At 44.5% G+C, this 72,089-nt stretch overlaps 1 protein-coding gene and 1 pseudogene across 1 annotated transcript; both read right to left on the bottom strand.

Annotated features, from left to right (window-relative positions):
• Nucleotides 1-33,666: 33,666 nt before the first annotated feature.
• PRDM13 (PR/SET domain 13) lies at nt 33,667-42,856 on the bottom strand. The gene is made up of 4 exons (XM_037893485.2): nt 42,716-42,856; nt 40,450-40,581; nt 40,215-40,335; nt 33,667-35,975 (listed from the first exon to the last, which is right to left on the bottom strand). Exons 1-4 carry the CDS (start codon nt 42,854-42,856, stop codon nt 34,468-34,470), a joined length of 1,902 nt encoding a protein of 633 aa, XP_037749413.1. The 3' UTR covers nt 33,667-34,467.
• Nucleotides 42,857-60,243: 17,387 nt separating this feature from the next.
• Nucleotides 60,244-65,928, bottom strand: LOC102937524 (annotated as a pseudogene).
• Nucleotides 65,929-72,089: the final 6,161 nt, after the last annotated feature.

Here is a 72,089-nt window from a genome sequence, read left to right as displayed (position 1 = left end):
ACAGATGGTGAAATTAAGTAGTGCTGACTATTGATATTATCCTTGCTGCTAAAGGGGATGAATTACTTAAACATTTGTGATCTTTATAACTTTCAGGGTGAAGATGTACTTAAGGGCAAACAGTCAGACTCAGGGATTTTTAAATATGTAATCATGGTATGGGGTACCGTCATAAATCAATAAATATACACCGTTTTTTTTCTCGGACTGCACAGACAGACAATCTCTCTGATAGATTCACATTTTTTTCCAAAAAAAGAAGGGCACCCCCAAGCCACAAAATATTGTTACTCCTTTTGGCCTGTGTGGCTAGACAAAATTCAGGGTCTAACAGTTTGTTCCAGTTGGGAGTAGAAATTGGTGATAATCAGGTATTTCTTTGATGCAGTTTTGTTTATTTACAAAGAACATACAAGCTCTTGTCTCTGAATGCAGAAGGAACCACAAACAAAAGGAGAAATTTCTTAGTTTACAGCCCAAGCCTCTTTAGCCAACACACCCAAAAGCTCTCCCTCTCTCTAGCTTTTTCCAGGGGCACATTGTGTTCACAGGCTATTGCTAGACTTTGCTGTCTTTTGCCTCTGCCACTCCCTCTGTTCTTGTCTGTCTTCAGTTTCTGTGTGTTCTCTCACACGCAGGCACAGACACTTGATCAAAATACCCAGTTGAACCCTCGGCCCGCCAGGTGCTAGTTTCTGGGCACACTCTTGTTTTATGTGTGATCCTTTAAGTGTTTCTTACTAAATGGGGGACTTGTTCACATATCAGTTTGAACTAGGTTTTAACTCCACCCATAGCAAGGTTTCATCCAGCTCATAACAATACTAAGAGGAAGAACGTCCCAGGAAAGCATATCTTCTTTAATTCTAACCACAGTTAGAGAACAGTTTATTGGTCCACTGTCTTTCCAAGTGCATGCTTGTTGTCAATGGCAATACTCCAAACTCAGAATTGCAGGTCCCCCTGCAGATCTTTTCTCTTCAACATTTAACTGTAGAGAGTAACACAGTACCTTTTATTCTCCAGTCTTCTTCAGGGGCAGCAAGTTGTATGGGCCTGTGGTGCCTGTGCTCCAGCAAATTCAGGGCCTCAGCGGCCCGGCTCCATGGATGTTCGGGGCCGGGTCTCTCCCCTGGCCCTGCCTGCTGCCACCTCTGCGTGCCTCCCCCGGAGCATCCCCCATCCCCACCTGCTGCCCCTGCACACCTCCCCTGAGTGTCCCTGCCTCATCTGTGCCCTGAGCAGCGGGCGACTGCCCCCTGCAGCTGCGTGCTGCACTCCCTCATCCGCCGCTGCTGGCTAAGGGAGGGGCGCTGGCAGCAGGCTGACTGCTGCGCCTGCAGAGGGAGGAGGCGCAGCGGCATTGAACCCCCCCAACCCTGGCAGGCGACTCCCAGGAGGCTTATCCTGTCTGGATCTCCTGAGCCGCAGCCTGGGGCTTGGGTGAGTGTCGTGCTGGGGGCGGGGGAGGGAAAGGAGAGGAGGCTTCTCCCCCATAGCTCTCTGCTGCCGGCGGGGAGAGCGCTAGGGAGAGTCTTCCTCTCTGGCCCCAGCCCCAGGGCAGCCTGCCTGCTGCACCCCGAAGTTTGAACTCCTCAGCCAGACTCCTCACCCCCCTGACCCCAACCCTCTGCCCTAGCTCTGAGCCCCTCCCACACCCCAAACCCCTCATCCCCAGCCCCACTCCAGAGCCCACACCCCCAGCCAGAGCCTTCACCCCTGCCCTGCACCCCAACCCTCTGCCCCAGCCCTGAGCCCCCTCCTGCACCATGAAGCCATCATCCCAGGCCCCATTCTTTGCTTAGGAGTTGGCGTTTCTTTCCTTTGTTCTTTATAAGTGGTTCTTCGGGGCGCATTGCTGTGAGTGCTAGACTGTCTGACTTGTAGGCCTTGTCTGCACTGGGTTATTTTACACCAACATAGCTGCATTTGTGCAAGCCTCTAGTGTAGACAATCCATGCCCAGTTAACCATGACTTGTGCTGGTACAGTTTATCTCAGTGTGAAATCCCAGTGTGGATAAGCCATTAGTAAGGTGACAACTCCACTTTATCTAAAAAATTAGTTTTATAAAAACAAACCCTTAAGACCCTCTGAAAAATGTTCCCCATGTTATTCTTTTAAATTCCGTTGAAAACACTGGTTTTTACAGCAAGGACAAATTTCCATGAAGTGTTTGCTACCCAAATGTTACAGCACTGAGAACTTGGAAGCACCTTAATTAATTTTCATTGTCCAAGATAAGTGAAGCACAGACTGTGAGAGAGTCATAAATAGGTAAAGAAATACTTGTTTACAATATATGGCTTTCAGGCTGGCCATGTGCCCGATAATAGAGTTTTGCATTTACCTCTCTGTGCACATTAATGAAGATTTACCCTTTTAGATTCCTTTCATCTTGGTTACTAGGCTGAAATATTTGTATAATAGTTAAAACAACAAATCCAGTTAAATCAGTGTACATCCCCAGTCGTAATGCTCTGCACAGCCATGTCAATAATCCAGTTCTGCCTGCTCTCCAGCCTGGGAGAGGAAAGGAATGTCTTACCCCTAATTCCCTGCCCCACCCAGAGCCCACACCCCCAGCCAGAGCCCTCACCCCCCTGCACCCCAACTCTCTGCCCCAGTCCTGAGCCCCCTCCTACACCATGAACCCCTCATCCCCACACCCCAACCCTCTGCCTCAGCCCCTCCCACACCTCAAACCCCTCATCCCCAGCCCCACTCCAGAGCCCTCACCCCCAGCCAGAGCCCTCATCCCCTCACACCCTGATCCTCTGCCCCAGCCCTGAGCCCCCTCCTGTACCGTGAACCACCCCACAGCCCTCACCCCACACTGCAAACCTCTGCCCTACCCTGAGCCTCCTCCCACACTCCAAACCCCTCGGCCCCACCCCATTAATTTTGTATAATAATAATCAGCAATGGATAAATTTTTAATAAAGTTACCCAGAGAAAAAGAACAAAAGGGTAATTCATCAAGTGACAGCCTGAGTTCGACACCCAGCTTTCAAACTGAAGTTATACAAAAGAAAGATGCGGCAAATCTAAAAGATAAGAAAAGGAGTTTTCATCCATCTTGGCTATCAAGATTTACATGGTTGGAGTACAATAATGAATTAGACAGATCTTTTTGCTTTTGTGTGTTATTGATCCAAGAGTGCTTGGTTGTTTCCATATTCAAAAGAATATTAATAAAGTCAATATTCCTAGTTAAATAATTTTTTCTTACGATAGCGATATTCTGCAGTATAGGGAAACTGTTAAATGCTTACTGTTTCCAGTCCATTTTTACCTTATTTTAAAAAATATATATCAGTTTACAAGGTGGGGGGGTAGGACTTGGACCCATTCTGGGCACCACCAAAAATTATACAAACCTGCCGTCACTGGTCTTCTTAGCGTATGTGCAACGAGCCTCAGGTGGCCCATGACCAGGATTCATCACTGAATTTGGTCTGCTGGTTGGATCATTAGCTTCCCCAGCCTGGATATTGATGGGGAGTGCGACATGAATGCTAATCTATGTATGCTAAACCCTATAATCCAGTATTCTGTGACATCTGTAACAAATCCATAGCCACTATCCACTTGTGATTTCACGGTGACAGAATTCAGATGCTCCTGCGCCACAAACCCAAACCCCTAGCAGTTGAGCTGAAAGAATATCTCTTACATATTAGCAACATGGAGCATACTCTACAATATATGCTTGAGCTTGCTCTACAGTTGAGTATTTCTGATTCTACCCAGTGAAGGACAATTTTACCCATATTAGCTAGTTCATTACAATATCAACACTTACGTAGTTCAATACAACTTCATGCCCAGCACATGAAACATGCACATATTACTGGCCTGCTACTCCTCTCACATCTGGTTTTACAGTAGAATAATTCCATTGACTTCAAAGGTAGAACTCCTCAGCGCAAGAGGAGAATCAGGCCCCATAAGCCCTTTTAATCAATGATTTGCATCCCACAAAATAAAAAGGATCCACACGGCAGAAAAACCCTACCAAAATAAAACACGCCACTGAAGGTGTTTCTGCCCCTGTGGAGAAGATGTGAGAATAAACAACACATAATAGATATTAGTCCCATTGCTTATTGCACTGTTGGCAGGCACTCAGATACTATGGTGATAAATGCAGTATAAGAACCTGAATAGAACGAATAGAAGTTGGAGTAGGAAAAGGGGGATAGTGAGCAGGGCAGCTTGGCCAGAGCAAAGTGGGCAAGGAATGGAGTAGAAGATGTGAAGAGAGATGGGACAATTTGTCCCCGGCCTTGAAAGAGAAAACAAGGAACTTGAATTTTATGTGGAAGGCTAAAATAGCACAAGTTTCTCTGTAACCTTTGGTTTTGATGCAATAATATGTAATAGCCTGAATATAAAGTGAATGTGGGTGACATTTTCATTGTCTTGTTGAGAGGATGATTCAGGTGGTCTAAACCTCAGGAATATTTTCATATTGTTTTCTAATATACGAAGCCATTGAACAGTTATGTAATTACTGTGACTGAGGCCTCACTTCTGAGCAATTCAATCAAGAAACACCTGGAAAGACTGATATTGACTGTGCGTTAGTGATTAAATACTCTTCAGCTGCTTTAGAAAATGGTCCTCTTTTAAGACATTTGCTTTACAACTGGAAAAATATATCCCAGTCTCCCTACAGTAGAACCTCGCTAATTTTGACTATACTAAGCCACAAACACAATACTTTTCTCTCACACAGACACAAAAATCATACTAACCAGTTGCCTTGATCAACCCTCTCCCCAGAAAATGCCTGCGGGGTTGAAAACTCTGAGGATACCCTGAGTGAATTTCCTAGACCTTTTCCCCTGTGGAATTTCTAGCCAGCAGCTGGTCCTGGAACCATTAAGAAATGTTTCCTTAGTACAGAGGAAGCCATGGAAAAGACTGTATTAACAGTGCTACTTTTTCCATGGGAATTGGGCAGGGAGGATGAATTGCATCCCTTCAGACCTTTTCCTGATCCACACCCTCTCAACACCACAGAGCTCTCTCTACAGAATCCAAGTTGGTTGATCCTAATGAAGAATCAGAATCAAGACCAGAAATCAAGCAGCAAACGAGCCTATTTTGCAAACCACTGCAGCTGGGATTTTCAAAGAAGCCCAAGGGAATTTCATAGTTTCATTGAGTTTAAGGCCAGAAGGGACCATTAGATCACTAGTCTGACCCAGGGCCAGCCCACAACATTTTGGCACCTGAGGCTGGGAGCTCAAATGACGCCCCCCATGTCCCCTCGCTTGGGCCAAAACTTTGAAACTCTGGGTCCTACTGGCGCCCCCCAGTCTGGCACCTGAGGTGGCCGCCTCAGTTCGCCTCATGGTAAGGCCAGCCCTGGTCTGACCCGTTGCATAATACAGGCAATCAGACTTCACTCAAATACCCCATCACTGAGCCAATAATTTCAGTTAAATCAAAGGATGTTAGTCCTCAGGAAACTAAACTATTGTATACCACAGGCAAGGTGAGAGTTAGGCACCCAGCTCCCATTGCATATCAATAGGTGTTGGGCACCTGACTCCTTTGGACATTAGAGCCTACGACTCTAATAGTGTCAGTGCACAAATGCATGCAATAACTAGAGATGTCTATAGCCTAACTTTTTTTATTCTAGTGTGAAAGTGATAGGACAATGATAGGACCATGTTAGGGAACCAGGTGTGACAATTTGGGGAATCTGTCTGTACAAATTATAAAATCTGGTTGATGTTGTGAAGTTGTTCTTATGAAAATTACTATATCATGGAAAGCCTCTCTTTCTTTATATATCCACCATTGCTGACAAGCTTGTAAGCATATGTGATAGAGTGTCCACCCCACACAGGGCAGAACTGGTTAAATTAGGCTAATTAGCCTAGTAGGCGGCAACTGGGAGGAGATTTAGGCTTGAGTGACAAGCACTGATTGATGATGAAACCCAGCTGGGCAGGGGCAAGCTGAGCTTGTATAAAGCCAACAAGCTGAGGACAGAAGGGGGCTGCAGAGGAAGTAGTCAGCAGTCACTCCCTAGGAGAAGGGATGTATGTTTGGGACTAGAGTCTGGCAAGAAGTCAAAGAGGGAAGTAGGAAGGAGTCTAGGGAAATAGCGACAGAGTCTGGGAAGAAATAGGCAAGAGTTACTAGACATAAGGTCCCTGGACTGGAACCCAGAGTAGTGGGTGGGCCTAGGTTCTCCTACCAGCCACTGGGAATGTGGCATAGGACCTGGCCTCAGAGCAGAAGACCATCTTGAATGGCATGTAGACAACGAATCCAGCAAGAGTTTCATACCCTGGAAAGGGAAAACTACATTGACTTGGCTGGAGGGCCAAGCCACAAAGATGGAGCACCCTGAGTCATGAAGAAGGAGCTCTGCAAGTCCTGGAGAGCAAGGAAGGACACAGTGTTAGCAACCATCCGAATGGGGGCATCTGACCTGAAAAGAGCTAATCCCCAGATGTGGCCACAAGGAGACAGCCAATAATGTGCAAACCCCATAACAACTAGTTTGAGAATGTGGGCGTGATGGTTACCTTGATATAAGGGGAGGATGAGTCTTTCCAGTAGAAAAAGCAAAGGGAAAGCAACAACAGAACTACAGTGTGTGAAGGCCTTTTTTGCTGAAGGCATGTATACTTTCTCGAGTTGGACCCCACAGTTGCCGCTTTCATCAGAGGGGGCCAATAAACAACAAAAAGGGATGCAAGCACTATTTATGCAGATCCTAGAGAACCAACAGAGACAATGAGAAACACAGTTATTTCTACAGAGTTATTTGGTAAAGTTGGCCGAACTGCAACAATGTTTCCTTAAGATTCTCCAGGAGGAAATTAGCCATTAGGAATGGAAAAGAGGTTCTGTGGCTAAGAAGCCAGAGGTCCTGCCAAGCAAGTGTCACGCCTGTGGGAGGAGGGGACACCTGAAAAAGGAATGCCCCTCCTTACGTTGTAATAAAAAGGTTTGTCTGGAAGGGAGGAAAGCAGAACAGCCAAGAAGAGTCCCACCTGTCGCGAGAGCAGGAAAGGGGGATACCTGTTTTTCCTGTGGGGAATTAGGGCATGTAATGAGGGGCTATCCTAACAAGAAGGGTAAAAATACCCAGGAAAAGAGCAAGTTTGAGGGAGAGGAACAGAAGGGTGTGCCAATGGCCCACTACTTGGGCACAAAAGCTAGCAGAGAAGGCCAAAGGGGCTATAATGATGGAAGGTAGAGAGGAGTTGGAAGGAAGAAACACTCCCACAAAGATAAAGCTGAAGGATACTGGGATAAATATGGAGACTAGCTGGAATATGGTGAGAGCTCAGACCCAGAAGGACAGGGTTCTTGGGTAGCCTGTGAAGCAACGGCAGAGGCTATCTGAGGAGTTGATAGCTGAGGAGCAGGCCCTAGAGTTCCAATGGGAGAAGTACTGTGGCACTATGGAGGAACAGGGCACACTGCTTCTCTTCATGCGGGACCTGGGGCAGGCAAAGCGATAACCTGTGGGTCCAGTTATGAAAAATGCAAGGTAGGCAGCACCTGTACCTCCATGGAATAGTCTTAAGAGGGAGGGTATGTGATGGGGTGTCCACCCGACACAAGGCAGAATAGGTTAAATTAAGTCAATAAACCTGGTCGGCTGCACCTGGGAGAAGACTTAGGTTTGAAGATGATGACGCCCAACTGGGCAGAGGCAGGCTGAGCTTTTATAAAGCCAGCAAGCTGAGGACAGAATGGGGCTGGCTGGCTGGGCTGCACTGGCAGTGGTGGTTGCTGACCAGGCTGTGAACTGGTTGTGTAGGCTGGGAGAGGCTGAGAGCTGGGACTTGTAACTCAAGAGCGGCTTGGTCTGGTGGTTGGCTGGCTGAACAGAGCTGCAAATACAGGTTGAGAGGGACAGGCTGGAAGTGATTTTGAAAAAAGAGGGAGAAGAGGCAAGGGATGAGGAATGGCTGCGGATTAGGAAGAAGAAAAACAGAATAGAAATACCTGTATCTGAAGAAGAGGGAGCAAACATGGATGGAAAAAAGAGAAGGAAAAGGATCGACATCTTCTAATTATTAAATCACTAGCCAAAGAGGTAAAGACAGGAGATGTTAATCCCTTTAAAACCATGGAATAGATTAGGTGAAATATCAGTGATATATTAAGAGCTAAAAGGCTGCAGGGTGGAGATTTATTAGTAGAATGTACCCATAAGGCAGAAAAACTTCTTAAAACTACAGTTTTAGGGAAAATAAAAGTAATTTGCAAGCTACCTAAACATATAACAGAAGCAAGAGGAATAATGTATGGGGTTCCACTTGGCATGACAGAGGATGAAATGAAAAGGGGTATAAGTGAGGACCAAGTGCTGTTTGTTAAATGACTGATTAGCAGGAGAGAGGGAGAACACAAACCATCCACAGCCATCTGAGTAACATTTAAAGGTGCAATGCTACCTAATAGGGTTAATATGGCTTAACCCAGAAGAGATGATATCCCATATCTCCCAGCCCCTTTGAGATGTTCTAAATGTCAAAGTTTTGGGCATGTGGCAGCTGTCTGTAAGGGGAAAACAAGGCGTCCCAAATGTGAAGGAGAACACTCGTATGAGAACTGTCCGTGAAGAAGAGAACTAAAATGCAGCAATTGTGAGGATAAGCACAGGGCAGCATACAAAGGATGTGTGGCAGAGGAATGAGCGAGAGGGAGATACAGAAAATTAAAATTATCCATACAATATCCTATGTAGAAGCCACCAAAATATATTCACAGCACAATATACAGAAGGAGGAAAATGCTGTTGAGGGAAAAGAGCTACCAGTACAACTACATGCCGTTCAAGGCAGGAAAGATAATATAAGGGGAATAAATGAAGATGTACTGCTTGTAGGCAAAGAGAAATTTATAGCTTTTCTGACAGAAGTTATTAAGTGCACTTTACAGACAGGGAAGAAGACTGAAAGAATAAAAATTATAACAAGTGGCAGAAAAGTATTTCCATATAGGCCCTCTCTCTTTAGACTGCATTCATATAATTTTAAAAATGAAAATAACAGTGCAGTTTAAACAACACAGGTCTAATGTTTTGGGTTTGGGTTTGGTTTTGTTTTTTTTGCTGGAATGCATATAGTTTAATAACACATGGTCAGGAATTAAAAGAAAACTGTTTTTGAAATAGAGAAAGCAAACCTGGAGTGATATGCGTACGAGAAACAAGGTCAGTGAGGAAACTTATGGTTAGACTTTCAGGATACAATGTAGTCAGATGTGACAAAGAAATAACAAGAGGAGGAGGGGCTTATGTATTTATAAAGAAAGGTCTTAGTTATGTTGACTTAACTGTACAGAACTTAAGTTTTGAGTACAATATTGTTGAGATTCCTCTGCAGAACAATAGCAGCTTTATATGAATCTATAATGTTTACAACCCCTTTTAAAAACAAGACAATCTAGACTTGGAAGAGTAAATTCAGGGTGTCAAAGGCCAATATATTATTTGTGGAGACCTTAATAGCCATAATGAATTATGGGGAAGCATGAAAACTGATTATAATGACAAATGCCTGGGACAGTTCATTGACATGCACAATATGGTATTGCTCAGTACTGGAGCACCTACTATGGTTAATCTGGTGGATAGAACCTTTTCAGGTTTAGAGCTAGGAATTGCAACAAGCAAAACAGCAAGCAAATGCTGCTGGTAAACCTATAAAAGAGATGGAATGGGAAGTGATTACTTTCCTGTGTAAATTACATATCAAGACCAAGGTAATGTTAAAAACAATGAAGGAATTCCTACCTGGAGCCTTAGAAAAGCAAACTGAGGACTCTTTAAGAGTACATGTGCTGATATCTAAGTACCAAATTGTAGTGATAATCTAGCGGAATTTCATGATAATATAATAACAGGAGTTGTAACAGCAGTTAACCTAGCGATACATAAAACATTGAATTGCCACAAACTCAGAAATCTTCAGAATGAAGATTGTAAAGCAACAACTAGAGCGAGAGAGAGAGAGAGAGAGAAGGCATACAAATAAGCAAAAACTACAACGAATAACAAGGACTTAATGAACTATAAAATATGTAAAGCAGTGGCACAAAGAACTATTAAAAAGGCAGAGAAAGAGAGTTGGAGACAGTATTGTGGGAAAATGAACAAAGATTCCAAGGTTACACAGAGCTATATAAACAAGTTAAAAGAATGAATGGGATACGAAGTAAAAACAAATTTATACCTGGTCTTATAGTAAATGATAAAGTTGAAAATTCTAACTTAGGAAAAGTGGACACTTTAGCAAAGGAGTTCCAAAAAGTTAGCAGTGATATAAGAGGAAACACTACAAGGACACTCTTAAAGTATATCTTAAGAAGGGAGGCATTGACCCCATGAACTAGGAAGAGCTGGCTGGCAATAGACTGCAATGGCATTGCATTATATCTCAAGCCTCAGCCCATTTTGAAGAGAATTGCCTTGCTCAAGAGGCTGCAAAATGGCAGAGGAGGAAGGAAAGGGTACAGCATCGCGGCCAGCAGTTGTGCTCTCTCCAAGCAACCACCTGTCATATATGAGGAAAAACCTGCAGAGCACGGATTGCACTCCTCAGCCATCTTAAGTCTCATCAATGACTTTTTTCCCCCTTTTATCCTCGTATTGAGGGATAGTTGATGACAACAAGTGATTTCAATCACAGGAAAGAGCTCTGTGTTCCATGGTGGAGGAGTGCTGGGCAGAGACGGGCTCCATCTTATGAAGAGAGGGAAGAGCATCTTTGCGAGCAGGCTGGCTAACCTAGTGAGGAGGGCTTTAAACTAGGTTCACCGGGGGAAGGAGACCAAAGCCCTGAGGTAAGTGGGAAAGGGGGATACCAGGAGGAAACACAGGCAGGAATGTCTGTGAGGGGAGGGCTCCTGCCTCATACTGAGAATGAGGGGCGATCAGCAGGTTATCTCAAGTGCTTATATACGAATGCACAAAGCCTTGGAAACAAGCAGGGAGAACTGGAGGTCCTGGTGATGTCAAGGAATTATGACGTGATTGGAATAACACAGACTTGGTGGGATAACTCACATGACTGGAGTACTGTCATGGATGTTTATAAACTGTTCAGGAAGGACAGGCAGGGCAGAAAAGGTGGGGGAGTAGCACTGTATGTAAGGGAGCAGTATGAATGCTCAGAGCTCCGGTACGAAACTGCAGAAAAACCTGAGTGTCTATGGATTAAGTTTAGAAGTGTGAGCAACAAGAGTGATGTAGTGGTGGGAGTCTGCTATAGACCACCGGACCAGGGGGATGAGGTGGATGAGGCTTTCTTCCGGCAACTCACAGAAGCTACTAGATCGCACGCCCTGGTTCTCATGGGTGACTTTAATTTTCCTGATATCTGCTGGGAGAGCAATACAGCGGTGCATAGACAATCCAGGAAGTTTTTGGAAAGCGTAGGGGACAATTTCCTGGTGCAAGTGCTAGATGAGCCAACTGGGGGGGAGCTTTTCTTGACCTGCTGCTCACAAACAGGGAAGAATTAGTGGGGGAAGCAAAAGTGGAAGGGAATCTGGGAGGCAGTGACCATGAGTTGGTTGAGTTCAGGATCCTGACACAGGGAAGAAAGGTAAGCAGCAGGATACAGACCCTGGACTTCAGGAAAGCAGACTTCAACTCCCTCAGGGAGCGGATGGGTAGGATCCCCTGGGGGACTAACATGAAGGGGAAAGGAGTCCAGGAGAGCTGGCTGTATTTCAAGGAATCCCTGTTGAGGTTACAGGGACAAACCATACCGATGAGTCGAAAGAATAGTAAATATGGCAGGCGACCAGCTTGGCTTAACGGTGAAATCCTAGCGGATCTTAAACATAAAAAAGAAGCTTACAAGAAGTGGAAGGTTGGACATATGACCAGGGAAGAGTATAAAAATATTGCTCGGGCATGTAGGAATGAAATCAGGAGGGCCAAATCGCACCTGGAGCTGCAGCTAGCAAGAGATGTCAAGAGTAACAAGAAGGGTTTCTTCAGGTATATTGGCAACAAGAAGAAAGCCAAGGAAAGTGTGGGCCCCTTACTGAATGAGGGAGGCAACCTAGTGACAGAGGATGTGGAAAAAGCTAATGTACTCAATGCTTTTTTTGCCTCTGTCTTCACTAACAAGGACAGCTCCCAGACTGCTGCGCTGGGCATCACAACATGGGGAGTAGATGGCCAGCCCTCTGTGGAGAAAGAGGTGGTTAGGGACTATTTAGAAAAGCTGGACGTGCACAAGTCCAAGGGGCCGGACGAGTTGCATCCGAGAGTGCTAGAGGAATTGGCGAATGTGATTGCAGAGCCATTGGCCATTATCTTTGAAAACTCGTGGCGAACGGGGGAAGTCCCAGATGACTGGAAAAAGGCTAATGTAGTGCCAATCTTTAAAAAAGGGAAGGAGGAGGATCCTGGGAACTACAGGCCAGTCAGCCTCACCTCAGTCCCCAGAAAAATCATGGAGCAGGTCCTCAAGGAATCAATCCTGAAGCACTTAGAGGAGAGGAAAGTGATCAGGAACAGTCAGCATGGATTCACCAAGGGTAGGTCATGCCTGACTAATCTAATCGTCTTCTATGATGAGATTACTGATTCTGTGGATGAAGGGAAAGCAGTGGATGTATTGTTTCTTGACTTTAGCAAAGCTTTTGACACGGTCTCCCACAGTATTCTTGTCAGCAAGTTAAAGAAGTATGGGCTGGATGAATGCACTATAAGGTGGGTAGAAAGTTGGCTAGATTGTCGGGCTCAACAGATAGTGATCAATGGCTCCATGTCTAGTTGGCAGCCGGTGTCAAGTGGAGTGCCCCAGGGGTCGGTCCTGGGGCCGGTTTTGTTCAATATCTTCATAAATGATCTGGAGGAAGGTGTGGATTGCACTCTCAGCAAATTTGCAGATGATACTAAACTGGGAGGAGCGGTAGATACACTGGAGGGCAGGGATAGGATACAGAGGGACCTAGACAAATTGGAGGATTGGGACAAAAGAAACCTGATGAGGTTCAATAAGGATAAGTGCAGGGTCCTGCACTTAGGACGGAAGAACCCAATGCACAGCTACAGACTAGGGACCGAATGGCTAGGCAGCAGTTCTGCGGAAAAGGACCTAGGGGTTACAGTGGACGAGAAGCTGGATATGAGTCAGCAGTGTGCCCTTGTTGCCAAGAAGGCCAATGGCATTTTGGGATGTATAAGTAGGGGCACAGCGAGCAGATCGAGGGACGTGATCATTCCCCTCTATTCGACCTTGGTGAGGCCTCATCTGGAGTACTGTGTCCAGTTTTGGGCCCCACACTACAAGAAGGACGTGGATAAATTGGAGAGAGTCCAGCGAAGGGCAACAAAAATGATTAGGGGTCTGGAACACATGACCTATGAGGAGAGGCTGAGGGAACTGGGATTGTTTAGTCTGCAGAAGAGAAGAATGAGGGGGGATTTGATAGCTGTTTTCAACTACCTGAGAGGTGGTTCCAGAGAGGATGGTTCTAGACTATTCTCAGTGGTAGAAGAGGACAGGACAAGGAGTAATGGTCTCAAGTTGCAGTGGGGGAGGTTTAGGTTGGATATTAGAAAAAACTTTTTCACTAGGAGGGTGGTGAAACACTGGAATGCGTTACCTAGGGAGGTGGTAGAATCTCCTTCCTTGGAAGTTTTTAAGGTCAGGCTTGACAAAGCCCTGGCTGGGATGATTTGATTGGGGATTGGTCCTGCTTTGAGCAGGGGGTTGGACTAGATGACCTCCTGAGGTCCCTTCCAACCCTGATATTCTATGATTCTATTCTATGATTCTATGTCAACAAAAAAGAATTTTTGATGAAGAAAATTGTGAGGCCCTGCCTGGCTCAGTAGAATGTAAAGATGACATACTGAATGACAATTTCAACATACAGGAACGCAAAAAAGCTATAAACAAAAGCAAAAAATACAGCTCCGGTAAAGATAGCATATGTAATGCAATGTTTAAGCACCTACCGGAAGGGAGTTTAAGACTCTTATTGAAATAATATAATATATAGGGAAAAGAGATTCTACTGGCAGAATGGAAGGAAGCAGTCATTATACCAATAGGAAAATACAAGACCTGATGCATATAGACCTACTGTCCTCACATGTGGGCAAAATTGTGGAATGCATGCTAAATGAGAAATTATAATTTCTTTTTTTCCAAGTATGCTACTCAACTGTGTACAAAGGAAAGGAAGCTGCACAGTTGATCATATAATAAGATTAGACACAGAAATACAAAAAACTTATGAGGAACCAAGTTTGCTAGCTTTCTTATTGGACATTGCAAAAGCATATGATGTGCTATGGAGGGAAGGCTTGCTGTAGAAACTAGCCACAACTGGAATAAGAGGAAGAATGTTCTGGTGGATAGGAGAATTCTCAAGTGATAGAACCATACAAGTCAGGGTGGGGGTGCTTTGTTGAATATTTATAAACTTACTAGTGGCACTCCACAGGGATGTGTTATCAGCCCAACCCTGTTTAGCATTATAATGAATGACCTTGTGGAGAGTATATGGGCAGGAATAGGTATTACAATATTTATGGATGACAGTGCTATATGGGCCAAACACAGAAGACTTAAGATAGCTGTGGAGAGAACCAATGAGGCACTCTGGAGGATTTCAGAATGGGGAGATACTTGGGGATTTAAGTTCTCACTTGCTAAAACAAAGGGAATGATATACATAAAAAGGAAGACTGGGGAAGAATGGAACCAATATCTCTATACAGAAAAAATACAGGTAGTTCATAATTTTACATTCTTATGAGTTATATTTGATAATCAACTAACTTGGAAAGGTCATATAGATAATATCAAGACTAAATGTAAAGATAGGCTGCATCAACTTAAAAGTATTACTGGGAACTATTGGGCTGCAGATAAGAACACATTGATGCTGTATATGGCATTAATAAGATGAGTTATAGATTATAGATGCCAAGCCTTTAACTCAGCTTCTAAATCACCCCTAAATAAATTAGAGCTGATCCAAGCCCAAGCTCTGTGAATCACATGTGATACGAGTGTTACAACTCTGTTGTCTGTGCAGCAGGTAGTAACCGGAGAAATGCCTATAAATTTAAGCCTAGGCGTAAGTCCACCGCTATATGGGGGGGGGGCAGCAAAGCAGGGGCATACCCATGCACGTGCACGCTGAAGCCAGTTCCCTTGGCTCACGGGCTCTCTCCGCCCACTTGGAGAGGAACCTGGGCTGCTGGTGCCGGGGGGGACAGGCTGGCTTAAGAGGGGAACCCTGGTTCTGCTAGTGGCCACTCTGGCAACAGCTGTGGCAGTGACGTGGCTGCTCTGGTGCCGCTGCAGCCACCTCCCTGCTAGGGCTGCTGTTGCTGCCAAGTGGATGCCACATGCCTGGCTGCTGCCTCCCCCCACCCATTCCCATGTCCCCTTCTCTTCCCCCCACCCATTCCCAGGTCCCCTTCTCTTCCCCATCCCCTCCCGCTTCCTCTCTCCACTGTCCCCTGCCCCGTCCCCTTCTCTTCCCCCACCCATCCAACCCATCCCTTGCCCTGCCCCCCTGCTGGCACTCACCATTGTAGAGGAAACAGGCAGGCACTAGAACCCAGGAGGCAGCCTCCAGCTGCCGAGGCTGCGGCCTGAAGCACAGGATTACAGCTGCTCCATCTCACCCCTTCCCCATGAGCCAAAACATGCCGGGGGGAGATGCAGCGTGGGAAGGACAGAGCACCCCTACTCTCCCCCCGCAGGTTGAGCAGAGCAAGCCCTGCAGGGCAGCTCAGCGCTCACAGAAATCGGGGGAGGGGAGAAAGTGGCACGTGACCCCATGTAACACCCACACACACACACACCCCTCGCCTCTGTTTCGGGGGGTAAACTACACCCCCTGCGTCCTCTCAAACTACACCCATGAATTTAATAATGACATTGTTAGATTTAACCTTCTGGGCTAAGTGTAATGGAAATAGGGAAAACAAGAGTACCAGAGCAATGGATGAGGATTGCTGGGAATTAGGTAGCTAAGAAGTAACTGGGGTGCCACAAATTCCCACATGCTAACAGGGTGAAAAGTGAGTAAAACCCTTGGGTAAAAAGGAAGATCGAGAAGAAGTTAAAATCTTTAGTCATGGGAAATCAAGCAATATCCAGTTGTATGTCCAGTTGTGAATTTAGAATTCAACAATAAAACAAAGTGAAGAGCAAGATCATCAAATATGATGACTAAAACTTATGAGTTATACATGGCAAATGGTATCTGCATAGCCAGATCTATATCAATGACTCTAGAGATGACAATAGAGATAGTATCCCTTTTGTATCCCTGAATTTTGAATTAAGAGCTCTATGAAAGCCAAGGGTATGTCAACACTACGAAATTAGGTCGATTTTATAGAAGTTGATTTCTAGAAATCAATTTTATACAGTTGATTGCGTATGTCCACACTAAGTGCATTAAGTCGGCGGAGTGCATCCTCACTACTGTGGCTAGCATCGACTTATGGAGCAGTGCACTGTGGGTAGCTACCCCACAGTTCCCGCAGTCTCTGTCACCCACTGGAATTTTGGGTTAAGCTCCCAATGCCTGATGGGGCAAAAACATTGTCACGGGTGGCTTTGGGTACGTGTCGTCAGTCACCCCTCCCTCCGTGAAAGCAATGGCAGACAATCGTTTCGCACCTTTTTTCCGTGCAGACGCCATACCACGGCAAGCATGGAGCCTGCTCAGCTCAGCTCACCGTCACCGCTGCTGTTGTGTCCTGGATGCTGCTCATAGACTCATAGACATTAAGGTCAGAAGGGACCATTATGATCATCTAGTCTGACCTCCTGCACAATGCAGGCCACCGAATCTCACCCACCCACTCCTGCAATAAACCTCTCACCTATGTCTGAGTTATTGAAGTCCTCAAATCATGGTTTAAAGACTTCAAGGTGCAGAGAATCCTCCAGGAGACTGCTAACTGTCATCATCCACCGCTTCTGCTGCAACTCTGCTCTCCTGCTCTCCTGGTGCCATGAATCCACCTCGCAGGTCCTCTCGTCGTTCTGTATAAATATCTAGTCTCGTGGCATCCGTCGTCATCCACCACTTCTGCTGCAACTCTGCTCTCCTGCAGACGCCATACCACGGCAAGCATGGAGCCCGCTCAGCTCACCGCTGCTGTTGTGAGCATGTAAACACCTCGCGCATTATCCTGGAGTATATGAAGAACCAGGCTAAGAGACGCCAGCACGAGGACGATTTTGATGAGGACATGGACACAGACATTCCTGAAAGCATGGGCTGTGGCAATTGGGACATCATGGTGGCAGTGGGGCTGGTTGATACAGTGGAACGCCGATTCTGGGCCCGGCAAACAAGCAGACTGCTGGGACTGCATAGTGTTGCAGGTATGGGATGATTCATGGTGGCTGCGAAACTTTCGCATGCGTAAGGCCACTTTCCTGGAACTCTGTGAGTTGCTTTCCCCAACCCTGAAGCGCAGGGATACCAAGATGAGAGCTGCCCTGACAGTTGAGAAGTGAGTGGCGATAGCCCTGTGGGAACTTGGTACACCTGACTGCTACCAGTCAGTCGGGAATCAATTTGTAATGGGCAAATCTACTATGGGGGCTGCTGTGATCCAAGTAGCCAATGCAATCATTGACATTCTGTTATCAAGAGTAGTGACTCTGGGAAATGTGCAGGTCATAGCGGATGGCTTTGCCTCAATGGGGTTCCCTAACTGTGGTGGGGCAATAGACAGAACGCATATCCCTATCTTGGCACCGGACCACCTTGCCAACCAGTATATAAACCGCAAGGGGTACTTCTCAATGGTGCTGCAAGCACTGATGGATCAAAAGGAACATTTCACTGACATCAACGTTGGATGGACAGGAAAGGTACATGACGCTCGCATCTTTAGGAACTCGGGGCTGTTCGAACAGCTGCAAGAAGGGACTTACTTCCCAGACCAGAAAATTACCACTGGGGATGTTGAAATGCCAATAGTTATCCTTGGGAACCCAGCCTACCCCTTGCTCTCATGAAGCCGTACACAGACAGCCTGGACAGTAGTAAGGAGCAGTTCAACTATAGGCTGAGCAAGTGCAGAATGGTGGTAGAATGTGCATTTGGACGTTTACAAGCTTGCTGGTGCTGTTTGCTGACTAGGTCAGACCCCAGCGCAACCAACATTCCCATTGTTATTGCTGCTTGCTGTGTGCTCCATAATATCTGTGAGAGTAAGGGGGAGATGTTTATGGCAGGGTGGGAGGTTGAGGCAAATCACCTGGCATCCTATTTTGAGCAGCCAGACACCAGGGAGATTAGAAGAGCACAGCAAGGTGCACTGCGCATCAGAGAAGCTTTGAAAAACCAGTTTCATGACTGGCCAGGCTTCGGTGTGACAGCTGTGTATTTTTCCTTGATGCAAACCCGCCCCCTTTGTTGATTTTAATTCCCTGTAGCCCAACCACACTCCCCCCTTCGAAATAAAGTAACTATAGTTTTGAAACCATGCATTCTTTCTTTATTAATTAAAAAATAAAGGGAGATAACTGACAAGGTAGCCCGGGTGGGGTGGGGTGCGGGAGGAGGGAAGGACAAGGCCACATTGCTTATTGTAGCCACACTACAAATCAAAATATTTGAATGACAGCCTTCTGTTCCTTGGGCCATCCTGTGGAGTGGAGTGGCTGGATGCCCGGAGCCTCCCCTCCTCACCCCACCCCCACGTTCTTGGGCATCTGAGTGAGGAGGATATGGAACTTGGGAAGGAGGGCAGGCGGTTGTACAATGGATGCAGCGGAAGTCTGTGCTTTTGTTGGCTTTCCTGCAGCTGCACCAGAGAGCACATGTGCTTTAGGTACAAGGTCGCATTTTGCCTTTTATAATGAGCGCCTGCAGGTATGGTGACACATCACACACGGCTGGGCAACAGAATTCGGTTTTCATGCAGCCATGGTAAGGCAAAGGGTACGTGGGGTTGGCTTCTTACGTATAACATGTGGGAATGGTTTCAAACTGCAGCACCATCCTTTCCCATAGCAAGCAATGGGTTCGGTTTCACATTTAAAAGGAGGGGTTGCGGTTTTCAGGTGGATGTGCAGCACACACCTCCCTCCCAACCTCACTGTGTGGCTATTCTCCGGGATGATCCCTTTTAGCCAAGCGCAAACAGCCCAACATGAAGGGGGTCCTTTTACTGTTCCCTTACAAAAATTCCTCTATTTCAACCAGGTGACCATGAATGATATCACTTTTCTGAGGATAACACAGAACAATATAGACCGAACGTTGCTTGAATACGACCAAAACCGAGGACCATTCACTGCCATGCTTTGTGCTGCAATGATTCCAGAATACTTTCAGAGTACCTCCAGGAGAGCTTCATGGAGATGTCCCTGGAGGATTCCCACTCCATCCCCAGACATGTGAACTGACTTTTCCAGTAGCTGTACTGCCGCGAATGCATCCCAATTCTTCAGGGCAAATCAAAGAGTAAACACGATTGCTGTTAAACCCTGTACTGTAGTTACAAATGTGCATTCACCAGAGCTGCCTTCACCAACTTCCCCAGGTAAAACCAACACTCCTAAAATTCCAAATGCCAGATCTCCTTCTAGTGTAAAGTTTTACTGGAAGATCATCCCCAAAAAAATGAGAAATAAGTTTTAAAACTAATAAAGGCTTGGACTTGCAAAGGGGCCTAAGGGAGTTAGATACCCAATTTTCATTGAAATTAGTGGGAATCGGGCAACTAACTCCCCTCCCCTAAGATTTTCCTAGCAGAGTAGCTGGGGACAGAAGGGGTGAGGCCTAGGTTGCAATAGAGATTGTTCCAGATGCATCTCCTGAACACAGCAAAGATATTACCAGCAGGCGAGTGAGTTTGTGGGCCCGGGGGGGGGGGGGGGGGGGGGGGGTAGGGCGGAGGGTGAGAAAACCTGGATTTATGCTGGAAATGGCCCAACTTGATGATCACTTTAGATAAGCTATTACCAGCAGGAGAGTGGGGTGGGAGGAGGTATTGTTTCATGGTCTCTGTATATATAATGTCTTCTGCAGTTTCCACAGTATGCATCCGATGAAGTGAGCTGTAGCTCACGAAAGCTCATGCTCAAATAAATTGGTTAGTCTCTAAGGTGCCACAAGTACTCCTTTTCTTTTTGCGAATACAGACTAACACGGCTGTTACTCTGAAACAGCAAAGATATTTGCTCATAACCAGGCTTCTGGAAATATAAAGTCATGCCTATGTGTTCAAATAACATTGTGTCCATTAACAAATTGCTCAGTTCCTTTTTGGCATTTAAAGAAGCTTTCTGAATAAAAATGAGAGCACCATCCTTTACAGAGGAATTTCAGGCAGTGCCTAAAATATCAGTAAAGTCACATGGTGTGTCAAAAAGTATTTGGTACCCTTTTATTTTGGGCTGAAATAAAAAGAATGTTAGCAAACCAACACACCAATAATGTATCTAGCAAAACAGATAGTGGTCAAAAAGATACTTAAATATTTGGTGGTCTTTTATTCAATACTAAGAGTATATCCACCTGCAATAAACCAGTCCCTCAGTCCAACTTTTTTTTTTAATATTAGCATTTGATAGACAGGCATAGTCTGTTAAATATGTAATCAGAGATTTCACTCAATTTAACCAAATCACTAGAAATGAGATGTTATAGGTATTGTACTCTCAATATGGTAACACCCTATTAAATAGAGAGACTTGATGGCTATTAAAAAAAAAAAAAAGAGGAAGAAGAATTTTAGGAACTGTTCTTTTTTCATAAGAACTAGTCTGACTGTGAAATGGAGCTAAAAGCCCTGAAGGGCCTCATACTCACAATTAACCAGTGGATACAAATATCAATACTGGCAAACTTTGCAATCCATATTCTACAGTCTGGGAATGCTTATTAGAAAAATAAGCAAGAAACATTTTTTAAAGGCAAACTGCAACCATATTGTTCAGCTAGGCAGTTTAAGAGATCACAAAGTAGAAAGCAGTTGTCATAATAAATAAACCGAGAAATGTCATTTTTTTTAAAATGTAATTACAATTGGCATTTTGGGGCCTGCTACTGGAAGTGTCCATCTTGCTGAAAAGTTGTTGTTTTTTAACTCTAACATTATGCGAGGCCTAAGGGAAAAACTGTGATCCAAACCAGACTCTAAGCAGGTTCAGACCTGCTTTAGTAATTGTGACACTGGCAAACCAGGTGCCAGATCTTGCCAAAGCTTCCACCTAGAATCCTTCTTTTTGTAATGTTGGTAGGCAGGCCTCTGTGGATCATTATGTTGTTCAGAGGTATTTTGGAAATATTCCTTGAGTCGGAGACGTCGAAAATAGGATTCTAGGTCACCACAGAACTGTATCATGTTCGAGGGGGTGGAGGGGCAGAAGGAGAGACCCCGAGATAGGACAGCTGCTTCTGCTGGGCTGAGAGTATAGTTGGATAGGTTAACAATATTGCTGGGTGGGTTGAGGGAACCATTGCTGTGGCCCCTTGTAGCCTGTAGTAGTTTAGAAAGTTTAGTGTCCTTTTTCTTTTGTAGAGAAGTAAAGTGTGCGTTGTAAATGGCTTGTCTAGTTTTAGTAAAATCCAGCCACGAGGAAGTTTGTGTGGAAGGTTGGTTTTTTATGAGAGTATCCATTTTTGAGAGCTCATTCTTAATCTTTCCCTGTTTGCTGTAGAGGATGTTGATCAGGTGATTCCGCAGTTTCTTTGAGAGCGTGTGGCACAAGCTGTCAGCATAGTCTGTGTGGTATGTAGATTGTAATGGATTTTTTACCTTCAGTCCTTTTGGTATGATGTCCACCTATTTTCGACGTCTCCGACTCAAGGAATATTTCCAAAATACCTCTGAACAACATAATGATCCACAGAGGCCTGCCTACCAACATTACAAAAAGAAGGATTCTAGGTGGACTCCTCCTGAAGGTCGAAACAGCAGACTGGACTTCTACATAGAGTGCTTCCGCCGACGTGCACGGGCTGAAATTGTGGAAAAGCAGCATCACTTGCCCCATAACCTCAGCCGTGCAGAACACAATGCCATCCACAGCCTCAGAAACAACTCTGACATCATAATCAAAAAGGCTGACAAAGGAGGTGCTGTTGTCATCATGAATAGGTCGGAATATGAACAAGAGGCTGCTCGGCAGCTCTCCAACACCACTTTCTACAAGCCATTACCCTCTGATCCCACTGAGAGTTACCAAAAGCATCTACAGCATTTGCTCAAGAAACTTCCTGAAAAAGCACAAGATCAAATCCGCACAGACACACCCCTGGAACCCCGACCTGGGATATTCTATCTACTACCCAAGATCCATAAACCTGGAAATCCTGGGCGCCCCATCATCTCAGGCATTGGCACCCTGACAGCAGGATTGTCCGGCTATGTAGACTCACTCCTCAGGCCCTACGCTACCAGCACTCCCAGCTACCTTCGAGACACCACTGACTTCCTGAGGAAACTACAATCCATTGGTGATCTTCCTGATAACACCATCCTGGCCACTATGGATGTAGAAGCCCTCTACACCAACATTCCACACAAAGATGGACTACAAGCCGTCAAGAACACTATCCCCGATAATGTCACGGCTAACCTGGTGGCTGAACTTTGTGACTTTGTCCTTACCCATAACTATTTTACATTTGGGGACAATGTATACCTTCAGATCAGCGGCACTGCTATGGGTACCCGCATGGCCCCACAGTATGCCAACATTTTTATGGCTGATTTAGAACGCTTCCTCAGCTCTCGTCCCCTAACGCCCCTACTTTACTTGCGCTATATTGATGACATCTTCATCATCTGGAGCCATGGAAAAGAAGCCCTTGAGGAATTCCACCATGATTTCAACAGTTTCCATCCCACCGTCAACCTCAGCCTGGTCCAGTCCACACAAGAGATCCACTTCCTGGACACTACAGTGCTAATAAACGATGGTCACATCAACACCACCCTATACCGGAAACCTACTGACCGCTATTCCTACCTACATGCCTCCAGCTTTCACCCTGACCACACCACACGATCCATCGTCTACAGCCAAGCTCTGCGATACAACCGCATTTGCTCCAACCCCTCAGACAGAGACAAACACCTACAAGATCTCTATCAAGCATTCTTACAACTACAATACCCACCTGCGGAAGTGAAGAAACAGATTGATAGAGCCAGAAGAGTTCCCAGAAGTCACCTACTACAGGACAGGCCTAACAAAGAAAATAACAGAACGCCACTAGCCGTCATCTTCAGCCCCCAACTAAAACCCCTCCAACGCATTATTAAGGATCTACAACCTATCCTGAAGGATGACCCAACACTCTCACAAATCTTGGGAGAAAGGCCAGTCCTTGCCTACAGACAGCCCCCCAACCTGAAGCGAATACTCACCAACAACCACATACCACACAACAGAACCACTAACCCAGGAACCTATCCTTGCAACAAAGCCCGTTGCCAACTGTGCCCACATATCTATTCAGGGGACACCATCACAGGGCCTAACAACATCAGCCACACTATCAGAGGCTCGTTCACCTGCACATCCACCAATGTGATATATGCCATCATGTGCCAGCAATGCCCCTCTGCCATGTACATTGGTCAAACTGGACAGTCTCTACGTAAAAGAATAAATGGACACAAATCAGATGTTAAGAATTATAACATTCATAAACCAGTCGGAGAACACTTCAATCTCTCTGGTCACGCAATCACAGACATGAGGGTCGCTATCTTAAAGCAAAAAAACTTCAAATCCAGACTCCAGCGAGAAACTGCTGAATTGGAATTCATTTGCAAATTGGATACTATTAATTTGGGCTTGAATAGAGACTGGGAGTGGCTAAGTCATTATGCAAGGTAGCCTATCTCCCCTTGTTTTTTTCCTACAAACCCCCCCCAAGACGTTCTGGTTAAACTTGGATTATTGCTGTGCACATTGTAAGATGAGCTATTGCCAGCAGGAGAGTGAGTTTGTGTGTGTGGTTTTTGGAGGGGGGTGTGTGGTGGGGGGGGGTGAGAAAACCTGGATTAGTGCTGGAAATGACCCACCTTGATTATCATGCGCATTATAAAGAGAGGTTTCAAAGAGGGATGGGCTATTACCAGCAGGAGAGTGAGTTTGTATGTGTGGGGGGGGGGGGGGGGGGGGAAGGGTGAGAAAACCTGGATTTGTGCTGGAAATGGCCCTACTTGATGATCACTTTAGATAAGCTGTTACCAGCAGGAGAGTGGGGTGGGAGGAAGTTTTGTTTCATGGTCTCTGTGTGTATATAATGTCTTCTGCAGTTTCCACGATATGCTATGCATCCGATGAAGTGAGCTGTAGCTCACGAAAGCTCATGCTCAAATAAACTGGTTAGTCTCTAAGGTGCCACAAGTACTCCTTTTCTTTTTTCTTTTTACTCAGAACTGACAGATTACTACAATTAGGTCAATTTTTAAAACCACGGACTGTAACTCATTTGTGTATATGCTTGCCTGCTTTAACCTTGTAATAACTCCCTTATTTCTTTTATTAGTTAATAAATCCTTAGATGGTTTACTATGGGATTGGCTACATGCATTGTCTTTTATATGAGATCCAAGGTACAAGCTGACCTGGGGAAAGTGACTGGTCCCTTGGGACTGGGAGCCACCTGAATATTTTGTGATCTTTGATGTATAGCAACCAATTATCACTAAATCCAGCTTGCCTGGTGCCAAGATCTGGAATGCTCAAGGGGCCTATCCGTGACTCCATGGTAAGACTGTTATAGTGCATCAGGAGTTCACATTTGTTACTGGGTTGGTGAAATCTAATTATAGAATATACAACCAGTTTGGGGTCTCTGCCCTGCTTCTTGACAGTCTGCCCTGAGGTTGGCACTCATGGTCATGAGCCACTCCAGACAGTGTGACAGTAATGACTGAACAGCTATGAAAAAGTATTTAATACATTTAACTTTGTCATTGTTTCTTCTGACAGTCAGACCAGTGTTAAAACAAGCTGGAAATTAGTTACGGTTGGATTCCTACCCTCCCTATGTCCAACAGGCTTTAATTCCCAGCAAGATGGCTGCCCCCAGCACTACGCTAAGAAATGCCAATTTCAATTGTATATTTTATTTTATTTAAATGTATTCACCTTGTGATTTCTGGGCTGAGCAAGGCTGATACAGTTTTACTTAAGAGCTCTGGGATGGAAGGAAGTTATCATTATGGGCCATATGCTACCGTCAGTCCAGAACCCAACTCCAGCTGATGCCACATCAAAGACTGCATACGGCCCTAAGAGTCCTCTGGTTAAATCAACGTTGCCTGTTCTTTCTAAGTATGCTCCGTTTTGTCCGTAGTTATACATTGATGGAGCCGCTCAACAGAGAGTGAGAGGCTGAAAGAGGCATAATTTCCAATTGTGAGCTAAGCGCCAAAGGTGGCAGTTGGTCAAGGTTTTACATGGGGCTCTATAATTCTCTCTAGCTGCTTATAAGCTTCATGTGTTCTCATTAAGGACATTTCTGAAAGTGCTCTTTAGCCCTTTGCTGTGGCTACCGGGATGCACAGTGATGTGCAACTACTGAACACCTGCTCTTTACTTTTTCCTTCAAGCCTTTTACTGGAATGCTACTGAGTTTGCAGCACTGGAAAGCAGTAAGGTGGAAGCTCTATGCAGGTAAATGACATACAGAACTAAGATAAAAGATTTGTTTTGAATCTACTATATTTTTTGTGGGGGGCATTGCCCCAAGTGTCCTAAAGGCAAAGCTATGTTGCCAATTCTCTGATCCAGAGTTGTGTATTGTGAGGAGACCATCTGAATCACAAGCAGTTTTCACAATCTGCAGAAATGTATTAAAAGTGTAAAATATAAACCTTTTTCAGAATAGCCCCCCTAAATTTTATATTTTTCTAAGATACTTGTTTAGTCATTTGCACTAGGATGACAGCAGTGCCATTACCTAAAAGATTATTAATTACTTGTTAACACACTCCAAGCCACTCAAGGTCATCGGCTTTGCTTTTTTACAAATCACTACTACTTTATTTCCATAGAACTAAGTGGGCTTCAAATTAATCAGTATCACATGACACTACCCAGAGGCAACTAGTCTAAAGTAACACACAAGAATAAATACAAGCCTTTCTAGTAACCTTTTAGGGGGAAGTAACTTTGGATCAGGATAATATGTTCCAAAACTTACCAATGAAATGTTACAATAAATCAAAACTGGCTTAAAGATTGTTCAAAATATTCCATTAAGTCCTACATATTTCAAAATGCTAGCTTTAAACATAGCAAAATATATACCTCCTAAACCTACTAATGTATTTCCTTTGCTATGTCTTTCGATTGCTAAGGGTTTTCTTTCTCCTGTTTCTTGTACAACACAAGTTTATAAAACTCGACATGCTATTGGGAACCATTTCTTATTGGATTGACTTAGAACATACCTGAAAGCGTCTTGTTGCTCCTAGATTTTATCTGATATGGTCCAGTGAACTCAAGCAAGCCTGAACCTGACCTTGACATGTTCCTGTTTACCTTAAGGTGATAATTCAGGAAGCAACTGCTCATCGTCAAGTTTAAAATAATTCTTTCTGCCGGTTTTAAGGGAAAAAACAAAAAGATCAAAAAGAATCCTTGACCTTCACCATTTCCTGACCTAAAGCTAACTGCTGTTGGATTCTTTCTTGTCCATATCTTCTGTCACATAAGAAGTTTCAACCCGAGGCTTTCTGCCCAATTCATCAGATTTTTATTTTTTTATGTTTTGCTTAAAATAAAGCTTGCCAATAAAGTGACTTTATTTTAAATCATCCTTACAAGTAAACTGACTTCTACTGAGAGTATATCAACATTCAAATATTTTCAGTATAATGTTTTCACATCAATGTAGAGACCTTTGTGAATCTAGAATGCAAATTGTGTTACTTCACCACAGTTCTATAGTCTTACAAATAGATGTTTAAAGATACCCACACATTTTCATTCTTGTAACAGTTTTCAAGACTCTACTGAGCATTTTACTAATAATCTCTGTGCTATTTTTGCACAAGGAAGGGATTTTAAAATACAAATTTAGACCAACAAGGCCTTCAGTCTTTAACACAAATATATGTCTCTATATCGTTTACATAGGTCAGTGGAGCCAAATCCCTGTCCCAAAGATGATCAAACTTTGCCTAGCTGAGCACTGTAGTAGCAGCTAGCCCCAAAGCCACACATTAATAGCAGTAGCTAGAAAAAAATTGCTCTTATCCAATAATAATCTTACCGTTTCATCTGCAGATTTCAACATGCTTGTTGGATAAGCATCATTGGCATCAATAGCTTGTGTTCAGCAGCTTTGAAAATCAGATGTTTAAAGTTAGGAACCTAAGTAACTTGCTCAACATCATGCAGCAAGTCTATAGCAGAGCTGGAAATAGGCCCATGCTCCCTGAGGCCTGGTCCTGTAACCTAGCCATTGGACCTTGCTGCTTCTTCATATGTAAGTGTAGCATATAGACACTATAGGACAACCTGCATCATTTCATAATGGGATCTGGAGAGCATAGCTCCATACTAAAGATAAGAGTGGCCATAGATCTCATGACAGAATTGTTTGGAACTGCATCTGATCCACGGGACATATTTTTCCAGCCCTGACTAATCTTCTCCTACAATGTACCAAATAGTACACACAGACTTTTGGAGCTGTTTCTGAAACAAGGTCAATATTAGAGCTGGTCAAAAAAATCCATCAGAACGGTTGTTCGATGGAAAATGGGGTTTTTGATTAAACAAAATTTTTCATGGAAAGTGTTTGAGGCTGAAAATCCAATGATTTCAACAAAAAACTCAAAAATTTCTGGGGGAAAGAGTTTCAGACCACTTCAAATCACTATCCAAGAGCCCTCCCAATACATAAAACAAATAGCTTCTGCCACTGATTTCTAATAAGCTAGTAAGTAGGGGACACTTTGATTATAAGCCAATAAGGCTAAACTCATTTCACTCTTCACTATTCTCTGTTCATTCCCCCTGCCCTTTCCCCCCCCAAAAAAAACATATTTAGTCCTCTCCATAGATAAAGAAATGTGAAAACTTGGTCATCTATACAATCCTAGTCCATGAGCAGACAAACCTCCCACTAAACCACACTTAGAAGGAATAATTCTGCTCTCAGTCATGCTGCAGGTCTTAATGCCTCTATTGTCCCTATGTACAAGGAAAACAACAGTACTTACCATTTATACAGTGCCTTTCATCCAAAGATCTCAAAGCTCTTTGTAAGTGTGATTAAATATTATTTTCACCACATTATAGATGGAGAAACTTTGCCAATTATTTACTGTAAACCAAAGGAAATAAATGGCAAATCTGGAAATAGAACACAGCTCTCCTGATTTCTAGTCACCCACTGTAACCACTAGCCCATTCTTCTGCTTTTCCACTGCATGAATGGAAGCTGTACAAACATAGGGAAAGATTTTAAAGGGACAGTTTTGTGTCTGGGCCACTAGCAACTGCTCACGCAGTATATCATCAGTCTGAACTGAGTCTATCTCATTTGCAGCCCAGATTTGCTCCCAGTGAAATCAGTAAGAGATCTGGAAGAGGCTTCAGTTGGAGCAGGGACAGGTACCAATGACGCCTAACAAATAACATAAGAGTTGAAATCCACCATGCATAACCACTCAGAGGACAGGGGGCCCCAGACCCCAAGTTCTTCATGTCCATGTTAGTGTAGCTACAGGCTTTGAGCATTTCAAATCTAGGTCACTGATACTTTGTTTCCTAAAGTGCTTGCACCTCTGTGCCATGGCTATGAGGACTGGTCGACACTTCAGACTTAGGTCGATATAAGGCAGCTTACTTCGACCTCACTCTGTAAGCATCTACACTACAACGTTGCTCCCACCAATGTAAGTTGCCCTCTACACCGATCGAATAACTCCACCTCCATGAGAGGCATAGCGCTTAGGTTGATGTAGTTAGGGTGAGGCAGTGGCCATGTAGACACTGTGTTATTTACATTGCTCACAGGGCTCACAGCTGGAGCCATGCCCGCACCCCGAGCTGTCAGCCCCACGGTTGAAAGGCTTCAGCTGTGAGCCATGCATGGGGCTAACAACTCAAGCTGTCAGCCCTCTACACTGCCCCACTTCAGGTAGTGTAAGCATTCCTGGTGAGGACGCACACCACCAGCAGAAGGAGGGTAGTGTGGACATGAAAAACCGCAGTACTTACACTACTTAAATTGACTTAATTGTGTAGTGTAGACAAGGCCTGAGTGAAGATCTTTGCCCTTCCCAGACCTTAAGGCCCCAGCTGGACTGTTGCCTGACTCAGGATTGCAGCTTCTTCAAAGTGGGGAGGGACAGAGTGCCAGTGCTTGCATGCCCCTTCCCTGCCACCTCCCCAGCAGGGGTTTGATGACCACCCAATGGCAACCTCAGCTGCAAGAACTCAACTAATAGAATTTTAGACCCTACAACTTGTCACACCCAGGGCTCCAATTATGGGAGAGGGCTTACTTCTCATGGTACCTTCCTGCTTAGCTGCACCGAGTGCTCAGCCTGCACCAGGTCCTGGAGATGCATAGCACTGAAGATGCTCCGCTGCCCAGGTATATGCTGCTGTGCCAGTCCCAGCCACCCCGCAGGGTACACTAGCCGACTCAGGTCCCAGAAGGTGCTGCTGGGGCTCTTAAAGGGGCCGTGCTTCTTCTGGACTGGTACACTCTGGGGGCGGACTCCTGGGTGTGCTCACAGTAAAGGGACGACCCTGCACTGCGACAAGGAGTACTGGAGCGGGGTCCTCTGTGTTGCAGGACCCAGCTCCTGTATAGAGCCCATGGGGGGCTCACTCCCTCATCCTGCCTGGGTCCAGCCTCAGGGGAAGTCAGCCGGTCCCATCAGCACCCTTCCTACAGGGGAGCAGCCCCAAGAGCCACCAGGGCGCCGCAGCAGCACAGCCAGGTTGCTGGCGATAACATGGTCCAGTGACGAGGAGGCAGGCTCTAAGTCTCCAAGCTTCTGCTGGTGGCTGGGGTAGGTCCCTGCACCTGCTGTCTCATCTGCCCTGTGGTGATGGTACTAGTGCCTTGTAAAGCGCTTTGAGATCTCCCCATGGAAGGGGCTGGACATTTCTCTGATTATGTTTTTGACATTAAATGAACATTATTAAGGTTGCTTAGTCAAGCACTCAAATGGTAGGAATAGCCAAAATTACAGTTGCCCCTGCAACCTTAACTGGGGCCCTTGTGCTTTACATGCTCTACACTGAATGAGGCAGAGGCCTCTTGTGGGGAGAATAGTGTCTGTGTGATCACAATCAGTCACACAGACACCTGCCCCCATAACCACAGACATCACAGGCCACCCCTCACCCAGCCATTCCAGGGACTTTCCCAACCAATTAGATGTTTGCAAACCAGGTGCAGAGACATAAGGGAGCCTCACGCTCAGAGCTCTGTCTATCTGCACCTGGCTGAGAGAGGGCTAAGCACATGCGTGAATCCCAGTCTAAAGAATGCTGGTGCTGCTTCCTTTAAGTGTGGATCTGCCTCCTTTGCCTTTATACTTGCTTGCAAAACCCACTGCAGTCCAAACTTCCAATCCTGCCTTTCCCTGAGAGTTAGGGGGAGAGTATTCCCCTCATCCCAGATTGGTATACACACACATACACACACACACACACACACAGAGGGAGACACAGACACACAAACACCTTCTCATGTGAACAAATCAGTATCCCTGCTCCTGGCTATCATAGCAATGTCTGATTATTATTTGTAGTTTGCATCACATTTGAAAGTTGACTTATCAAAAATTGCATTTCAGGCAAAATAGTTTTCTACAGGAGCTGCACTGCCGCAGGATAGGCATGCATGAAAGACACATTGGGTTCAGCCCTTTTCTTTCAGATATAACTGTCTTCGAAATCATAGCAGAGGAAGCTACTGAGTCAGGCAGTGCAAATATTATGATGACAAGCCAAACATACACAAATGAAATGTCTATGAACAACATTAGAATCTTTCACTCCTGTGGCTGCCCTTGTCAGGGAGCTCACCTTTTTTCTGCAACCCTGTTATATGGGGATCTCAGAAACACCCATGATACACACATTCATAAGTATATGAACTGTCTTGGATAGGTGCGGCAAGCCTAAAATAACCCGATAACAGCTTTCCACAGCGAGGTGGTGAGAAAGTGTACTCAGGTGACACCAAATGAAACGAAGCGTCACGTCTGGAAAATATAGTGTTTTGAACCCTTTCAGGAGAGATCTGTAAACCGGCCGGTTTGTTTAACTAAGTGACAATTTACGATTAATGCTTTTCTTTTCTGCCCTTGTGCTTAATCACACACCAGTTAGAGACACTTGTGGCTTTGATGGTATTGCAAATTCTGTCCCAAGAGTTAAAAAATGTGTCCTAATGTGATCTACATTCCCACTAGAAACCTCTTCTTCCAGATAATAGAGCAATCCAGAAAAAATGACCAAATGAAATATGACATAAGGATCTCAGCACAGAAATTATTCTACTTCACCTGAGTTTTATATAATTCAATTTAGCTATTTTATGATTGTGGGAGAACAAAAAATTGAAATATTGATGACTTGAGAACTGAGGGGTTCTGCCCCCTTTGGTTGTTGCGGGTGGTGCCTTCTTGATTCAAAGATTATTCTGATTTAAAATATAATATTCTACAGATCATTAATCTACAGTGTTGACTCTCCTGTAGAGATTTAAAGGAAACGTAACCAAAGCATTGCAGTTTGGTGTTTTGTTGTAGTTAGTTGGGTTGGATTTGTTTGTTTGTTTTTATGCACACTCTACTGATATAATCATGTTAAATAATCCACAGATTAGGGTTCCCTTATTCTGCCCTTCGCCATGCTAGACCATAAGAGCTCCTTTCGATGATGTCAAGTACCCATATACAGGGTTGCTGGGAGATTTTAAGAATCATTCTTTTCAATACGTGCTAAGGGGAGCCTGGCAGCATGATGCACTTCCAGATGCCTTGGACAGTGTGAGTGCCTCGTACACTGCTGTGAGATCATACCAGCTCTGATGCAGGAGTTATGACCTCAGTGAAAGGGCAATAAGGAGTTGCCATGATCGTATCGCTCGCGTGCAGGATCTCAATGACAGATTTCGTTCTTTTGAAAAGGAAATAAAGCAGGCACAAACACCTGCTAAAATAAGTGACTGGTTTAAATCCAGACCCTGCTCCCACTGAGGTTAATGGCAAACGTCCCATTGGTTCAGCTGACGGCAATAGCAGGGTCCTGATCCCCTAAAGTCCATGAGGGAGATTTTTGTCCTTTACTTTAATGGGAGCAGGATTGAACCAGGGCTTCAGTGATTAGATAGCAGACACTATGTGTGAAACAATCCTAGTTCTGAGAAATAACCTAGCTCCTGATGGATTGGTTGATTTATTTATTTAATGGCAATTTTGAATTTAAATCCAATGCTTTAAAGTCAATTATGGATTTTGTTTCCTTTTCCTATACCTGTCATAGAGGTTAAATTTTAACTAAGTAAAAAAGATGGTCAGCTTTGTAACTAACATATATATATTGCATAGACCAATGATACAGTTATCTTATTTGAGACAGTCTTAGTTTCTAAGTAAATGCTTTATGCAATTCCTTTGGAATCTTAAATTACACTCTATTCTCCTTGTACTGAAATAGGGCCTGATCCTACAACCCTTACTCAAAGAGTAATACTCCTGCCTAACAAGATCAATAGGACTACTCAAGGAAATAAAGATTACTCACCTGTGTAAGGGCTGTAGGATCAGGCCCCAACTGTACTATAAAGCCCATCCTTCCTGCCTATGTGACTGCAAAAATCACATTAAAATCAATGGAGAGTCTGAGATGCAAAAAGAATGCAGGACTGGGTCCTACTTCTGCACTCTCCAAAGATAAGGGGGGAAGGGAAAAGTACAAGGAGGGTAGAATGACATTTTGCATTATGGGCCACATTGTTAACCCCTTAAACTGAACTGGTGAGCAGTTGCTCACACAAGGTGTCCTACTGATTTCAGTAGAGCTGCTCGTGTGACTGACTTTGCACCACTGGGAATAGAAGGCAAACAGTCTGGCCCCACATTAGTGTGTTTCTTGGGGAGGTAGGAATATTCACCATTGTTCTGCAGAGATTTTAATTTTGGTGTATTTTGTTTCTCTGTGCAAAAGAACAGAAAAAAGGCATTTTCTATTATAGCCTATGTAAAATACAAATCAACAATGATTATAAATACGAATGCTTGCAAATATAGAACATGTTTACCGAACATCTGAAAGCCAATTAAAGTAAATACTTTGTTATATATATTAACATATATATAACATAAATATATTGCTGCACTTGTCCTTGTTCAGAAAATTGCTTTAAAGAAAATCTTGGCTATAGGGAAAAATCCAGTTGTTTTTTTTGTCACAGTTTGATCATTAAAATAACTCTATAGGGTTCAAAATACTCACTAGTAGCAAAATATTCAGAGTTGAATTCCTTTAGGGCTTCATCTAAAGTCCTTTTGAAGATAATTGACAGGCTTCTTCTGACTTCAATGAACTTTGAATTAGGCCTTTGATTACTATTAGATAGTTAAAAGTGGTATTTCCAAGAACCAAACTTATTGAAGTCATTTAAGTGAACAACTAGACAAACAGTAGTTTGTCAGCAACTTTATTTAAAAAAAAAAATCGCATGACAAACCGGAATGGAGACCAAAATACTGCGTCCACTGTACATCATTCATTATAAAACAAACATACACCACATTTGTAGTCTACCAAACAGTGTATTTTCTTTAAAATTATATAGTGCGTGCTTTTTAGATTCATGCTTTCAATATTTATTTTACATTTGCTATTCAAATATTTTTTCTGTTATAAATAATTGCAACTTGATCAAATTGTGTCCCTGTTATCATCCTATACGATCCTATTCAGTACTGCAATGCGTTTGTTTGTTTTTCTTTTTAGACACGAGCAAGCACATCTGAAGTGTAAATAAAGTGTACAGAGGCCAGACATGTCTGCAGAATGGTGACTACTGTCCGTACCTAGATCTTGGAATGCTAGAACAAGTGGCAGGAAAATACATAGAAAAGAATTGTTTCCAAAAGGCACAATTTCCTCGACACGAAGGTACAATACAAAATAGATGGCGGCTAAAACATTGGCGCTTGTTGCGTGTGGACTCGTGCTGACTAGGATTAAACCCCCTGAGGGCTGATGCTTTGGCAGTTCAGGAGGGGGGCTTTACAAGAGCACTGAACGGAGTGAGAGTGGATGGTTCAAAACAAGCATCCCGTTCTGTCCCTATCCGCAAGGGTTTGTTTCCGAGCCCCTTTCCATACGGTACCCCCTGTCATTTACCTAGGAGGGCAAAGCCCGCTGAAGTGTTTCAAAGCCCGTGTAAACAGAAGCGGATCTGCGCTGTGACAACCCCCACCCCGGTCGCTGGATTACTGATCATTGCCCCTGCTGCTGGTTTCCTGGTCGCTCGGGTCATCCGTGAAGCAAACGTCCACGTCGCTCTCGTTGTCAGTCTTTTGCTCCGGCTCCTGGGGCTGGTAGCCGGGCTCGCTTTTGTCCTCGGCCGCCTTGTGGAGGCTTTGGCCCGGGTGCCTGGATTTGACGTGGCGCTCCAGGTCCCTGCGCCGGACCAGCACCTTGCCGCAGAACTCGCAGCGGTAGGGGGTGTTGCCCTCGGCGTGCAGGCGGATGTGCTTGTTGAGGTTGCTGGGGTCGCCGAAGGGCCGCAGGCAGACCTTGCACTTGAGCGGCTTGTAGCCGGTGTGAGTCCGCATGTGGATCTTGAGGCCGTACTTGCGCGAGTAGAGCTTGCCGCAGTAGAGGCAGAGGTGGCCGGTCTTGGGCTTGCCGCCGGCTGGGCCGGCGAGGGCGGCGGGCTGCAGGCTCTCCAGGCGGCCGCGGCTCTTCTCGGCCGCGATCTCGGAGAGCTGCTGGGTGTGCATGGCGATCTCCCGGTCGATGCCGGCCAGGGAGCCCAGCTCGGCCGGGTGGAGCCCCGCCGCCGCCGCCGGCCCGTTGAAGTAGGCCACGGAGTCCGGGTACTTGAGCAGGTTGCCGAGGTGCAGCTTGAGCGGGTAGTAGGGGGCGCTGTAGAGCAGCTCGCCGTTGTAGAGGGTGAAGGGCACGAGCGGCAGGTTGCACTCCCCGGGGTAGGCCTTCAGCCCCTCGAAGGGCGGCAGCGAGAAGCGCTCCAGGTGCAGCCCGGCCCCGGCGGGCAGCGGCGGGTAGCGGCTGGGCGGCAGGCCGGCGTGGTGCAGCCCCCGCTCCACGTGCTTGAAGGCCGAGGTCTCCTCGAAGTGCGAGAGCAAGGGGAAGGCCCGCAGGCCGCCGGCGCAGGCCAGCACCGGCGAGGGGCCCTCGGCCGGGTGCCTGCCGCACTTGGGGTGGGGGCCGCCCGCCAGCGCTTCGGGCCCGCCCCGCCCGGCCCTGCTGCTCCCCAGGGCCTTGCTGAAGCCCAGCCCGCCGGCCTTGCCCTCGTCCGCTTTGGAGAGGCCGGCCGGCCTGAACGCCGACCTGCCCCCCGGGTAGAAGCTCAGGCCGTTGCTCCCCGCCGAGCTCCCCACCAGGCCGAGGAAGGGCCCGTGGCTCCGGCCCGAGCCCACGCTCATGTCCAAGGCTCGCTCCTGCTCCTCTTTCCCCGCCGGCCTGCGGAGCGCCCCCGGCTTGCTCAAGGGCGGCGAGGCGGCGGATTCCCGCTTGATGCTCTCCCGGGCCGCCTGCTGCAGGCCGTGGGTCCTCAGGGGAGCCGCCGCGCCGGGGAGCTCGCCCGCCGCCGCCTTCGGGGACAGGCTGAAGAGGTCCGAGGAGCGGGCATGGTCGGGGTGGTGGAGGAAGCCGCGGCCGTTGTTCAAGACGCAGTGGAAGTGGACGTGGGCTTTGAGGCTGTTGGGGTATTTGAACGTCCTCCAGCAATACCAGCAGATGTAGCGCTCCTCCCCTGGGAAGAGAAGCGGAGCCCGCCGTTAGACAAACAGTGGCGCCCCACCCGCCTGGGTCAGCGAGAGAGAGGCCCCTGCACACCCTGGTACCCCAGCAAAATGGCCCACTCCTGCGTTAGACAGTCCATGCACGTCCTTTGAATCATTGCTAGGAGGGTGCAATGGAAAGTCATGCTGCTCTCCCTCACTGCCCACTACTTTTGCTTCCTTCCCTCAAGTTGCACAATAAAGGCCCGATGCAAACCCCATTGAAATCAATGGGAAGTTTTCGGTTAACTGCAATGGTTTGGATCGGATCCTAACTGCAAACGGGTTCTTCCCCCTTCTCCACCCGCCCGCCCGCCAGCCCAGCGCCTCGTCTAACGCCTCCCTGGGGGACTAGAATGCTGCCACAACTTTCTGGTTTGTCTTTTCAAGCTGGGTCACAAAAGCCTCCTGGCCCAGGAGCTGAGCTGGCCTGGCCCGGGCTGGGCTGAGCAGAGCTGGCTGGGCGGAGGTGGACTAAACTGAGTTTGGACTGGGCTAAAGTGGGCTTGGGGAAAGGAGAGCAGCTGTTGCCTTAAATCGTCTGTCGCTGGGCCCATCTGTTGGCGTTCGCAGAATAGGTAGCGTATGTCGAGGAGTTGACTAAACGGAACAAAGGCCAATCTAATGATCGTGAGCTCCTCATTACCCGGCGGGACAATCTCCTATATGTATAGGCCATATGTAATCATTCCTTTTCAAAGGACAATGCCCTTTGTGCCCCATCCCTAAACATTTAGGCTTCCCTGAAGCGGAACAAACCGAAATGGCCATGTTTGTGTTATGACTTCATGTTACTTTAAACTTAGACTTTTCTTTCTCTTCCTTCTGAGGAATAAAATAAAGCCTGGCCTGTTCTATCAACCCTGACATTTATATGTATTCTCTGCAGGAGATTTTTTTTAACTATATATTAGGCTCTCCTACTTACCAGCATCCAAAACGTACAAATTAGATGTTTCAAACAATTAAAAAAATCATAACAGTAGTAGTGCAGGCTGTACATTCCTGGGCAGCCCTAACTTTATAAAGAATACACTAAAAGCAAAGTTGTGAAACTGAGCAAGTAAAATAGTATATATTTTCAAGATTGCTGGAAACCTATTAAAATATTGGCGAAGTATCTTTACAAATATTAAGAGGTGCGAAATCAATCAACCTTAAAAGCGGAGTAAATAAACACCAGCGATTCCTGGTTTGGCCTTTTAAGAAATGTCATAGAAACATAGTTCCAACATGTGTTAAAATGATGCATTAGCTTGAAGCAAAGTACGGAAGAGTGCAAGAGGAGCGTGTAAAATGGTTGGGTTGTTAATGAATAAGTTCACATGGAATTAGCACACTAAACAGCCTTTTAAAAATGACTTTTAATTCAGGAATCAACCAGTGTCAGTTCATTCATTCAGTATCATTCAGGATAAAATAAAAGTCTTTCCACCCCAACCCCCCATTCCTCTTTGGAACACTGTCATGCACACTGAATAATGAAAGCACAGAACAAAACATGGGTTGCGTATTTTCTCTTCTGTTAAGTATTATGTAGTTTCTGTCATGCATAGCGCTCACTAGCTTGCCTTGAAGTGAGTGGTCTTTTTGGATCTATGCTGGAATCTTAAATCGGACGTTGTGTGTTTTTTCGCACTGCTGGGCTGAGCTGGGGGGGGGGGGGGGGAAGAGTGAGTCTGCCGAGGCCTTAATTGCTCAATTGCAGTGGGTCTGACTCTGATCCATTTCAGTAATCCTATTACCGTGCATTGAGATACAGGTAAACTAGCTTTAAAAACGAAAAGGCTTGCAGTTAGAAACAACCTCCACCGCCTAACAAGCCTATTGTGTTGATTTAGAAACTTCTACTTTCTGGCTCTTTTCAAAGAAGCTGCGTGGGTGTTTTATGTTCTTAACAAAGTAGTTGCAATACCAACTAAGATTTGTTCCAAACGCAAACGTATCCTGAATAAAAACGGATGACTCCCCCTTCCCCCGCAACTGTTTCCAAGCAATGACCTAGTAAAAAAAAGCCTTGTTTATAATGTTACATCAGTTTAAAACTAAATTGATCTAGTTAAAAACTTTGTTCAACAAAATCGGCTGCCTAGAAGTTTCTTCTTGCATTTTTTCAAAATGCTATCCACAAAAGTACATAGGTGCTGGAACTAGGGGTGCTTTTGCACCCCTTGGCTTGAAGTGGTTTCCATCAGCTACAATGTTTATAGTTTGGTTCAATGGCTCTCAGCACCCTCACCATACAAATTGTTCCAGCACCCCTGCAAAATTAGTAATAACTACACTTACATCTTGTTTCACTTATACAGCCCTCACGCTGTATTGATTAGTCTGAAACTTCACTCTGGAAGTTGGAAAAGAGCTGATTTTCAGAATAAGATTGCATCATATGTGCTATATTTACAATGGATTGGAAAGGACATATGAAATAAACGTGTGTATTTTTACAGTGGAGCAGATTCTGTTGTCCTTATTCTGGAAGAGCAGTGCTCTAGTACTGTACTCCCATTGGAATTAGTGAGACTACTTGTGGAGTAAGGTACAGTAATATTCGAGGTGAGTGCGGGCAGCAGACAGACTACTTAGCAGATCTTCTCTCGTTCATTGATTTTGTTACAACGGGTCAAATTCTGCAGGCCTTACTCCGGGCAGTAGCCCCACTGGCTTTAATGGGATGAATACGAATTTGACCCTGAGTTTGTTTCTCATGTCGCAGTATTAGTTATAGAAATGATTTACCTCTCTGTAGAGTGACATAAACTAGTAATGTTAGGTATTATTTTAATAGTGCCTCTCAATATATTAAATAGCAGGCCCTATCCTGAATTCCTTCCTGAGTGCTCCAGGTCCTGAATATGCTCCAGGAGATGATCAGCACCCTGCAGGATCAAGACCTTCCTCCTTACGTAGGGCACTGATTTATGTGGGAAACCTTCTGAGCAAGAAGTGTGTAGACAGTGCGGGATCGGGCTTCTGATCTGTAGGAATCATGTAATCAATGTGCGCTGCTCATTTCCTCTTTGAACAAGTCTATTCTATTATCAGGCTCTTTATACCTAATCTGTGCAGGGAAATTTCAGAGCAGCAATGAATATATTCAGGCTCCAAGCAGAGTGATTAAGTAGACCATCCCCAAAAGCAATTTTCAAAACGAGTTTCAATCTGTTGCCTACGTTTTCACTAGGAAGAGTTTATTCCAGTTTTGCAGAGACTTGTATGAAATACTCAATGTAACTGCTCTTAGAATACAATTCTACATCCATTGAAACCCCATGTCAGCTACAAAATGCCTGCACATGGAAATATGCTAGCTATCAGATTCATAGCAAACCATTTAGACAGATAACTGAAATATTTTCCTACGTCATATTTCGAAACATACGCTTTCCCCCTTTCAGAAACTACCGGCTTAATAATTTTAAAACATCGTTTATGTTTACACTATAACTTCGCCTAAAAACAAATTGCAGATTAAAATAATTTATCCGAGACTGATGCATGCCAAGTGCTAGTTTGCTAGTGCACATATATAAACTGAATTTAACTCCCACATTATTTTTACTCAGTACTAATTTGCGTAAACTGACCATTACCCTTTTAAAACGACTAAACGAATCTGAGGAGTCGCTGGAAATTGTCCCATATTTAACCTGAACATGGAATCTGAAGCTGTGACAGAAGGGAAAAGGTGAAAACAATGTTTTAAAAGAGCAGTAAGATAAATTACTGTATTGTAAAAATAGAGAATGATTGTTTTATAAACGATCTTAAAATCCCATTTTTCCTATGAAAATTATAAGATAGTGTCTATGTTGAAAACAATCTCGTTATCTGAATCCTGAAATGTATTGTCAAATTGCTGGCTCCACTTATTTAAAAACAGCTTTTTAAAAATAAGCAGAAGGAACAGATGACCAATTAACAATAAAAAGGGTGGCTGATTAACAATCGTTGTAACTGTGCGGGTATTATTTTTTAAAGGTTCTGTCTGCAAACACGTATTTTACTTGCTTAGGTTTTCTAACTGCAGTTTTATATCACAAAGTGGATGCTAATTATAACGTTGCTCTGGAGAAAAACAAAGCAAAACAAAAACACCTTTGCAATGGGGAAATCGGCATGAAGCTCTCTGTTAGAAAAGGCACCTGTGAGTTGTATTGACTTCTACGCAGTGACTACTGAACAGAATAATAAAGTCCAAGTTGCTGTACCTTTCTCGTCGTGTGTCGGAGTAGCAGTGATTGGGATGTCAAACCACTGAGCCAAAGAGTTTGAATACCACACGGTCAGCTCCTCCCCTGGCTGGACATCTCTAAGCGCTCTGTAGAAAATCTATTCGAAGGAGAGAAAACCTTATCAGTGCCGTGCCCCTTACAGCAACCCAACGCTGTTAAAGAACATTCCGCCAGAACGTAGCCCGCGATCGAGAGAGAGAGCGAGAGATACCTGTCCTCCTGGTAGATCTGCAATAGCTTCCAGAGTCTGTTCTTGTGTGTTTCTGGCAGCCCGGATTAACCCTATCCACTCCAGAGCTGAGCCCCCGGCTTCATCCACTAATTCCCCTCTCACCATCCGTACCTAGAACACAGGCATCAGCCACTGTCATTTCCACACAGGATTCAAGCAAGGCAAAACACAAACACAAACACAAATCCCTTATATAAATAAAGCCTAAACGTGCTCCTTACTACATCATCTTCCCAGTCAGGGAATCGCTAGTTTAAACAGTCAATATATAAAGGCCGAACAAGTGTTTGGGAATAACAGCACACCGTTTGATAGCGGTGAAAGAGAAAGAAGCAGCTAATTTATAAGAGCTAGATTTTGCCATCCTTACTCATATTGAGAGTACTGTGCATTGAGACAAATGAGATTGCTCATGGAGTAGGTTGTCACTCATTGTGAGGAAGGATAGCAGCATAGTCTGGCTCTAAAAGCTGTCACTCTTTGCATGATTGTCAGAACAATTCTGTGTAAGTAATTTCTCCACTGGCCAGCATTTGCTAAAATATATCTTGTTCAACTGCTGCTGCTGCCTTCGGTTTTAAAGTTTAAGATCATTTTAAAATGCACAGGTAATATTTCAAATTCACGTTTCTTAATGAGTGCGGTTTCGTGCCTTACGCCTGCAGTGAAGCAATTGTAAAATACGCCACTTGTCAAAAGAAAGGAGGGAGAGAGGAGAGAATTCTGCTTAGCTACAAAGTCTCTGTGGCCTCATACTTCATAATCTGCTTGCCCATACAAAGAGAAAATGAAGTGCCAGCTCGCTGAATGACCATGTAATAAAAGTCAATTGAACAAAGCCCTCTAAAGAGAGAAACCAATGGAGCCAGATGAGAAATAAATTTGAGGGGGCTGGCAGAGCGTTTAAAAACAATTAAAGGGCATTAAAAATCCGAGCGGAACTTATGACCAACCTGTGCACTGGGGGAGAGGGGGAATAGAGGGAGGGTGTTTGCCTTGTGGCCATCGCATCCATAGACCCATTTACAACACAAGCCAGTTGTAAATGGGTCTATGGAAACCACTCTCTAGCAGAATTTGCTGGGGGTAACTAGTTCATCTCCATGAAATCCCTTTTGTTTATTAGGGAAGATTTTGAAACTTTGAGGTGTCTGATACTGGAAGCCTGAGATAGTTTCCGCATTCCAGACTTACGGAGTTCTAACATCAGTCAGTTCCATGAAGTACACGCGACTGTGTTGATTTCAGTACGTCTCTATTGTACATGTATTTGAGCTCTAAGCCACGGGTTTGTTTTCAGTAGCTGGAAAAACTGCCCTTAACTCTGAGCCTTGGCTCAGCACAGGCATCTGGGGCTTGTGCTGTATCTGAAAATGACCTAGCCCCTGGAATATTTGCAAGCCAATCTCATTCTCCCATCCGCCTGCGTCCAGCTCGAAAAGGTACAAATTATTACTGGAGCTCAGATTTCGATACCGGCCGAAGAAAAGACGATTTTTAAAAATACGAATAAAAGTAAGAGCTGTGGTATCCAATATGGCTTTGGCTGACCTTGTCGCTGTGGCCCCATCGTATAAACACCAAATAAAAATATATATCAACGAAACCGTGACAAATCCAGGGACGCTTGGACGGAGAATACGATTTCTCTGAACAGGTCGGTGATTACGTTTCAGAAAGACCAAAAGGGAGAAAGGAAGGAACAAATCACCAACAAGTTATCGAAGCCCCCCATGTAACCGCGTCTGAGAGATAGCCAGCGCCACAAAACTGCAAACTAGCGAAACTCCCTCACACCTAAAACCAGGGGCAAGCACCTCTTGTGCAGGCTACATCGAAACAAGCTCTCTGCAGTCACGGGCTGTGAAATGTGCCCCTCTACCATCCCTCTTCTCTTTGGCTTAATGAAGATCTCAAGGGCAGGGACATATCCTCTTGTCTGAAAACACCGCCACAGCCCCTTCACCTTCCCCCTACCAAGTCCAGCCTGCCGTGACACTATCCAGCAATGCAGGGAGTGGGCAGGAAGGCTGGATAGGTTTTCTATACATTCAATTTCACAGCAGTAACAAGGAATCTTGGGACACTTTATCAAACGCTTCCCTTTCTTTCCTGGTACTCTGGCTTGTTCTAAAAGGCAGGATGAACCGAGGAGAAGGCAGCCTCTTCTCCTAAGTACAGATCCCCCTGTGTCACTGTCTGATCAAACAAGGTCCAACAGTGCAGGTGAGACCATAGGAAATACCTTTTTTTTAGGTCCTGGCTCCCTGCGGTCTGACAGGTACTTGCCCAGTTTGAAGATGCCCGGCACAGGACCCAGACGCAGTCCGGCTGGGATGCAACTTTCTGCATTCACGCTGATGGCCGGAGCCCTGCTTGTTTGCATTGCTGCCTCTGGGTATAAGGAATCAGGAACCCAAAGCACTTAACGGGGATGGAGTGACAGAGACAGCCAGCGAGCAGGATGAACACAGGCTTATCTCCGCCTGCAGAGTGACGCGGTGGTGTGTGCACGCCGGCTTTTCAATTGGAGCAGGAGGGGTACCCCTTGGCACGTTGATGCTCTAGGGCGCAGAGTTTGGTGAGAGAGTTTAGCTCTTACAGCAGCTGCAGAGTTCCATCCAAGTGGGTCACGTGGAGCCTTTCCCTAACCCTCCTGCATAATCAAGTACTTTGAATGGCTAGCAAACAATGGTCCAGGCGACCTTCCCATTCCTAAAAATCCAATTTGTCAAGGGCAAAGAAAAGGCGCTGGTGAATCAAAGGTCTGGAGGGACCATTAATCCTCAGCATGGGGTATTGTCCCCTAGACAGTTACGATATTTTAAGTGACAAATCCACTGTATAATTTCTCCATAAATTTTACTTCCTTTTATTGTTCCTAGACAAACCAGTTTTGGAAAATAAGTGACTATTTTAAGTCTACTTGGCTGATTCTTTTGAGGTTTAATATACTTCAAAGATTTTTAATTCTCTTCCCTTGGCTTTATTGTAAAGGAGATTAAACAAAGAGATGGGGAATGTTTTGAGGACTTGTTAACTTCTATTGATTCCTGGCGTGTGCCATACAGAAATTGGGCAGGTACTTGATGGGAAAACACCAGAAAATACCTACACTTTTAAAAAAACTAACCCAACCATATTACCATTTCAGTGGATTGGTTTCAGGCCAGTAACCTATTTATAACAGCTCTGGTCCTTAACTTTTACTTTCGTCTGGGATGAATGGCACAAAATATGAACCATTGTTGTCCTTTTAAATCACGAAGTGTTGCATTTGTGAACACCGTGGGAATTGTTTAATTCGTGTTGTTAGAGAAACTCAAGAGATGGATTCAAACACAAACAGACATCACAGAATTCTAGAGAGGATAATATATGTTTTTGTACCCCTTCTAAATTAGTACTTCTCCAGGCTATTTTTCCATATACTAAATTGCTCCCACTGAGAATACTTTTTTTTAAAAAAGTTTTTAAAAAATGTAATTTAACTTAGAACAATGTGCTTCAGACACAATCCATAATTCCAAATGATGTGCACTTTTTGTAAAGGGTGAGCATATTTTAATTACACAAACATGGAACACTGGTCTACAAGTAGCTTACAAGTTCATTTGTAGCGCATAAAAACACTTAAGAGAGTTGAGGGGCCGGAAGAACAAGATTTTGGAACGGGAATTTATCGTGATCTATTCATTGGACACACACAAAAATTCCAGATGTGCACAAAATACTAAAGAGTCAATAACTGAAACTTCTATTTGCGCTTTTATAATTTTTCCCATTTCTAAATAGGAAGCTCTTTGTAATATATGTGAAGTTAATCTAAATAAGCGGCATATGAATGTTTCTTTCTTTGAAGAACAGCTGCATATGCATATTTTAGACATTATTTCCAATAGCAAGTACTCTCGGTTTGTTTGTTTGTTTTCCCTGTAGTTTGAGAAATAATCCAATACTAATCAGTTCAAAAACAAGCTATTAAAAAGTTAGCATTTTAGTCTTTTAGGTACAGCTCAGGATAGGCGATATGAAACTGAGTAAATGCTATGCAGGCAAGCAGGTAGCTCTCAATGTGTCATCATAAGGTTTGTAATCGTTATTTTGTTTGTTTGTTTGTTTGTTTGTTTACAGCAGCACTCGTCAGTATAATAAATACTAATGGTGAGATGGCGCATTTTTCTCCAGAAGTATGGCACGACATGGGATAAGCGGAAAAGCTCTTTAGAAATAAGGTGATTTTAAATGAGCCTCATAATTCTTAAATCTGCATGATTTGTGTTAGCTTGACCTAAGTATATATGAAGACGGACATCGCAACACGCGGCGCTATGACACCAATTAAGGCAGGCCATGTCTTTCAAGTTAATGCAGAGCTTAACATGGCAGTTGATTATGCAGACAGTTAATTTCATCAAACCCATCTTCTGTCCGCTGCAGCAACAAATTGGTGTTTGATTGAATGTTAGGAAGCTGCCACATGTCAGACATTTAAAAGTATTTGTATATTCACGTAAATTCATAAACTTTAAATATTTCTTCTGTTTAAACACTGCAGTGGCTAAATGGCTGAAGTCCCGTATCATGCCTCTAGGACATGGCGTTAAATCCCTGTTTGCCTGTTATATTTTGTTTATATGGCTATGTCCACAGAGATACAAACCGTGGGATAGATTGTGGCAGCACGGGACTTTTGCTGCAGATTTGAATGAGAGCAGAATCTGCCCCTATTTAAATAACTAATGAAGAAACCCGGCCTAAGTGAAAGACAAGGAAAATGGCTGTGGCAAAATGCCTTCTCTAGTCCCAAATTGTTCCCCTGCACTAAATCAATGTAGGTCATGGATACATTTTCAATAACGATACATTTGCGCGCGCACTAGGCAAGCAGAAACAAATGTAAACGACGTCTGTGAAAACATTAATGATTATCGATCATTCCTCTCCATGGTGTAATTGTAGGGAACATTCTGAGAATAGGGTTCGGTGTGGACTGCAGCAGGGGTGGAAAAAAACGGAGATGACCCCTTTGATCAGCAGCATGAATGGGGGGGAAAGGATAAACAAGAAGTTGAGGGCAATAAATTTAAGCCATGAACATGTCCCTATAACCTCTGGCCTGGCGACTTTAGGATGACACCCAGTTTAAATTGCAAGAGCTGCAGAGATAGAGAGACGGCTTTTAAGGAAACCAAGGTACCCTACCGCTCCATTTGGGGAGCTGCTCCATCCCCTCCTTAATGAGTCACAAAGCGTGAACGACACGCGAACAATTTTATCAATAGGACCATGTAAAGGCCGACTGTGAGGAAAGTTATTTATTAATATAGCCAATTGTGGCTGGTTCCCATCCACTCAGAAAAGAAAAGCCCTGCTCTGGAAGCATTCACACCAGTTCTCCAATTTTTATTCTGTCCTGTGGCTCAAAGTTGAAGTTCCCCAAGTGAAATAAATTGTCCACAAAAGAGGAAAGGAACCACATTTTCTTTTATTTTTCCTTCCCTAAAAAGGAAGGGTGAAACCGATCTAATGTGCCCACTGGAGCAAGATGCAGCATGAAAGGCCGGGTGTTAAAAGTAAAAGCAGCCTTTGGAGCAAATGGGATGGAAAATTAAATGAAATTAAATAGCTTGAACGACCGTATTGTCCCTTATTAAAAAGACACATTAATTACATGGTTTCAGCTTTATTCAAAGACAATGTTTAGACTCAATCAAAACGTTCCACTCTCGTTTTTTTATATACTTAAGCTGGGCTGCTCGAAACACCATTAAAGTGAAATAACTTTTGCCCAGAGATTTCATGAAAGATATTTTAGCAGTCAGCCCTTATTTATGCCCACCGCTGAACTGCCAATGCCCCTGCGGAACACTCTGGCACAGTGTTCTTTTTGATTTAACAGGTTGCCCCATAATGAAGCATGAATGTTAAGGAACAACAGTCATCCAAAGAGGCACAGTTGCAGAGAGCAATGTCCCACCAGGGAGCTCCATTCAAATCATCAAACTGCTCCAGCACAGAGAAGGTTCAACATTACATTCAAACCAGCATGAATGCCTGTATACAGGGCCAGCTTCATTATGTTGCAGAGAAACACAGTGGACGCTTTAACAAAATACTGCCCCTTCATTCACTAGTCAATATTCTCGCAGTAAATTGAAGCAGCCAATTCCCCCATTGGCCCTTTTTGGTTTTTTTATCCATTTCAGAAAGGAAAACAACCGCTCTGCGAGCGATGAGCCTGGCAGATTCGAAATGATCCGCTGTAACATTTCAGATTTCACATGCTTTGATAGGGTGCCACAGTCTTTGGCCACACTACACACACATATACACACACGCACCCAGTGTGCATAGATCACAACACTCCGAATTACATGCGAGCTATTTTCCACCTCATAAGGCAAAATGCGCATTTAAAACAGACCCGGAGTTCTTTCATAAATCTTCGCTTTTAATTTAAAACTTCCTTGGCCCTGGAGTATCCAAGCATAGTTTTAAGCGTATTTTTTCTGTCTCGTTTCACTTTTATAATAATAGTCGTAATCAGAATGAGTTGTTAATATTAATTGTTACCTATGTGAGGCGGCCTGGCAGAGTGATAGGACCGGAGGTAAGCGCTAAAGGCTCCTAACAAGCCGCGCGGTGCAGGGCAGACAAGATGCGGGTGGGATCTTAAAGCAGCTTTTGAATAGTCATTAAGGTTCTATGGGAACCCCAGCAGATGACATGATCTCAATTTGGGATTCTTATTCTAAGGGGCAAGCAAGCTTCATTCGAGATCGGGTTAAAATAAGTTTGGTGCTAGCTAAAAATTCCAGCGTAGGGTGGTTGTTTTTTAAACGCGGTTTCAGCTGGAAGCGATGCTTGCCACAAAAGGTATTCAAAGTCCGTCTAAAGTTGCCTTTTAACCGGATTCTCCCCCCGAGCCCCCAACTTATCTCTTGATTCTTTCGGTTGACATGGTACAAATAAAAGTCAGTAAACTTGTTGCTGAATTGCAATGTTTCGGTGTACCTTATAAATTCATACCTTTTCTCCCTCCATCGCCTTAGAATGAGCCCCTGTCTCAATTCGATTTTCCTTGCTGTTGGGCACATTTAGGAGAGACTCTATTTGTGAAGTTCATTTCTAGGCAAATGTATTCAAGAGCTGATTGGGATGAATAGGACCGTGTGTCAGCCGCCCCTAATTGGGATTAAAGCACTTAGGACCATATGCAGAGAGTGACAGAAATTCTCAGGTTTCATTGTATGCAGACTTCCACCCGCTTGGACACTCCTCCTCGAAAGGAGATTTATAAAGATTTCGGAGAGAAACTAAGGAAATAAAAGAGAGACAGAAAATGACCGGGCTAATGTCTCTCGGTGGGACTGCCAGCCCAGCAAATGTTCATGACAGCTCCTGAGAAAAGATGATTAGAAAGAAAGCTGCAATGACATAATTGGACTCTGACGGGGTGGCGAGCGGAGCAGTTTAAGGGGAATCCTGCTCGGGGGGACGCAAGGATTATTTCGTGTTCAGGGAAAACAAAAACAAAAACGAAACACGGATCTCTCTCCCCCAACGTCCAATGACGCTCGTTTGTTCAACCCTACCACTAATATAAACATCCTCCAGAAAAAAACCCGCGTAGCTAATGCTTTTTAAAGCAGCAGGAAATCAACGAGAAAAATACACTGAGGGGGATGCGATCCAATTATACAGAAAAGGGTTAAAATTAACACAGAAAGAACTACAAAGCGGAGTTATTTTACAAGTATAATTAGACATGCCTTAGAAATATATACAGCGAGCATTACGGGCCTGATTCCATGCCTATAAAAGTCAATGGGATCGGAGACTTCCATTGATTTCAGTGGGCTTTGGATCCGGCCCCGGGAGACATAAAGCTCATATTGGCTGATAAAGCCATGTGAAAGATTGACAAGCGGGTTTTGAGCTCCGACTCTCGGCCTCCTGGAGGTGGTATAAGTTACTCTCCCGTTGGCCTGACAATTGAAAAGGGAGAGCAGACCAGAGAGCGAGCTCTCCTGCTACGAGATGCTGTCGGCTCGTTACTTTCGCCCATAAACACAGATGTCGGACTATTCACTTCTTCCTTCCCTGACGGTGACCTTCCGCCACGCACTCGCAGCAACACTCAAGCTTTCTCGTGTCAACACACCCCAGTACCGACCAAAGGGGATTGCCCATGTTGATCAAAGAGAGGAAGAAATGAGAACGGCCGTGTTATATTTGTGTACGTATTTTCCCTACATTTTATAATGAAACGCCGTCCAGCTCTTCTATTGGATGGCTAATTCATGCTGAGAAGGGAAGATGCTCTTAGTACCCCCTTTTCTTACCCCACCCCTCATTGCCCCGCCTCTCTTTTCCCGCCCTATTCTGAGATCTGATTGTTATCGAGAGAGAGAGAGACTAGGGGATGCAGCTATTGATTTTCCGATTACTTAAACTCTTTCCACAACTGAAGAGCCCATAACTTTTAAGAAAAAGGGCATCTGAGACTTACAGGGTGAATAAGGTTTAAAATCAATAGGGTGAAAAATACCAAACCGCAGGACAGATTCTTCAGTGACACAATCCCTCTGTTTCAGACTGGAAAACTTTCGGTTATCAATCGACTTGAATCCCACGGTCGACCGGTGGTTTACCTCGAAAAAGACATCCCCACAGCTCTGATTCACCCTTTGTATGCTAAATCCTGATCAATATACTCGGGCAGCAAGAACCTGGGACACAATAGGCCCGATCCTGAATTCCTTCATCAATCAAGATTCCCATTTAAGTAAATAGAAGTTTTGCCCGCATAGGGGCTGCGTGAAGGGGATCAGTTCTGGACGGACAGGGGTCTTTCTCGATCCTGATCGTCTTCAAATCAGGGAATATACTTGCAGTACACATTTTATTGCTGATTTAAAGTTCTAAAACTAAATGAACCCGCTGGTCAGTCGTGATGGTTCCCATTTGCTTCCATTGAAATCAAGAGGAGTTATGCCTTTGACCTGAGGATGAGCAGGATCAGACATTCTACCGCTGATGTAAACGAGTGTAGCTTCATTGAGGGCTCAGACGATTTATCTGTGAGTTTCGCATCCACTAGAGGAAAAGATTACCGTAGAAAAAAATAGAAGATTCTCTTTTTTATATATATATTCCATAGGATTCCTACGTTTCAGACCAGCAAACTCTATAGGTCATAGTCAACAGAGGATTTTTTTCAACCACCCGTTGCCCATATGTTACCCTTATTTTGAATCGATCTAAGATGTATGTTTTGTATGTGGCATATATGCAATGTACAATGTATAACTGCGAGTTGATTCACAGCACAGAAATAGCTCTCTGCCTACCCCGTGCCGGAACAGAAAAAGAGACAAATATTTTAGATGGCTTTTATTGACTCACAAAACGAGGGTAATGAGTTTGAGAGAGCGGAATCATTTCACGTCTTGCAGTTCAGGGGCTGCCACAAACCGTGATGCGGTGGTTACAGGCTGACTCAAGGGAGGGATTCCGAACAGAATGTATGGAAAATGGAATCTTGTTATTTCAGAAGCTCGGAAAGGATACTGTATATCTCATTCCAGCGGCAGAGGCAACGTATGCACAAGTGATCGTGAATGGTCTAATTTTCTCCCTTGTGGGTTCCCAACCCCACCACACCTTTAACTTCACTTCACGTGTGTGTGGGGGGGGAGAACTAGGGGTCACCAAATGAAATTAATAGCCAGCAGGTTTAAAACAAACAAAGGGAAGTATTTCTTCACACAGTCAACCTGTGGAACTCTTTGCCAGAGGATGTTGTGAAGGCCAAGACTATAACAGGGTTAAAAAAAGAATTAGATACATTCATGGAGGATATGTCCATCAATGGCTAATAGCCAGGATGGACAGGGATGGTGTTCCTAGCCTCTGTTTGCCGGAAGCTGGGAATGGCTGACAGGGGATGAATCACTTGATGATTACCAGTTCTGTTCATTGCCTCTGGGGCACCTGGCACTGGCCACTGCTGGAAAATAGGATACTGAGCTAGATGGACCTTTGGTTTGACCCAGTAGGGCCTTTCTTATGTTATGTTCTTGTTGGACCCGGTTCTGCACTCACTGAAATAACTGGGAAATTTGCTATTCGGTGGGCGAGGGCTCGGATCCTAGGTAGTGTTAGTTCACGATCATTTATTTGCTCGATCTTGGTGCATCAGCAGTTCTCGGCCTTAGGAGAAACGTGAAAAGTGTGTGTTGTGCCGTTTGTGCCAGAATAGTATGAAGCCCTTGAAAACCAATACACAGATTCTTTTGTAAGGTGTGTATGGTTCGAATATAGAAAAAAACAGACCAAGAAAGAAATACGTTTTCTGAATGCTGCAAACAAAAAGGGCCAAGTTCTCTGCCAAACTCCATGGGAGTGAGGGGAGCGGAGCCCTAGAGTTTAGCCCTAAAAATCCAGACCTGTCCCTTATTCCTAAATCTCTGCATCATTCTCTCCCACTCCGGAGTAACTGACAGAGATGGGTCTGCTACAGAGGAAAATATACACACAGGCGGATCACATGGCTTAAGGAAAAGACAAAGCAGTGAGGTGAAGGAGTAGCCATCAGGCCTCTTATTGTTTTTTGTTTTTGTTTTTTTGTACCTTACCAAAACTAGATTGTGTAGAAGAGTAATTTATACGTCGATTTACGGTCATTTACTAATAGTACTTAATAATTGTTCAGTCAAATCAATCACACCCAGATATCAGTAGTTAGGTTCTCGAAATCCCACAGCATCCAAACCATATGCTAACTATCATAGACAAATATTACAAATAAAAATCACATGGCATCTAGCTAGCTAGCTATGTCAACGGCCAATCCCTACAGTCCTTTCTTCAATCTTCACTAGACAGAACTCTCATTGACTTGAGTGTGAGTTTTACAGGAGTTCCTGAGGCTGCATCGTTAGGCCGAAGAAGCGTTCTCATGCTGAGGAACTATCGTGAAGGCGCATTCATTTAAAACACCACAGCCAGTCATCCCAAAACGGGAAAGTGTTTTCCCCCCCTTTTTTACCCAGTGATCTAACTGGGATTTGGTGATTTTTGGAATCTTTTGACAGCTCGACGTTTGTCTATAATTGTAATAATCTCTCTTCGGAGTGATTTCCTTTTAATTTTCCTGACAGCTCAGCTATAAGTTATATTGAACATTTATTGATCCAAAAGCATATATATTGAGCATGACAGATATGCATATATTTATGCCACGACTCATTAGTATGATCCTTTGTGCGATGATGGTTCGCACTTGTTGAATGGGCATCTTGAAGAGCATTGTAAACCTAACAATGACCTGTTTCTAAATGAACCATACGACATGCACTCTTCTGACAATGTATCCGGGTTGCTTTTGTCCACACCCAATACATGGCTCAGTTTTCTATCCCTAGAGAACGTTACTGGGAAATAGCGTCTAAACAGCTGAAACTAGTTAATAGTCTGAAAGACAGAATGTCCAGTCATGCTTTCCAATACCCCCTGTATTTTCAGACATCAGTTGATACTTGTGTTCACTTATGCAGAAGACAACGTCCAGATCTACACCAGATCACTTTTTGTCATTTGGTTAAGGACCATGTACTGCCCCAAGGATCATACCTAGCTATCCATGCAGCCTAATGTTGGGAAACATCCGGAGTCCTGGAACCACAAGGTCAAATTTAGACAAAGTCCTCTGCCCTTCCTTTCAGGGGAGAATGGACTAACTACCATGAAGTTTAATGTTTGAGATGACACCTTAAAACGCAGACCCTGGCTTTTCTGTGTGGTGGACATTAAAGGTTCCATGACACTGTTTACATAATGTAGGGTTTGTCTCAGCGTTATTGGCCAACATTTCTGGGACCTGTCTGAAAACCTGAAACCAACCGGACACAAATGCACACTATAAATAATAAATAATATTCTGAGGTCTTCCACCAGATCGGATACAACCGAGTTTGTGGGGAAGGGCCGTTTTGGAATAAAAATTGACAGAATTACCATACCCCACACGGTTTCCTTTGTATCCGGCTCTCTTTCTCGGGCAGACTCAAATTTGGGTAATGTAAATTACAGTTGAACTTAAATTACACAGTATGTGAGCTCGAGTCTCCTCTGACATATGAGCGATAGAAAGCGGTCTAGCCACTCACATATTTTGGTATTGTCACGGTAAATTAGATTAAAATGCAAAATTCAGGATCTAACGAGCCAAATTCATACCTAGTGCAACACCATAGGATGAATTTGTCCCTTGAGATGTAATTACAACATTCCCTGGAAAATTTGGGCCTCGAACTCAGGAATGGCTAACATTGTTCCAGGCAAACATGGGCCATATTGTGCACGGCTCCTGTGCACATCATTGGGGTTAAGCAAGTAAATCAAGGGCAAAGAATGCGCCCAATGTATTTTCTGCTTCAAAATATGCGGTGTTGATCCTATATTATTTGTTTTAATTGACTTGTCTGTAGTACAAAGTGTGACCAGACAGAGCAGGATGGAAAGGGTTTAGCTGAAATGTGGCAATAAATGACCGATTCCCGCCTTTGAATGCCTGCAATGTCAGAACCCTAGACCTTGCATTTCTTCAGGTGTAATATTATAGATGATCATGCTCAGACACATGGTTCTTTGTAATTCAACCAAAAAGAAGTCTATGACATAATTACGTCAAAAATGCTTTGGTCATTGAATGAAGGATACAGAACAAGGCAAATATTTCTCTACAATACCCTATCAATTAGGTCGAGCCTATTGGAGTTAATGGTAATCCTTCAATTGATTACAATAAGCTTTAGCTCAAACTCTGTGCGCAGCCATTATCTCTGCATAGCCCCCTGAGAAGACTATTCGACATCCTGCTGAAATCCCAGGACCCCACTAGTTAGCAAAGAACACGTTCTCACCTGAGAGTCCTGGTGAAAACTATCGTTAGAGTTGCCTTATTTAAAACAAATGACACTTCTACACACAGCTGAGTAATTTTCAGCAGCGGAGTGTAGCAATATACAGATACCTGGCAGTCTTCCAGTCAATCAAACAAACAGGATCCTTGCTGTTGTATACGCAACTTTTAATATCTTGGGACTAACATTGATTGTGGCTAATAGCAAGGACTGTATTTATCTGATTGGATTATTTGGTTTATTCTTTTGGATTTGTTTTTTGGTCTTCATGGATGAGAGAGAAATTGGTACTGGGGCTTTTTTAAACTGTTTACATTTTCTAAACTGCTTACATTTTCTCTCAGCCAGCATGTCTGTTGTCAAGATGTCTCATAAACTGCCAGGCCTAGAACCTGTGTGTTCTCCATTCAGCAGGGTTACTCCCTTGCCAAATTACTGTACTTCTCCTCCCTTCCTTAATTCTCTCGTGTCCTCTTCTCCCTCTTCCCTCCAGCGGCCTTCCATTTTATAATCCTTCCTCTCTGCCCAGCTTCTTGCTGAGGCTTTTAAAGAGAAGATTGGTGCTATTTGCTGGACGTATCTTTTACTAGTCCTTCGCCCTCCTGATTCCTGACCTTCTTTGCCCCACCGTACCTCATTCCTCTCAATCTGGTATCTTCTCTGCATGCCCTCTCCTCTGTCCTCAAAAGGCCCTCTCTCGGACCCATCAGCCCCCATCCTTCTTTCTAACACCCATTCCTCTCCTGTGCCTCTAATTTGGAATATACTTGCTACTCACACTGCCTTGAATACCTCTCCCCAAGCTCTTGCTTTGCTCCCTAACATCTGGTTTTTGCTCCTTCCACGCCCTTAACATTTTCCTCATCAGTTACCAGTGACCTTTTCTAGACCATACCTCAAGGCTTCTTCTCCACCCTTATCCTTCATTTATCCACTACCTTTAGTATTACCCTGTCCCGGAAGCTGCTCCCTACCTTTCATGGTTCTCCTCTAACCTCTCTGACTGCACCTCCCACCACCATATTATTGCTCCCGCCAGCGATTTCTCCTCTGTTCTCTCCTCTTCTACACTCTATCCCTAAGCAATCTCATCCTTTCCTGAGCTTTAGATTACTCTATGATCAAATCTATGAATGACCCCACAATAGGAGAGAGAGCAATGACGCAAAATGACCGAGCCAAACCGCAAAGTGACCTGGAGAGGTTGGAACAGTGGAAAGTGCAGATAAATAGGGGATATTTGGTACTAATAAATGTCAAGCCCGGCATCTAGGGAGAAGAAATAAACAGCGCAGATACAACATTTTAGGATTAACCAAGGATCCGCACTCGTATTGCAGATTGGTTATTTTCATTTTATCTCTTTAGTACTGTCCTGTTAGAATGTTATGCACTCATGAACGATTGACACAAATAAGGTTTGTAATCAGATGTTCACACTGGGGTTGATCCAAACTCTATAAAAGCCAGTGGAAAGCAGTGAAAGGAACTGCTTCTTTTTGACACAGCTAGCGCACACTTAACTGAAGCTTTTACGAGTATTATTCAAAAACACAACTTAAAGGCAAACTGGTGATTAGATTAACTTCGATGTTTCACAGATGTGCCAGGAAATACTTGTGAACCTTTTTGTGTACGTTGATACATTTGTTTTATGATGTCTTCTTAATCCCTTGAAATACATTGTATAGAGGTATACTCTCTATTTTAACTCCTTTAGAGTATTGTTATGGCATTTTAATATGTTGTATCACCTAAATGGTCTGCTCCTGCAGCTTTGAGGCAGACAAAAGGATCATTCATATCAATATGATTTTTCCTACATAAAGACGGCATGCTGGGACTCTTCTAATTTGAATATTTTCACTGATTCTCTCTGTTTAGGCTACTTCTCTGAAAATAGTGGAGAGCTAGATATTTTCAAGTCTGTTTTTGAATCTGATCCAGGGATAATAAAACTGTAGGGAGACACACACAGCTAAAATATATAACCAAAGAGAGTGCATTCTGTCAAACTTTCCCACTCAAATAATCCCTCTGCAATGTTTCGCTTGATTCTTTATACACAGTAAGAAAAGGAGTACTTGTGGCACCTCAGAGACTAACCAATTTATTAGTCTCTAAGGTGCCACAAGTACTCCTTTTCTTTTTGCGAATACAGACTAACACTGCTGCTACTCAAAAATCTGTCTTTATACACAGTGTACATTTTTCCTTAAGAGTTATCAGGGGTTGTCATATCTTGTAGAATAAATGTTCTATTTTCTGAGTAATTGTAGCTATAATATGAAACAATTTTCTAATAAACCTTCGTCCTGAACAGCATCATAATACAATATATTATTACTGGATATTCAATAATACTGTTAATAGCAATCATCATCCACCTAGCTCTTATATAGTGCTTTCATTCAGCCAAAGCACCTTACGAAGCAAGTAGAATAATTCCCATTTGGGAAACTGAGGCACGAGGAGGAGCCATGATTTGCCCAAGTGGCCAGTGGCAGACCCTGGGGCATGTAACCCAAATTTCCTGGGTCCTATTCCATTGATGTCCTTACTATAAATAAATATGCATTTAAATGCTGTGCTGGGGACAGACAGATTGAGTAAGATTTCACCCCTAGACTTCTATTGAATTCAGCACTTGATCTGAGAAGAGCCAGGGAAACCACTAGTATGGGGGAGGGAGAGAGAGAGAGAGAGAGAATGGTAGCTGCTAGAAGGGAAGATTTCTTTCTGTAGCGGCACCAGAGAGCAAGACAGGGCGGGCTGGCTGGCTGGTAATGACCTAAATGGGGAAAGTGATAGGTTTTGCCAGTAAGACGAAGAAATGGCTGTGAGAGCTGGATTTTTAATGAGAACCCATAATGCTGTAAAGGGTTTCATCATTTTCTGCTTTGCAAGACATGACTATCAGCAAGGACAAATGGAAGTTTTGCAAAAACCCAGCTATCACAAACTGTTCATTACACTCTGGTAAACATTTCCTCATGGTGAAATAGTGGGGAGGCAGGGAAGAAGCAGAGTATTTTTCTAGTGTATGCAGCTCTCTAATTAATGAATCTGACAAACTGAAGGTTTCTCCTCTGGTTCCTGCTTAAAGTGACTTGACTTCTTTTTAATAAAGTAGAAATGTCTGAAACAGGAAACTAAATGGATACATAGAACAGCCAAGGCTTAAACCCACGTTACCTCTAGTATATAGGCTCTGTGCACAAGTCTATTTTCAGATCTCGTTTTATACATCAGGAGGAAGTATAATGCCCTTTTCCTTCATCCTTGTCATATTTTTCAAACTGAAAACAATCTATTGATGATGACGGTTGTGTGGTCAAGGAAGCTAAAGCAGCACATAGGTGTCATCTGTCAAGAAGTCATTTTCCTTGTAATTTATGTAGTTTTAGTACAAATGTTGTTGCCTCATATTCATTGTTGTGCTGTTTTGTTTTGTTTTTAAATCCCTAAATAAAAATAGTTTAACATTGCTGCTGAAGCGCTGCCTCTTCCCATTCAATGTCATCTCTGAATCGTGGTTTTAAAATGTGTATGGAAGAGAGGAGAGTCTTTCACTCAGAAGTTTCGGTCTCTCTGTCTCTTTTCTCTCTCTCTCTCTTTCTCTCTCTCTCTCTCTCTCTCTCACACACACACACACACACACGCCTTTTATCTCCTTCACGCTCTCCGGGAATAGCCTAACTAGAAAGAGAGATCCTTTTGCTACTTGGATGCTTCTGCCACGGAATCTTTTAAACAAACCTCTCGCCTTAAAATCTTTGCCAGCCAGGCTCGAAATAACCTGCATTCAAAACGACTTGGCGCCAGCCAACTCTTGTGTTAAGATGACGCTTGATAATCCTCAGTTTTAGAGTCAAGGCTGTCTTCTGTCTTCCTGTCCATTGTTGCTTATTCCCATAAAGAATTACTAGCACTATATTTAAAAGCTGCGTTTCCCCCAAGTCTTGCCATAGAATGGAAGGGAAAATCAAGTCGATGTGTAAAGCACCTAGCCATTACTCACTGCAGCAGTGCCCTTGGCTTCGGTGGAGTGCTCGTATGTGTAGAAGCTGTTCACATGAATACAGATTTGCAGGATTGGGTCCACTAAACCATATTATTGCCTTCAAAATGAAAAAAAAAAAGTCCGCAGGTATGGACTTTATACAGTATTACTGAATGCTCAGACCGCGCTTTCAAAATAAATGTGACACATATTCAACACACACACACACATCTTCAGAAAGCTTGAACAAATATCCAGAATCGAGCTGCCGTTTGCGGACCATGTCGTGTTGCTCGCATTGATGCTCCCGGTTCATAAAAACATGTACATATGACGCCAAATAGATCTTTAATGCCCTTATTCTAAAAGGATAATCAGGGTCTTAACTTTGCACCTTGGGTGGAGCTATACCTTGTGTCTGGATTTTCCACTGGTGGGGATTTTGTTTGTTTGTTTGTTTTGGCCTTGTATAGAAGGCCAAACATTTATTATGTTCTGGAAATTATAACAAAAATCTGTCTCATGAGATGACTTCCCGGCAGAAGAGTATCTGCATTTTCATCACAAAACACCTGAAGCTGTCATTATGGACTATTGTGCCAGTGGTCATATCAAGTTTTGGTCTACGTGGCCCTCATTTCGCATAAGTATCAAAATTACAGACACTCACTCATGAATAGCCCCAACACACAACTGAAGCAAGCAAAACCCCTTTGTGGCATGCTGCTCTTAACGCAAACTATTCCGATTTGCTTTGATTCCGACTGTCCAGGCTGCCTTGGCAACTTATGAGGGTTTACCACATAAGCACTGTAAGCGGCTGTGTTGCTACTGTGAATAAGAACCCCCCACTCTGCGTCAGACCAGCGGCCCATCTAGCCCACATCCTGTCTCTGGCAATGGCCAGTGCCAGATGCTTGGGGGATTGAACCGAACAGTCTGAGTGATCCATCCCCTGTCTTCCAGGCCCAGCTTCTGGCAGTTGCTGGTTTAGGGACACCTGGAGCGTGGGGTTGCCTCCGGACCTTGTTGACGAATAGCCGTGGATGGAGCTAACCTTCAGTGGACCTGTGGGATTTCTGGGTAAGTCCGTACGCTCTTCAAACCAAGAGTTCACTACAATGGACCAACACAGTGTCCCTCTTTATCCCACGTGCTTCCCTTGAACGTCAGTACACACAACTTCTGAGTTAAGACAAAACGATACATCTTTGAGCTCCCCCAGGAGCTCAATATCTAAAAGGCGGAAGAGGAGGGAAGTTGTCTGGGCAGTTGAGGAAACCAGAATCAGGCCATTGTAAAGCTTCTGATGATAACTACCTGTGACGGTGCTGAATTAGAAAAATCACCCAGTCATTCAATAACAGGTTGCTAGTTCTGATGACGGGGAACGGCAGCAGTTATTTCCATCATTCGAAGGGAACATACATAGGTAGGTCCAATGTTCAGTAAAGAAATAAAGGTACATTTTCATACTGGGCTCTGTTAGCACTAAACAATAGCCTGCCAAAACGGAAATAGGCTTTCCTGCCATGTTTGTGTTGCTCGGAACATATCACGTCACCTTTGTAAGAAAGGGATACAATACTCTGATTAGTCTTGCGATGTAACTTCGGAATTGTTGTCAAATAGCCTGGATTTGGCGCAAATAAGCATGTCTGTGTGGAAAGTGTATTATTATAATTATACCGGACCGACAGTTCGGGTGATGGGGTGACCCCTTATAATTCTCCCTGGCTTTCTGCGAGTGTGGAGGCATTTTCTTTTAACCAGAGCAGTTTATTTTCTCTGGAATAAATTGTAATTCACCCTGAGTGAACCTTTCAGAAATGGAGCTGAAAAGAAGCTTTTGATTTAGGCGCTGCTTTGTGTTTGAGAGACATGTTTCAAGTTTGGTGTGATGTTAGGAGGAGAGTTTCTTAACAATCCTTTCCATGAAATCGCCAACAGCTGAGTCAAAATCTTTTTCTCTCTCTTAAGTAACACGTGCGAGTGTGTCTGTGGAGCGATATAGATTAGAAAACATAAAATACAAAAATAATAGGGCCCTGCTCAAAAACATAAAGCGAGCTTCTAGTTTAGAGCCGAATCATTTTTAATAGATGGGAATGAAAATTATTCCGGCAAAGTCAGGTCTTCTTTTGTAAAAAAAATTTCTTCAAGCGTGATCTATGTAAGATCTAATTAATTAACATGTTCCTCTGTTTTCTATTCATTTATCTTCACCAAGGTTGGCGATTTTTCGGGATGGAAACTTCTCATAAGGTTAGACTTTACCACATGACACTTCTTGGAAAAAAGAAAAGGAGGACTTGTGGCACCTTAGAGACTAACAAATTTATCTGAGCGTAAGCTTTCCTGAGCTACAGCTCACTTCATCGGATGACTGACTGTCGCTCACGAAAGCTTATCCTCAAATAAATTGGTTAGTCTCTCAGGTGCCACAAGTCCTCCTTTTCTTTTTTGCGAATACAGACTAACACGGCTGCTACTCTGAAACTTGGAAAATAGGTTACTAGTAAATGTTTCAGAGATGCAAAATGTTATAACAACTGTCAGGTCCTTTAAAGGCTAACAAATACCTTTGCGAAATAATGCACAATGCCTTGCTTTGGGTAATCATTAAACAGAGCAGAAGAAAAAGGGACCAACTCAGGCAAAAAATGCATGCTCATAATTTTATTTAATTTAATAAAAGCGACAAACCAGGTTTAAAAACCATGCATAGTTTGGAAATGCGGTTTGACTAAAGGCGCTAAAGTTAGAAAGATTGAAGCGTGTGGCATTTGACTCTCTTTTCTTTGATCCCAAGCAAATTATCATCGTGATGTATTCTTCTTAGCTCTCAGCCGCAGTAGCACCAGTAATCCTTAGCATCCTCTTTCGGGTGTCTTCCTGGATGTAGGCTTTGTCTGTCTCAACTGTTTTAAGGGGAAGATACTGGTAATGAATGAAAACCGGTGGGGCAAAAATAATGAACATTCAAAGGTACTAATGAAGCAGTAATAACCCCTGTGCAAATCACAGACACGACCTCCTAGACTGTGCCAACGCATTAGGAATGGTGCAAAGTCAGCTGAAGATACAGGGTCAGAAATACTTTTAAATACATACAGTGCAAGCCTGAGTGGATTATTCTAGGGGCATGGTTACATCAGAACCTCGATCAGTCATTACTTCGGCTTGTGAGAGAAAATAGTATACTGAAGTAGTGTGATTCCCAATAATTACATACGATTTCCCCCATCCCTGTGAATCTCAAGGTTTCTGTTATTCCCTTGCATTTTCGTCATATGTTTTTCCTATCGGTCCCTATCCAGGTGGAAATGACTCCTTTACCTGATAAGCACAGGTTTGCTGGGGGTGATATCTACAGGCTCAGCCTGACCTTCGGCAATGTTTTCAATGGTACTGCCCTGCCCATGGCCTGTCATCCTGCCTATGAGATGGAGCCCACTCAGAGAGGTCACCAGTTCTTCTATCCTCACTTTCAGTCAGCTTCCTTAAAAAAAACAAAAAGCACCGTAGCATTGAGCGTGACTGTGGAATGAAGGAGACCCCGAAAGCTAAAGAAAGCACAAACAAGCGAACGAGGATCGCGTGTGAATCTGGCATAAATCTGCTTCTTCATCAGCATCATTACTTATATGTGGCGATCTCAACGTCCAAAGCCATTTTTTCACGTGCAGGAGATTTTGCTAGTCACACAGATGGAGGGCAATTTTCTCCTTCATTGCTTTCAGTTCCTCTTGCAGTGTTTGTGTTTTCTCCTGAAAAGATCAACACACATCTTTCGTCTGATCGCATCCAAAGAGAGCAATTAATCAAAAGCCGGTCTAGGATGTTAATATGCCGGAGTGAGCTGTGCAAAGGGTACTGTGTGAAGAATTCTTGTTAACTGCAGAAAGGACTAGCAAAAATAAATCAGGACAGAGAAAGGTGTGCCAGGTTTCCTGCTTTTCAAAGATCTACAAGGCAGTCGAAAGACGTGTATTTAAGTCTAGTGACTGCCTACTCCGAAAGATGGCTCCTAATAATTAAAATTCAGGATAGTTTTATATTGGCCTAGTTTACCTATTGGCTTAATTCAATATTTGCAAAGAGGAAAAAATTAAATTAAATTAAAACCTACGAGATGTAGCTTGCCTGTAATTCTTCAGTCACTTCGGTGTATTCCTCTTGGATTTGCTTGATCTGAATCGCTAATGCTGCATTTCTGTTTTAAGGACCTTAATCTGTAGCACCAGAAGAGTGCAATGCGAAACCACCGATCTGTTCACTCCTGCCATGAAATCCTGGCCTCATTGAAGTCACAGGCAAAATTCCCATGGACTTAATGGGACCAGGCTCTGAGCCTTGAAATCTTGTCTTTTATCTCCACAAGTATCCCAAGAAATGAAATGGTTTTGGACAGAAATGAGAAAAGTTTCCAGTGCCACAACAGATTTCGATTTTAATAAAGCTGCACCATACCGTAATAAAAAATCCTCTTCAAAACGAACCTCGCCTGCAAGGAAGAGGTTGAGGCCAATTTAAACACCTGCTCAATATGAATAGTTTGTGCTGCACTGAATCCTGCATGTCTGCATCCCCCATATTCTATGCTAGAACTGGGCACACCCACTTTGTATCAAACATACACTTAATATAAGTGTACCTAAGCCACGGGAAAATTGAATATGTTCCTATCTGGCCAAAATATGTGGAAATCAGAAGAAAATGCATTGACTTGAAATTCGATATTGCATTTCTGTCTGTTGTAAAGGTTTTACTGGGAGGAGGTGTGGTAAATAAAGTGTAGGAGTCTCTAGGGCCCAGAAATGAAAATCCTTTGAAATAATAAATTATTGTGTTGGAGGTTTGCAGCTTGGTTGATTTTAAATGTGGGTTAGGAAGGAGGTTTGGACTTTGTACCCTAACCTAACCTGTCAAAGGGATCTAGCTATCTGTAAGATAGTAACTTTTAATAACACCTCAGTCTCTGACACTTACCTTAGTATTTGTCCTTATGCTGGAAATTAAAGTGTGGACTTCACTAGCAACTGCTATTTCACTGGGTTTTTCACAGCTTAATAAATCTACCCCGAATGGCACCTAGACTCCACACCAAGGAGCTGTCTGTCTTTAGAAGTGTCACTTTCTTCCAAACAAGCCATGTTCTATTGCAAACTAATTGTCTTCTAACCCTGTCAGTCATTTTTTCAGATGATCTGAACCGATCTACACGTTGATTTCAGATGTGGGAATTAATAAGTAGCCGAAGTTATATAAAATATTATTCGCGTATGCTTTCTACCGGTTTGACACGGGGTCATACATAGAGTCACCACTCCTCCAGTCCACCTCCCTCCCTGCAAATATAGCCTAAAAGACCACCATTACTGGAAAATATATCAGACGACTGTCACATTACCTAACTTAGTGAAATCAGAACAAAGGGTTGCATTAGAAGTGACATAACATAAGCTGGAAGGGGTTTTCAAATCCACTTACACTTCTTTTGCAGTTCCCTACTTCTTCCCTGAAACGTCTCAAATTCTCGGCGTGTTTTGTGGAAGGTTGATTAAAGTCAAGAAATCTGGTTTTGTACCATTCGTCTATTTCCTGAGGGGAAATTAAACGGAATATGGCAAACATGAATATTTATAGTCAAATATGAAAGAAAATATGTGTTTCAGTGATTTCATTAATTCATAAATATAGTTAAAGTAATGGGAATATTGCCAGCTATTGTATGGAGGGCTATAGATAACTGTAAGTAAATAAGTAAAATGTACTTGTAATTTTAAAATTAATCTTGCAGTGTACAGCCATTGAACGTAGGCTCTCCCTCCATGCCTTTCTATGCCTTTTGTGGCATGTGTAGTAGGAGAAATATTTCTCTTATGAAGATATCTGTCTATATTGTGGATGTTTGTTTCTAGAGATGGCATAGTAAATATATTAAACATGTTTGTCACGAACAAGGATTTTTTTATCAGCAAAGGCTGACAGATAATTTCATTTTGCAGATCCGATGAAGTATAATTTTACCTGCAGGTTCTTGGCTGCAATTCCTTCAGACTCTATCTGAATGTCCCTCAGAGCAGGAGCCAGGTCTGGGACTGAGCAGGAGACATCAACACACGCTGAAGCACTGTAGCTCTGTTTCATCAAATCTTCGATTGCCTGTTCTGACAGAAACACACACAGTACATGGTAAATAATACGATACTTCTGCTGAGCTTCCAGAACAGAAGGATTGGAAAGTGATGTTTAAGACAAGTAGACGTACAAACCTCTAAATCTAACCTCACTGTGTACTCTCTGCAGGAATGCAATTTCAGCCTCCAGATTACCCAGCTGTTTCTCCAGGGAGACGGGAGCTGAAGTGGCAGCCTCCACATCCTTCAATTAAATAAATACATAAATAGATAAAATAAAGATCTAGCAAAGGATTTCACATTTAACACCAACGCTAGCTTTTCGAACTCCACTCTGTAGGTACAGAATGGTTTCCTCTGATTTCACAGCACACTCTGAAATAAAACGTATGTGACAGAATGGCTGAACAGATGAAATAATCTTCATAAAAAAATTTCTCTCTCTCCCTCCACCCCCTTTCCCTCCTTTGCCATTTTGTGTCGCCAGGACGGCTGGCTTCGGGTCGCACTAATATCAGGATGAGAATGATCCCAAATCGGTGTATTGTTTCAGTGCACGATAGGATCAATGCAGAGTATAGCTTGCATTCCATGAAACTGCATCTGCTTTGCTTAATTATAAACTCAGTCCTACAGGGCTAAAAGCTTCAATTCTCTTCTCCGCTTTCTTCCTCCCTTCAAAGGCACATCATCATAGAGTTTCTTTATGGACTGCAGCTGGTCGGCCACAGCTTCCTTGGCAGCCACTGCTAATAGGCTTTTCAAGGACTGATGAATCCTTTGATACCCAAGCCGCGGGGAAAGCAGTGGTGCAGTATGTGGCCTGTGACATACTGAGGGATGGGTGGGCCCCACTTTCTCTCCAGTGGTGATGGTGCAGTCAGGATGGTGCAAAGCACTGTAGTGTCCTTTGTATGTGGGAGGGGTGGCTTTCTGTGTGGTTCTGTGTGTGTTGTAGCTGTGGTGTATCAACTGTCCTGTGGCATGGTCTAGTGTGGTGTTGCACCTACAGTACTGTGGGAAGAAGCACTGTTGTGTGGTGACAGGGTATATTTTCCTGGGCATTTTACAGGGTGGCATTCTGTGGTGCATTGCTGTGGGTGTGGCACCATTGTGACGTGTTCTTGTGTGGGTGGGACACACAGGCATGCTATAGTATGGTCCTGTGTGGAGCACTTTGGTGCTGTCCTGCCTGGGTGTGGTGCACCCTTGTACCTATTACTGTAGTGCATAGGAGCCAGAGTCATGGACCAAGACCGCTGACCCCAGGGTGCTAGTGTAACACCAACACACCCCAGTCGACCAGGGGCGGGATGGAACCTAGGGGGTCTCTGGAGCTGAGTGCAGGAGCCTCCACTGCATGAGCTAAAAGCCAACTGCCTGTTAGCTAAGGCTATAGAGCAGACTCCTTAATCTCTGTCTCTGTAGGTGGTCTGGGTGCCATTAGAAGGGACAGAACACCACACCCAGGAGGTGTGTGGGTAACTCTCTAGGTTCTGTACAAACACAGAACAAAAAGACACGCCCTGTTCCAAATGGCTCACAATCTATGTATAAGAAGGACAACAGGTGGAAACAGACAGATGGGGGAAGGACAGCGTGGCTTGCTGTGGTGCTCCCCAGTGGCTGTGGGAGACTCGTGTGTTGTGATACAGCAGGCTGGGCTGTGGCGCAGGGCTATTACCCTTTGCGCGCTTTCCTAAGGTCCCTGGCTCTGCACAGCTTCAGCAGCCGCTCTCGATACAGATCTCCCAGGCCACCGCAGGGCTTCGAGCTGGGTCTCCAGCGGTTAGCTTCCTTGCTCTAAGGCTCTTACCTAGAAGCAAAAGACGAATCAATCAACCCCTGACTGGCTCCCCACACACGTTGGGGATTCTGGTCTAGACCCTCAGACACCCGCCACAATACACCCAATGGAGCTGCGAGAACCAGCTTCCCACCCGCCCCGGTCACACCGAGCTCCAAAACCCAGAGTCTCCAGCTCCACCGCCACTTTCAGCGCCAATCGAACCTAGCTGTCAAGTTCCCAGAAGGGGGTCTTGGATATGGAAGGTGATTGAATTGCTATTTAATCTATCAATCTTGTGTCTTAGTAGGGGGCCATTAAACTGCGGTTACTGACTCTGGTGGCCCTCATTAACTTTATTAACAGCGCGTGGGAAGGAACCAGTCCCCCCAAACTCCAAGAGTTCCTGAAGCAGTAGATTTGGTAACTGGAAAAGGAAAGGAAAGATCTTGGGGTCTGCCAGGTACATTAGTATCTGGGAACATTCCTTTTTTACTAGATACTGAAAAGGAAGCCTCCCTTACCAGCTAAACCTCACCACGCCTTTCCACGCGTATTTTTTTCCTCAAACATCTATGGGCACCTTACCCCCATCCTCACAGCTAGGGCTGGTGACGGAATGCCCCTGTTGCACAGCCCTTTCAGACCAGGTTTGTGTGTGACCTTTTTGGGATGCAGGATGTGGAGTTGGCTTAGATGTTGCTAACCAGCATTTAACCCCTCCCCTTGCATAACTCTGTTCCCATTAAAGACAATGGAAGTTTTGCCATTGACTTCCATGAGTGCAGGATCGGGTCCAATTACTTCAAGATTGGGCCCATAGCGTCAGCAAGATGGGGTATCGCGAGCGCCTGTCGGAGCGAAGTCATGTATTTTTAATTACTCCTCCATATCAAACACGTGCGCACCCACAACGCTTTAAAAAAAAGGAACAGAAAATGCATTGAAACGAGCTCATTGCGCTCAAAGAAAATCGATTGGATTAATGTCTTAATACATACTGAACCAACACGTGTATAGAATGTTAATATATAATAGTAAATAACAAAAGCTTGCTAATTGTAAATCAGAAATGAGTGCCACCACGATAACCCATTGTATTGTATTTCTTTTTAAAGGCTCTAGGTAGGGAGTAGGTTGGGAAACTACTATAGAGGTCATACACACTGTAACCAGAGTAGGAACAGCTCACCTTACCTGATCACTCTGGTTACAGTGTGTATGGTAACACCCACTGTTTCATGTTCTCTATGTATATAAATCTCCCCACTGTATTTTCCACTGAATGCATCCGATGAAGTGAGCTGTAGCTCAGGAAAGCTTATGCTCAAATAAATTGGTTAGTCTCTAAGGTGCCACAAGTCCTCCTTTTCTTTTTGTTTTATTTGTGTACTTATATTGATGTCCGTGTGTATGCGACCCAAAGATTGTCGCAATAGCTCCTTTAAACCCTTTCTTTATCTTAAGCTAAGTCACCGTTATGTGAAATAGTTCGGTTTAGGTCTTTCCAATGTGGATTTAAAATATTTAAAATAAAAAGGGCAGGGTAAATATTGATACATCTATTTCGGCCCTCAGGGAATTGAAGAAATCCCAAGGAGTTGATCGGGAATAGCCCAAGCTGCTGGTTTTGTTTCACCTCCCCCTAAAGACACTTAATTCGCCAACAAACGAATTAGAAATAATCTTTCTAATTAAATCATTGTCCTTTTCGCCCTTTAATGTTCACTCATGGCACTTAGTCCGGGGAACAACGCACTTCGATTTTGCTAAAACGCTTTTCATATTGTCTACAGATCTTTGATCGGGAGAGGAGGGAAGACGCAAGAGATTTTTAAGTTCGAAGCACACAACTTGCGAGGCAAACCGCGCTGTAAAAAGCGCATCGGCCCCGGGGTGTCTCTCCGGGCGCGCCGCGGGTGCCGACAAATCTTTTTCTAACCTTTAATTTTCTACAGGTAACGACTCCGATCGTTTGCACCCTTTAATACCTGAGGCGCAGCACCCGGATCTATAGCTCAGTCTCTGTCGACAACTATGCTTCAGGAGAACTGTTTCTCAGTTTAAAGGGACAGTCCTGATTCCCGCCCCCAGCAATCCGCTCTAATGCGCGGGAGACCTTCCTAATATTCACTGGGGCCCGAGGCTGAGCGCGGCGAAGTCCCCTTTGAGCGGAAGCCCGCCCTAGCCTCCCCTGAAGTGGAGCGCAAGCCCCTTTGTCAGCGGCAGCTGGTGCCCGCTGCTGCGGGAGAGCTCGGCGGCCGTTCGCAGCAGCTGTCAGGCCAGCTGCGGCCACGCCTCGCCCCACCCCTCCGCCTTCCCCTTTACCTGGCCAGGCGCGGCCCGCGGGTGGCCGAGCTGGTCCTTCTGCTCGCCCAGGTAGCGGAGAGGCTCCGGATTTGCTAGCGGCGGCTGCGGCTGGTCGAGCAGCGCTGGCGTGGGGGCCTGCTCCCAGCCGCTACACCGCCGCCGAGCTGCGGCGGCCGCTATCCTGGAAGCGCCGGCGGTAGGAGGAGATCCTGGCTGGGCTGCGGCTCAGCGGGGCTCTCTGCGGACGGCTGGCTGGAGGGCGAGGGGTGGGTGGCTAGAGGAGTGATCCTGAGGTGAAGGGAGAGGAGGGTGCAGCTAAGGAGGGAGGGATCCCGGCCGGGAGAGAATGCCAGAGGGGTGGATGGTCACTAGGATGGGTGTCTAGGAAAGGGTGGCTCGAGGGACGAGAGCCAGAGCCACGGAAAGCTGGTTGGAGTTAGCTGAGTGTGCAGTTAGCCGCGATGCTGGCAGCCCGGGAGGGACATTCCCGTGTTACAGCGCCAGCAGCTCAGGAATGTCCTAGCCGGGTCCCAGCAGCAGGCGGACTCACCCTTCTCTCCTCCCTGTCAAAATCCCCCTCAGAAGCCAGATCCCCAGAGGAGAAGGGAAGGGCTCGGCAGCAGCCTTCCCTCCTGCAGCTGATCTAGTGCCTCAGTCAGACGTGCCAGGTCCAGCATGAGAGCTGGAGAACAAAGCGTGCGAGCAAGAGTCTGGATATACGTGAAACGTACAGTACCAATGTGTCTCTTACCTTCAGTCTGCGCTGTAGGAGACACAGAAGGCTACGTGGAAAAGGGGTGCTTTTTAAAAACATCCACTATATAGGGAGCATCTCCAGCACTGCAGAGGAGCAAATTATAATGCCAAGGTAAACACGTACAAAGGCTGGTAAATCACAGAGAAGAAAGAAAGAAAGCGTTCCTAATAGCTAACTTGAAGCAGGGGGATCAGAACATGGCTACTACCGCTGCTTTAGCATATGGACTTTAAATCCCCTCCCCCACTGTAGTGATTTGTATCACCAATTTCACCATTCCAAGAAAAGGAGATAAGAAAAAAAAAAGTTCCAAGAATTCATGCAGGAGCTCACACATTCATTTGCAGGGGTTGCATAGATCTTCATGTTTTATTAAATATAATTTAATACAAAAGTAGCTTTTATTCCATGGCACACTGTGCTTTGCTTTTACTACAATCATTAGCTTGAATTAGCAACAGAATTAAGAGAAATAAAATGGTGCTGTTACTTGCTCCCTTAAAGCTTATTAGGACATATATATTTAAAACTGAAACAACTGATTAACCTTCAGTCTTGGGTTGGTCGAATTCTTTGTTCTAATGGGTATGTTTTAATAATCTAAAGCCTTATTAGTATAAAACATAAGGATATTATGGATAGATCATTGTTATCTTACGAATGTAGGAAATGCAGTGTTGGAACAGAGTGAAAGTCCATCTAATCTACTATGTTTAGGGTGTTATCTGTCAGATATGTGTTCGTGGGGAACCAGGGCGGAGTATCCAGCCTGTCTGACTCACCAAGGACCCCTCCCCCCAGTCTCTACTTGAACCAAAACCGATCAAAAGAAAGACTTACAAAAATCAATAAAAAGGCAGCATAAAACATACCTAAACCCCTCCTGACAAGGATGACAGGATTAAGGAAACTCCCCTAGCGTTATTTGCATCAAAGATGGGACAGGAAGATGTGATGAAGTGGGACTGTTCTTAATGTTTCCTCTGAATACTATATTGGTGCCTCAGTTTCCCCTATGCATTTCTTAAGTCTCTAGGTGGTGGGAATAAGGGAGTGTAATTGTTGCAGAGCAAAGGGCCAGTGTACATAAATGGACGACACTCTGTCTCCTGGCAACTGATGGCCTGGGCCCTTCCCCCCCCAAGGTGATAGCTAAAGGATTGGAGAACAAAAGAATCCGGTGACCTCCTGGCCCAGGAAAGGGACAAAGCCCAGAGGAGGAGGGGCTGGAAGGTGAGTCAGTTTGGGGCTGGCTGGGGACGAGGAGTGAAATGCAGACGTGGTTGTCTGGCTCACTGACCCCCAGAGTGGACCCAGCTGAGGGGTCCTGTTCTCTGTACCTACAAGCTTTGTTTTAGATCGTGTTCCTGTGGTCTAATAAACCTGTTTTACTGGCTGGCTGAGAGTCATGTCTGACTGCAAAGTTGTGGTGCAGGACCCTCTGGCTTCCCCAGGATCCCACCTGGGTGGACTCGCTGTGGGAAGCACATGGAGGGGCAGAGGATGCTGAATGCTCAGAGGTCAGACCCAGGAAGGTGGAAGCTGTGCAAGCTTTTTGCCCTGCAGACAGTCTGCTCACAGAGAGGAGACTTCACCAGAGTCCTGACTGGCTTCGTAGGGAGCAGTTCCAGAGCATTGCCCGGGGACTCCATGACAGAAGGCATCTCCATTAGTATACAGAATGGAGAACAGAGATTCCAAGGCAAGAACCGCAATGAACTCTGGGACCAGAAAAGCAAGGAAGCACTGCATGATAGGGGATCTCTGCTCCAGATGTTAATGAACCTACACCTGCGCACACCCAGCTCCGTAGTTATCAGACCAATTCTAGCAATAAATCCTTTATTGGTATCCAAAATACTGAAGCTGCCTAATTGCTCTTTGAGCTCCTTCGAAGGAACACCGCCCATAGCCAGGAATGATCAGTCCCTATTGTCTAGCCTGAACAAAATAACTTTGGTATACTCCCTTGAGCCATCAGTTTACCCATAAACAAATCTAGTATTCTCCCTTGAACCATTGTTGTTTCCCTACAAACCCCCTACCCACGCTCAAGTAAGGGTTCTGATGCCTGGATCCAAAATCTGCATTGGTTCCATAGGGACTTCATTTTCTCCTGACTGATTGTGCTAGGGTCTCTGCCTATCTCCAGCACTCCAGCCCTCAGCTACCACCACCATATGGAACCCCTGATCGATTCACGCTTCACTTCTCTCTCTCTGTTTTTTTTTTTTTTTCATAGTCTAGGTATAGCTTTCTAACCCTGACTTGTGTGATAAGATATAGTTTTCTAAACCTGACTTTTGTAATCAAATTTAAGCTAAGTTAATATTGTAACTGTTTTGTTTGTTTGGCTCTCCTTCCATGCTTATTACCTGGCAATAAATAACTTTTATGGTTAAGCTGGTTGCTTCCCTCTCTCTCTCATGTTGTTGGCTTCCCCATTTGCTCTGCAGCAATGCTCCTCTTACTTAAGATAAAGAACCCTGTAGCGCCAAAAACGCCTATGGGGTTTACTCATCAAGTGGGTTACTACCAGAACAATTGTAACGGGAAAGTGGGGATAGGGACGTGCTGAACCTGTGGCATGGGAGGGTGGCAGCTTGGAAGTGCTGCTCCACCCAGCCTGCTCAGGCGTACTCTATTCCGGTGCGGTGCTCGTGGCATATGAGGGTGACAGCTTGGAAGTGCTGCTCGACCCAGCCTGCTGAGTCCAAGGACATACAAGGGATCAGCTTGGGAGTGCTGATTAACCCAGTCCACTCAGCCATGCTCTGTTAGTGTGTGTGTGTGTGTGTGTGTGTTCACCTGATTCTGGGGCTGGAGGATCCCAGCCCTGGGGAACCTATGCCCTGCAGGATAGCTCCACTGTGAGGGAACTTGCGGAAGGGAGAAGTAGAGCTCTGTCTGAAAGCACAAGTGACACAAGAAATACATTGACAGAATTACAGACCCCCCCCCCCCGAACAGTAACCCTAATAAATCAGCATACCTCCAAAGTAACACGCAAATCTGGTAACAAGGGCCCTACCAAATTCATTGCCATGAAAAATGCGTCTCAGACTGGTCCTTTGGGTGCTTTTACCCTAAACTATACAGATTTCATAGGAGAGACCAACATTTCTCAAATTGTGGGTTCTGACCCAAAAGGGAGCTTTAGCGGGGGTTGCAAGATTATTTTAGTGGGGTTGCGGTATTCCCACCTTTACTTCTGCATTGCTGCCTTCAGAGCTGGGTGGTCGGAGAGCTACGGCTGTTGGCTGGATGCCCTGCTCTGAAGACAGCGCTCCCCAGCAGCAGCACAGAAGTGAGAGTGGCAATACTATACTGTGCCACCCTTACTTCTGCACTGCTGCCTTCAGAGCTGGGCAGACAGAGCGTGGTGGCTGCTTACTGAGGGCCCAGCTCTGCAGGCAGCAGCGCACAAGTAAGGGTGGCAATACCATACAACAACTTCTCCACTGCTGCTGGCGGCAGCTCTGCCTTCAGAGCTGGGCTCCGGGCCAGCAGTCACTGCTCTCCAGCTACCCAGCTCTGAAGCCAGCGCTGCCAGCAACAGTGCAGAAATAAGGGTAGCAGTACCACAACCCCCCCCACACACACACTAACGTTGTGACCCCCTCCCCCGCAACTCCTCTTTGGGTCAGGACCCCTACAATTACAACATTGAAATTTCAGGTTTAAATAG

The sequence above is a fragment of the Chelonia mydas genome, chromosome 3 (genome assembly GCF_015237465.2).
Source record: "Chelonia mydas isolate rCheMyd1 chromosome 3, rCheMyd1.pri.v2, whole genome shotgun sequence".
Taxonomy (NCBI): Eukaryota; Metazoa; Chordata; order Testudines; family Cheloniidae; genus Chelonia; species Chelonia mydas.
The sequence above is the reverse complement of the archived record's forward strand: the minus strand, read 5'-3'. Positions and strand labels throughout refer to the sequence as shown.

Excerpts from the sequence above, each read along its gene's own strand:
- PRDM13 (XM_037893485.2), bottom strand. The coding sequence starts at position 42,856 with ATGCAAACAAGCAGGGCTCCGGCCATCAGCGTGAATGCAGAAAGTTGC. Across the intron at positions 40,336-40,449 it reads CAGATCTACCAGGAGGACAG|ATTTTCTACAGAGCGCTTAG; the intron begins GTATCTCTCGCT and ends TCCTTCGAATAG. Across the intron at positions 35,976-40,214 it reads TCCGACACACGACGAGAAAG|GGGAGGAGCGCTACATCTGC; the intron begins GTACAGCAACTT and ends TTCTCTTCCCAG.